The 72,089-nt window shown below is 39.2% G+C and overlaps 2 non-coding genes across 2 annotated transcripts; both read left to right on the top strand.

Moving 5' to 3' along the window:
• The first annotated feature begins 12,193 nt into the window (after positions 1-12,193).
• LOC130959733 (small nucleolar RNA R71) lies at positions 12,194-12,301 on the top strand. Its single transcript, XR_009078800.1, has one exon. It is a non-coding gene; the product is annotated as a small nucleolar RNA R71 (small nucleolar RNA).
• Positions 12,302-30,577: 18,276 nt separating this feature from the next.
• Positions 30,578-30,681, top strand: LOC130958754 (small nucleolar RNA R71). Its single transcript, XR_009077860.1, has one exon. It is a non-coding gene; the product is annotated as a small nucleolar RNA R71 (small nucleolar RNA).
• The last annotated feature ends 41,408 nt before the right edge of the window (positions 30,682-72,089 follow it).

Below are 72,089 nucleotides of genomic sequence, written 5' to 3' on the forward strand. Positions count from 1 at the left end.
AAAGAGAAACAATAGTACTTGCATTAATTCATGAAGAACAGCAGAGCTCCACACCTTAATCTATGAGGTATAGAAACTCCATCGTTGGAAAATACATAAGAAAAAAAGGTCTAGGCATGGCCAAATGGCCAGCCTACCCAAATGTGAAAATGGCATCAGATCCCTTTATAATAGTAAAAAAAGTGCTATTTATACTAAACTAGTTACTAAGGATTATAGAAAATAAGTAACTAAGTGCAGATAGTGCAGAAATCCACTTCCGGGGCCCACTTGGTGTGTGCTTGGACTGAGCATTGAGATTTACATGTGCATAGGCCTTTTATAGAGTTAAACGCCAGCTTGGATGCCAGTTTGGGCGTTTAACTACAGTTCTGGTGCCAGTTCCGGCGTTTTATGCCAGAAAAAGGTCACTGGCTGGCATTTGAACGCCAGCTTGGGCCATTAAATCTCAGGCAAAGTATGAACTATTATACATTGCTGGAAAGCTCAAGATGTTAGCTTTCTAGCCCAATTGAGAACGCGCCAATTGGACTTCTGTAGCTCAAGAAAAATGCGTTTGAGTGCAGGAAGGTCAGAATCCAACAACATCTGCAGTCCTTTCTCAGCCTCTGAATCAGATTTTTGCTCAGGTCCCTCAACTTCAGCCAGAAAATACCTGAAATTACAGATAAACACACACTCACAATAAAGTCCAGAAATATGATTTTTGCATAAAAACTAATAAAAATATAATAAAAAGTAACTAAAACATACTAAAAGCTACCTAAAAACAATGCCAAAAAGCGTATAAATTATCCGCTCATCACAACACCAAACTTAAATTGTTGCTTGTCTCCAAGCAACCAAAAACAAAATAAGATAAAAAAGAAGAGAAAATACAATAAATTTCAAAAATATCAATGAAGATTAGTTTTAATTAGATGAGAGGGACAAGTAGCTTTTTGTCTCTGGATAGTTTTGGCATCTCTCTATCCATTGGAGTTCATAATTCTTGGCCTCTTTAGGAACTCAAAAATACAGATAATGTTATTGATTTTCCTAGTTAAGTTCTTTTTGATTCTTGAACACAGCTACTTTATGAGTCTTGGCCGTGACCCTTATCATGTTGTTTTCCAGTATTACCACCGGATACATAAATGCCACGGACACATAACTGGGTGAACCTTTTTAGATTGTGACTCAGCTTTGCGAGAGTCCCCAGTTAGAGGTTCCCAGAGTTCTTAAGCACACTCTTGCTTGGGATCATAACTTTTACCACTCAGTCTCAAGCTTTTCACTTGGACCTTCATGACACAAGCACATGGTTAGGGATAGCTTGATTTAGTCGCTTAGGCCATGATTTTATTCCTTTTGGACCCTTCAATTCACTGATGCTCAAAGCCTTGGATCCTCTTTACCCTAGTCTTTTAGTTTAAAGGGTTACTGGCTTTTTCTGCTTGCTCTTTCTTCTTTTTTTCCCCAAGCTTTTGCTTTTCACTGCTTTTTCTTGCTTCAAGAATCAGTTTTATGATTTTTTAGATCACCAATAACATGTATCCTTTTTCATTATTCTTTCAAGAGTCAATTTTTCTTAATTCCAATTTCAAACATGCACGGTTTAAGCATTCATTCAAAAAGCAAGAAGTATTGCAACCACATCAAAATAATTAAACTAATTTAAAGATCAATTTTGAAATTCATGCACTTATTGTTCTTTTGCAAATAAAAGTATTTTTTCATTTAAGAAAGGTGAGCGATTCGTGGAATTATTCCTAAATTTAAGACATAGACACTAGACACTAATGATCTTGTAATAAAGACACAAACATAGACAAAACATAAAGCATAGAAACGAAAAACAGAAAGATAAGAACAAGGAAATTAAAGAACGGGTCCACCTTAGTGATGGTGGCTAGTTCTTCCTCTTGAAGATCCTATGGAGTGCTTGAGCTCCTTAATATCTCTTCCTTGCCTTTGTTGCTCCTCCCTCAAGGCTCTATGGTCCTCTCTGATTTCATGGAGGATAATGGAGTGCTCTTGGTGCTCCAACTTTAGTTGCTCCATGTTGGAACTCAAATCTCCTAAAGAGGTGTTGAGTTGCTCCCAATAGCTTTGTAGAGGAAAGTGTATCCCTTGAGGCATCTCAGGGATTTCTTGATGAGGAATTTCCTCATGCTCTTGTTGAGGTCCATGAGTGGTCTCTCTTATTTGCTCTATCCTCTTTTTAGTGATGGGTTTGTCCTCTTCACTGAGGATGTCTTCTTCTATGACAATTCCGGCTGAGTTGCATAAGTGACAGATGGGATGAGGAAAGGCTAACCTTGCCAAAGTGGAGGGTTTGTCAGCCACCTTGTATAGTTCTAGAGGTATGATCTCATGAACTTCCACTTCCTCTCCAATCATGATACTATGGATCATGATAGCCCGATCCACAGTTACTTCGGACCGGTTGCTAGTAGGAATGATAGAGCGTTGGATGAACTCCAACCATCCTCTTACCACGGGTTTGAGGTTAGGGCTTCTCAATTGAACCGGCTTGCCTTTTGATCTCTCTTCCATTGTGCTCCTTCCACACCAATGTCTGTGAGGACTTGGTCCAACCTTTGATCAAAGTTGACCCTTCTAGTGAAAGGATGAGGATCTCCTTGCATCATTGGCAAGTTGAATGCCAACCTCATGGTTTCTGGAATGAAATCCAAGTATTTCCTCCAAACCATTGTGAGCCAATTCTTTGGGTTCGGGTTCACACTTTGATCACGGTTCTTAGTGATCCATGCATTAGCATAGAACTCTTGAACCATTAAGATTCCGACTGACGAACTGATTTCTATCGGTAAAGAAATTCACAAGAATATAATCGCGTTGTAAGTATAGTTTCTAAACCAACAGAGAATCCTTTCGTACAAAAGTTTGATTGTCACAAATAACAAAACCCAATAAAATTTATAACCGAAGTATTCAAACCTCGGGTCGTCTTCTCAAGGAATTGTAGGGAAGTATGATTTATTATTGGTTATGGAAAACAATATTTTTTGGTTTTTGAAAGGTTGAACAGGAAAAATATATTACAGGAAAAATAAATTAATAACTAGAGAAACGCTTGATAAGATATGAAAACTGGACGTCCTATCCTAGTTATCCTCATGCTTAAACCTTAGCATGTCCTCATGCTTAGCTTTAGGAGATAAAATAAATGAGTAGGAAAAAGCAAGACTCATGCAATGCAACATATGAATGTGAATGCAACTATATGCTAAGACGTTTCTATCTACTTGGTTAAAAGCAAACAAGTTCTCCAAGACAAATACAAACCAAATTCCACTAATTCAAATCATACAATAAAAAGCAAGTAAACTTGTACGAAGATAGCTCATGAAAGCAAGAAACATAGAATCAAGCACTGAACCCTTACTGGTAGTGTATATCACTCTAACTCTCAAGTGTCTAGGGTCAATCACTCTACTCTTCCCTAGTCATGCTTTCTAAACCTTGTTCTTCATCTAACCAATAAACAAATATTTAGCATACCAATGCAAACATCATGAGGTCTTTTCAAGGTTGTAATGGGGTTGAGGTAAAGGTAAGGATGCATCTATGGCCAAGTGAGCTATAATATGAAGCTTTGACTAACCTAAGCTCTTACCTAACACACACACACACTCTCTATGTAATTCTAAAATCATACCTAGCTACCCATAATTCCCACTTTTGTATCACATACTCATGTACCAAAATTTTGATATTTCTTTACTTTTATTACATGTGCATTGATCTTTTATTAAAGCTTAACATTGGGGTAATTTTGTCCCCTTGTTTATTTACTTATTTATTGAATATTTTTGGATTTTTTTAATCTGAAAAATAAACATAACTTATCAATGCACATAGACTTTTAATTTTTCTCATTTTACATGAGTAGGTTCCCAAATTCCCAATATTCAAAATTAGAAACTTGATACATTTCCTTATTGACCCATGTTCCCACGGTTTTCTCCACACTTAGTTGATGCACAATCTCTATCTTAAGCTAGCCAAAGATTCAATTTGGGATAATTAATTTGTTTTTCTGCTTAAGGCTAGTGATGTGGTAAAATATTAAACAAATGGGGATAAAAAGCTCAAAGTGGCTAACAAAGGTAAATGAAATGGTAGGCTTTTTAGGGATAAGTGAGCTAATAATCAAATGATAGCGTCAATCATATGCAAGCATGTAAATACACTAAACAATGGACATATAGAATGGAACAAAATCTAGATTGCAATTATAGAGAAGGAAAACACAAGAATAAAATATTATGGTTAAATAATGTAACCATATAAATAAGCTCAAAATCTCACGGGTTGTGTTCTTTGGCTCAAAAACCATGTTCTAAATACAACTTCAAACAAATTTAACACATAAAAAATTTTAATTCTTAATTTAAATTAGTGAAATAATTTTTATTTTTAATTTAAATTAGCAAATTTTTTTAAAAATAGGGTCCTATAAAGAAACTTATTATTTTTCAACCAAGTAGTACTTAAATGCAAACAATCAACTACACATGCAATCTATTATGCAATGCAACAATGAACTAATAAAGAAAATAAGACATTGGTGTTGAGAAGAGAATAACTAACCCATGGAGATCGGTATCGACCTCCCCACACGTAAAGATTGCATCGTCCTCGGTGCATGCTGAGATGTGCAGGTGGAAGGGCGGTTCCAACTGACGCTTTTCTCCAGAGATTTGTGCAGATGGACTTGTCTGTTGCCCCATATAGAAGTTTTTCCCTTTTTCCGTCTTCGATGGCCAGCCTGAAATAAGAGAAAAAAAGAAGAACAGTAACCCAAAAACAATGATAGAAAACAAATAAAATTATTAGTGGGTAATGCCAAATAATAAGGGTCTTAATTACATGGTAGCTACAACATGCAACTGAGGAAACACTATAAGCACATGGCATATCAATAGTGCAGACATTGCAACAAAGGGGAAGAGATAATGGGTAATGAAAAACAATATAAATTCATGTCAATGCAAAAGGAGTATAAGTATTATAAAAGATTAGCATTGACTTAAATAATATTACCCAATAGCGTAAAACAAGTCACTAAGCACCAAAATAATACCAGAAAAGATACAACAGTTGAATAAGAACATTTAACACCAACGGTAAAATAATATATTTAAAAAAGAAAATAAAAATATGCACAAACTTAAAATACAATGAATGAAAGTATGCAAATAAATTAAGTAAAATAGAATGAGAGATAATAATAAGAATGAGAAGTGAAAGAAAGGAAGAAGAAGTAAGTAAGAAAGGAAGAAGGAAAAATTAGGATTGGGGAAGACAAGATAAGATTTTTTTTTGGCGCTGATCTAGATAAGTTGTGCGGCGCAGGTGATGCGGATGCGTGGGTCATGCGTTCGTGTGAATTGTGATATTTTCAAGTGACACGGATGCGTCGGTCACGCGGATGCGTGACTTGATTTGTGCTAGTGGCGCGAGAGCAGCCTCGCGTTCGCACTACTCTCTGTATCAAACGCATATTGCCAAAATTTAGGGTGACGCGTGCGCATGGGTGACGCGCATGCGTGCATGGCCTTTCTTTTGAAATGACGCGGACGCGTGGGGCACGTGTTTGTGTGGTAGGTCTTGTGCTTCTAGTATGTTTCCAGCCCCACTCCATCACAACTTGCTGCTATACACCCACTTACGTCGATTTCACGGGGTGACACGCACGCGTGGAAGGCTGGATTCGCAAAGGATGCGGACACGTTAGGGACGCGTTCACGTGGGCGTGTTTGTACCTGAGGCACACCTCCAGCCACGCTCCCGCGTGACTCTCTGTTCAATTACCTTTTATCGCTAATTCTCCTTTGATGCGGACGCGTCAGCGACGCTGGCGCGTCGCGTGCTTTCTCTCTTCTTTTTTTTATGCAAAATGCAAATGCAAATGCAGGTGAATATGTAGAACTTAAGTTGGACATTTGGTGAGCTCTCTGTCATGGTGGCTTATGCTTGAACTCATCCAGGAATCTCCACCAATGTTTGTAATTCCAATGGCCTCCGGGATCCCAAACTAGGCGCAAAGAGCCTTCAAGCAAGTTAAAGCAAGTGACAAGGCCCCAAGAGTGTTTGATTGCTAGACTGAATTCTGGGGTCCCAAGCCTTGCTTTTGAACACATCTTCTTGTTGACCATCTTTGTTCCAACCAGGTGGTACGCAATTGAAATTCTCACTGAGACATCCAAACAGCTTCCTTGACCCATTCAATTGAGATTTGTACCAACCTTTGCATGTAGACCTTGAGCTACCAACCATAATGAACCTAGGCTTATATTGCCAACCACTAACCATCTCTCTTTTATTCTTAAAGCCACAAAGAGCTCTAAGTTGACCATCTGTATCAAGTAAAGCATATTCAAGTGAGCTAATTAAGCTTAGAGATGAGAGATTTACCCACTTGAATGAAGGAATGGATGGCTTTTGGGGAGAGGTCTCCAACAACTTTGGCAAGGTGATTTCTAGCTCAATTCTCTTGAGTTCTTCCTTGACAACTTCTACCTCTTTGCAAGCTTCTTCATTATCAACCTTTTCCTCTTGATAGCTTTCTTCCAATTCAATTTCTTCTTCATTGTTCACCAAGGGCATGGGAGGTTGTGCTTCTTCTTCTTCCATCTCCATGTCAAGTCCAATGGGAGAGGATTCAAATGTAGATAAGAATTCATCAATGATTGAATCCATCTCTTGATCATCCCCTTCAAAGTCTTCAACCATGATATGCCTTGGAGGTTGTACACCCTCCTCAACATCAAATTCAAGCTCCTTAGAAGGGGGCTCTGTGACTTGAGTTTCCCATGGAGGTTCCGCATCTCCTAAGTCTTCGACCACTTCTTTCTCTTCAACGATTACGGCTTCCTCCAATTGTTTCAATACAAAGTCATGCTGCTCACTGTCCATTGGAGTTTCTAGCTTCTCCTTCATGCTGCGTTCTTCAGTAGATTCTCCACATGAAGCCATGGGGGTTTCTTGAGTGTCCGAACATCGGGAAGCTAATCGATTTATTACTTGCTCCAATTGATGAAGAGTTGCATGAAGTCGATCCGTCGTTTCCTTGAGACGATCCTTTGATTCTTGTTGCGTTCAGCTATCATAAGTAGGATCATAGTGCTCTTGGATTGATGGATATGGACATGGTGTATATTGAGGTGGTGGTTCTTGGGAGTAATTGGGTTGGAATTGGGGTGGCTCTATGTATATTTCATACGGTTCATAGGGTGATTGATATGGTGGGTATGGGTTAGGGTCATATAGAGGGGTTGGTTGTAGGGGGCTTGTGAGTATAGTAGTTCAAAGGTATGTTGGGGAGGCGGTTCATAAGCATATGGTGGGCCTTGTTGGTAACTATAAGGGCGTCCACCATATTCATCATCTTAGTACGCTCCCTGGAATGGTTCTTGACCATAGTAATATGATGGAGGTTAGTTGTCACGAAAGGGTCCACTATAACTATTTTCTTGGCATGCATTGTAGGATGGACATTGTCCATGGTACTTTGGAAGGTGTTGCTGCCGAAAGGGTAGATCAAATCCTCGTGGCTCTTTCCATCTATGATTGTTTTGACCTTGATGCATGTTGCTGTTATAATTTCCATTACGTACAACAGCATTGGAACCAAAGTCAAAGCGATAGGGGTGAGAACACATGGAAGCTAATAAAAATTAAAAACAAAAAATAAAAACAAATAAACAAGCAAAAGAAAATAATATTTACAATAACCAATAATAAGGCACACGTTTGCAATTCTCCGGCAACGTCGCCATTTTGACGAACTGATCTCTATCGGTAAAGAAATTCACAAGAATATAATCGCGTTGTAAGTATAGTTTCTAAACCAACAGAGACTCCTTTCGTACAAAAGTTTGGTTGTCACAAGTAACAAAACCCAATAAAATTTATAACCGAAGTATTCAAACCTTGGGTCATCTTCTCAAGGAATTGCAGGGAAGTATGATTTTTTATTGGTTATGGAAAACAATATTTTTGGGTTTTTGAAAAGTTGAACAGGGAAAATAAATTGTAGGAAAAATAAATTAATAACTAGAAAAACTCTTGACAATATATGAAAACTGGACGTCCTATCCTAGTTATCCTTATCAATTATGATGAGAATTGGATTTTGCTCCCACCTTATTAACCTCTAACTATGAAGGTAAGTTAAGTGGATGAATCAATTTGATTCTTCAGATCCTAGTCAATTCCTAATAAAAGACTAGAGTTATTGGAATTCAAATTAATTAACAAAGATAACAATTATCAATCACAATAAGTTTGATAACTCAAGTGTCTCTAATTAATCAATTCATCAATTAAAGCCAATAATATAAAAAGCTAAGTTAAAATCATAAATCTGAAATACCTCAAATTATATTTAAAGATAAATTCAAATCTAACATGAAAAGGGTTCATAAGCCAATTTGGCAACATGAGTCAAATACATGTAAAAGCATTAGAGTATCTAAAAGTAGAAGAGAAACATAAATTAAAGTAACATTGAACCTGGAATGTAGAAGAATAATCATAAAACTAATAGAAATCCTAAATCCTAAATCCTAAGGGAGAGGAGAGAGCCTCTCTCTCTAGAAACTACATCCAATCCTAAAATTATGAATTGTGAATGTTGTGTAATATTGTCCTGAGTCTCTGCATGTTCCCTGGCTTTAATATGTGTTTTTGGGCCGAAAACTTGGTCAAAACACGGCCCGAAATTGCCGCCTGCGATTTCTGTTAATTTTGCAGATCGCGCATGTCACGCGTACGCGTCGGTCACGCGTACGCGTCATTTGATGATTTTCCTCTCCACGCGTGCGCGCTAGGAACGTGTTCGCGTCGTTTGCGCGAAATCCAATCCTCGCGTACGTGTCAGGCACGCGTACGCGTCACTGTGATTTTCTCTATTTCGCGCGCACGCGTGAGCCATGCGTGCGCGTTGAAGCTCGCTGGTCATCTCATTGGTTTCTTGTGTTCCTTCCATTTTTGCACACTTCCTCTCCATTCTCTAAGCCATTCCTACCCTATAAAGCCTGAAAACAGTTAACACACATATCACGGCATTGAATGGTATAAGGGAGAATTTAAAATACGTAATTTAAAGGCTTAGGAAGCAGGTTTCCAAACATAGAACTAAACTGGGAAGGAATTGTAAAATCATGCAAATCATATGAATAAGTGGGTAAGAATTTGATAAAAAACCACTCAAATAAACACAATATAAACCATAAAATAATGGTTTATCACTGACTTGTTGGATGGGGTTGGTGAGAGGTTCCCAACCTCTTTTCTGAACCTCACGTCGGATCTCCGGATATTCACTCTTTTTGAACATGAAGGGGACTTCAGGGATCACCCTTTTCTTGGCCACAACTTCATAGAAGTGGTCTTGATGGACCTTTAAGATGAATTTTTCCATCTCCCATGACTCAGAGGTGGAAGCAACTGCCTTCCTTTTCCTCTTTCTAGAGGTTTCTCTGGCCTTAGGTGCTATTAATGGTTATGGATAAACAAAAAGTAGAGCTTTTTCCCACACCAAACTTAAAAAGTTTGCTCGTCCTCGAGCTAAAGAAGAAAAAATGGAGGAGAAAAAGAAGAAATAGAGGAGATAGATGGGTGTTTTGAATTCAGCCAAGGGGGGGTTTAAGTGTTTATGATGTGTGAAATTGAAGGTAGTAAGGAGGGGTATTTATAGGGCAAGAGAGAGAGGGAATTTTTGTAAGAAGGGGTTGGGTTTGGGAGGGAAATGTTTTGAATTTGAATGGTGAGGTAGGTGGGGTTTTATGATGGGTTTTTGGGGAATAGTGGATGGATGTAATGGTGAAGAGATTATAGGGAAGAGGGTAGGACTTGATAGGTGAATGGTGTTTAGGGAAGAGTGTTATGGAAAGGTGTGAAGTGGAGAGAGAATGAGTTGGGGTAGGTGGGGATCCTGTGGGGTCTACAGATCCTGAGGTGTCAAGGAATTCTGGTCCCTGTACCTTTCTGGCATTTAAACGCCCCTGAACAACCCTTTCTGGTGTTTAAATGCCAGTCTGCTACCTTTCCTGGCATTAAACGCCAGGTTAATGCCTCTGTCTGGCGTTTAACACCAATCTGTCTGCCAATTCTAGCGTTTAATGCCCAAAATGCTACCAGACTGGGCGTTAAACGCCCATTCTGCTATCCTTACTAGCGTTTAACACCAGCCAGACACCCTTTTCTGGCGTTAAACGCCAGTCTAGCTATCAATTTTGGCGTTTAACGCCCAGAATGCTACCAGACTAGGCGTTAAACGCCCATTCTCCTATCCTTACTAGCGTTTAAACGCCAGTAAGCCTGTCCTCCAGGGTGTGCTATTTTTGATGCTATTTTTTATTCCGCTTTAATTCTGCAGCTGATTTTGTGACTCCATATGATCATCAAACTAAAGAAAACATAAACTAACAATGGAAAATGAAATGAAAAATTAATTAACATAGAAAAATAAATTTGGGTTGCCTCCCAATAAGCGCTTCTTTAACGTCAATAGCTTGACAGTAAGCTCTTACAGAGCTTCACAGATACTCAGAGCATGATTGTGGCCTCCCAACACGAAATTTAGAGTTTGAATGTGGGGACTCTACTTGACTCTGTATGGAGAGAATTGGATGAAGCTTTTCATGCTTCTTTTCCATGTTTACAAAAGAAGATCCTTGAGCCTTAAACACAAGGTAGTCCTCATTCAATTGAAGGACTAACTCTCCTCTGTCCACATCAATCACAGCCCTTGCTGTGGCTAGGAAGGGTCTTCCAAGGATGATGGATTCGTCCTCATCCTTCCCAGTGTCTAGGATTATGAAGTCTGCAGGGATGTAAAGGCCTTCAACCTTCACTAAGACATCCTCTACAAGTCCATAAGCCTGTTTCATTGATTTGTCTGCCATCTCTAGTGAGATTCTTGCAGTTTGTACCTGAAAAATCCCTAGTTTCAACATTATAGAGAGTGGCATGAGGTTTATACCTGACCCCAGGTCACATAGAGCCTTCTTAAAGGTCATGGTGCCTATGGTACAAGGTATTAAGAACCTTCCGGGATCCGGTTTCTTCTGAGGTAATATCTGCTGAACCAAGGCATTCAGTTCCTTCTTGAGCAATAGAGGTTCCTCCTCCCAACTCTCATTACCAAATAACTTGGCATTTAGCTTCATGATTGCTCCTAGATACCGAGCAACTTGCTCTTCAATAATATCTTCATCCTCTTCAGAGGAAGAATACTCATCAGAGCTCATGAATGGCAACAGTAAGTTCAGTGGAATCTCTATGGTCTCTGTATGAGCCTCAGATTCCTTTGGTTCCTCATTAGGGAACTCCTTAGTGGTTAGTGGATGTCCATTGAGGTCTTCCTCACCGGAAATCACTGCCTCTCCCTCCTCTAAAGGTTCGGCCACTTTGGATATATTGATGGCCTTGCACTCTCTCTTTGGGTTCTCTTCTGTATTGCTTAGGAGAGTACTATGAGGGGTTTCAGTAACTCTTTTACTCAGCTGACCCACTTGCGCCTCCAAATTTCTAATGGAGGACCTTGTATCAGTCATGAAACTGAGAGTGGTCTTATATAGATCAGAGACTATGGTTGCTAAGCCAAAGAGGCTCTGCTTAGAATTCTCTGTCTGTTGCTGAGAAGATGATAGAAAAGGCTTGTTATTGCCAAACCTATTTCTCCCACCATTATTATTATTGAAGCCTTGTTGAGGCTTCTGTTGATTCTTCCATGAGAAATTTGGATGATTTCTCCATGAAGGATTATAGGTGTTTCCATAGGATTCTCCCATGTAATTCACCTCTTCCATTGTAGGATTCTCAAGGTCATAAGCTTCTCCTTCAGAGGAGGCTTCTTTAGTACTGCCGGATGCAGCTTGCAATCCAGTCAGATTTTGAGAAATCATATTGACTTGCTGAGTCAATATTTTGTTCTGAGCCAATATGGCATTTAGAGTATCAATCTCAAGAACTCCTTTCTTCTGAGTCACCCCATTATTCACAGGATTTCTTTTAGAAGTGTACATAAACTGGTTATTTGAAACCATCTCAATGAGTTCCTAGGCTTCTGCAGGGTTTTCTTCAGATGAAGAGATCCACTAGCAGAGTGGTCCAATGACATCTTGGACAATTCAGACAGACCATCATAGAATATACATAAGATGCTCCATTCTGAAAGCATGTCAGAAGGACACCTTCTGATCAATTTCTTGTATCTTTCCCAAGCTTCATAGAGGGATTCACCTTCCTTCTGTCTGAAGGTTTGGACTTCCACTCTAAGCTTGCTCATCTTTTGAGGTGGAAAGAATTTGGCCAAGAAAGCATTGACTAACTTTTTCCAAGAGTTCAGGCTTTCCCTAGGTTGTGATATAGATCAACAATGATTAAGTGGGTGAGATGTCTAGATTAAGCATTTTCTTTGTTTTTGTTCTTTTAATTTTCTGCTTTAGGTTGATGCCAAGGTGTTTAAGTTATTGCCTCACTAAGAAATTCTCACTCGTGACATGAATTTCAATTTTCATTGGTAATGTATTTTACAAAATTCAAATGGAGTTCAACTCATCTTATGATCAAACAAGTTTCATGGGATATTACCCACCATCACCAATTGACTATTCTAATGGTGGCTAGGAATATCACCAAGAAATCACAGATTCTGAGCACTCCAATCAATGGAGATATGCTTCAGAGCCACAAGATAAGCAAGAAAATCATATGGGATATTGGCCACCACCACAAATTGATTCAAGTCATTATTCTAATGGTGGCTGGGAATATCACCAAGAATCAATAGATTATGAGCAATCCAACCAATGGAGACATGCTAATTAAGATAATTCCATGGAATACTACCCAACACCACAAAATAATTAATGTTATTATGCTAATGGTGGATGGGAGTATCAACAAGGAATAAACAAGTATGAACACCTCCCAGAGCCACAAGATGATTCATACTGCTATAACAACTACTCAGATTGTGACTAGGAGGGTCAAAATCAAAGAGATCTTGATGATCCATACTTTGTTCATCAAGAGACATCATCACTAGAGTGTGCTTTTGATAAATTCATGCAAGATTTTTCCCTAATGCCATAAAATGATCCATACTGTGATGAATTCTACAATGATTAACATTGTGGATAAGAGGATCAAAACCAGAAAGTATTTAACAGTTCATACTCCACTTATCAAGAGTCATCATCACTTTAGTAAACCTTCAATTCATTTATGCAAACTTGTCCAACATCACCTCCCAGTTCCTCATTTGAAAGTTTTTCATCACTTGATTATGCCTCAACACAAAGTCTCCTCCAAGATCCATGCAACTCATTCCACCAACCAAAAAACTTATTCCACAATCAACAAAATTCATTCCATACCACTCAAAATAACCTCACCACAATGCATCCATATCCACAAAATTTCTCTTAACTTTTGTCTTTTGAGCTAGTAGTTGAGGATTCCCTTCAAAAGTCCAGAGAATTATTGGAAAGGCAAGAATAATCCTGGAGAAAATAAGAAATTCTCCTCCAAAAGATGGATGAACACTTGGAGAACATAAGGAAACACTCAGAACCGCTAAGTAAGGAAGATGAAGACCACTTAATGGATGTGAAGGAGGAAGTGGAAGAGCAAGAAGAAGAGGCACCTGCGTCACGCAAACTTTCAATGAAGAATAAGGTGGTGGGGGTATTTGAACCTGAAACTGCACTTAAGATGACAAGAAAACGTGAAAACTCACAACCCTCACAAACTTCCCTGAACCAAAGATGCTCAATACTTGAATCTATGATTGAAAGATTTGAAGAGGAGATGAAGAAATATTGGGAATAACAACAGACCTCCTCCATGAAAGTGCTATTAAATCAAATGTTGAGTGTAAAAGAGGAAGTAGAAAAATAAGAAAATGAGGAAGACAATCAAGAAAGTCCAAACTCAAGTGAAGTAGAGAATTACATAGATGTAGGGCTCATTGAACCACCAATGCAAGAAGCTCTTGATGAAGAGAACACTCCAACTAACACACAACCACCAAGTCTTGATATCCAAGAAGTGAAGGCAACTAACGAGAGCACCGAGAAGAGGATTGTGACCAAGATACCAAGGAAAACATTCAAAAAAAGTTCAACTGCAAACAATCCTACCCGTGATCCAGCAAGCAAGTTCAATCCAGCAAATAACAAAATGAAGCTTGCTGAGGAGAGACCAAAACAAGGGACAATTGCTGAATCTTCCCCCCTTGAGGTCATTCCTCTTAACAAACTGGAAGAAGAGGAAAAAAGTGAAGAAGAACATGTCAAGCTAATGACACTAAAAGAGCGCTTATTGGGAGGCAACCCAACCTTAGGTAACATTTCATTCCTTTGCTTTGTTTATTTTCTCTATCTGCTTTGTTTAAATTTCAATAAATTGGCATTTGATTACATTCTAAGTTTGGTGTTGCCCTGTGATGAGCGGATAATTTATACGCTTTTTGGCATTGTTTTTAGGTAGTTTTTAGTAAGTTCAAGCTACTTTTAGGGATGTTTTCATTAGTTTTTATGTTAAATTCACATTTCTGGACTTTACTATGAGTTTGTGTATTTTTCTGTGATTTCAGGTAAAATCTGGCTGAAATTGAGGGACTTGAGCAAAACTCTGAAAAAGGCTGACAAAAAGGACTGCTGATGCTGTTGGATTCTGACCTCCCTGCACTCAAGATATATTTTCTGGAGCTACAGAACTCCAAATGGCGCGCTCTTAACGGCGTTGGAAAGTAGACATCCAGAGCTTTCCAGCAATATATAATAGTCCATACTTTATTCGGAAATTGATGACGTAACTTGGCGTTGAACGCCAAGTACATGCTGCTGTCTGGAGTTAAACGCCAGAAAAACGTCATGATCCGGAGTTGAACGCCCAAAACACGTCATAACTCGGAGTTCAACTCCAAGAGAAGCCTCAGCTCGTGGATTGATCAAGCTCAGCCCAAGCATACACCAAGTGGGCCCCGGAAGTGGATTTATACATCAATTACTTACTCATGTAAACCCTAGGAGCTAGTTTATTATAAATAGAACATTTAACTATTGTATTAGACATCTTTTGACAGTTTAATCTCTTGACTGTTTAGCCTTTGATTATTCGGTCTCTTGATCACTCAAGGGGCTGGCCATTCGGCCATGCCTGAACCTTTTACTTATGTATTTTCAACGGTGGAGTTTCTGCACACCATAGATTAAGGGTGTGGAGCTCTGCTGTACCTCAAGTTTCAATACAATTACTATTACTTTTCATTCAATTCTCTCTTATTCTTATTCCAAGATATTCATTCGCACCCAAGAACATGATGAATGTGATGATTATGTGACGCTCATCATCATTCTCACCTATGAATGCGCGTGATTGACAACCACCTCCGTTCTACATGCAACCGAGCTTGAATGTGTATCTCTTAGATTCCCCAACAGAATCTTCGTGGTATAAGCTAGATAGATGGCGGCATTCATGAGGATTCGGAAAGTCTCACCTTGTCTGTGGTATTCCGAGTAGGATCGTGGGAATCCGGAAAGTCTAACCTTGTCTGAGGTATTCCGAGTAGGATTCCGGTAATGAATGACTGTGACGTGCTTCAGACTCGCAAGTGCTGGGCGTTAGTGACAGACGCAAAAGAATCAAGGGATTCTATTCCAGCAGGAGCGGGAACCAACCAGTGATTAGCCGTGCTGTGATAGAGCGCGTGAGCGTAGTTTTCACTGCGAGGATGGGATGTAGCCTTCGGCCAGTGTGATGCCTCCAGACGATTAGCCATGCGAGTGACAGCGCAGAGGACCATTTTCCAGAGAGGATACAAAGTAGCCATCGTCGAACGGTGAACCCCTATACACAGCTTGCCATGGAAAGGAGTAAGAAGGATTGAGTTGAAGCAATAGGAAAGTAGGCGTTCTTGAGCCATACAGTATCTCCATTCGCTTATCTGAAATTCCCACCAATGAATCTGCATAAGTATTCTATCCCTTTTATTATTTCTATTTTATTATTTCTATTTTCGAAACCATAAACCAATTTAATCTGCCTAACTGAGATTTACAAGGTGACCATAGCTTGCTTCATACCAACAATCTCTGTAGGATCGACCCTTACTCACGTAAGGTTTATTACTTGGACGACCCAGTACACTTGCTGGTTAGTTGAACGGAGTTGTGTCCACTCGTGCCAATTTCAAATTCCATAAAAGTACAAGGAGTACAACTTAAAGAATATGGATCACAATTTCGTCCACCAAGTTTTTGGCGCCATTGCCGGGGATTGTTCGAGTATGGACAACTGACGGTTCATCTTGTTGCTCAGATTAGGTAATTTTCTTTTCAAAAATATTTTTCAAAATTTTTCTTTTCTTTTTCGTTTTTCTAAAATATATTTTCGAAAAAATTTAATTAAAATCCAAAAAAAAAATAATAAAATCATAAAAACTAAAAATATTTTGTGTTTCTTGTTTGAGTCTTGAGTCAATTTTTAAGTTTGGTGTCAGTTGCATGCTTTTAAAAATTTTTCTTGCATTTTTCGAAAATCCCATGCATTCATAGTGTTCTTCATGATCTTCAAGTTGTTCTTAATAAGTCCTCTTATTTGATCTTGATGTTTTCTTGTTTTGTGTTGTTTGTTGTTTTTCATATGCATTTTTTGTTTGTTAGAGTCCATGCATTAAAGAGTTCTAAGTTTGGTGTCTTGCATGTTTTCTTTGCATCAAAGATTTTTCAAAATTATGTTCTTGATGTTCATCATGATCTTCAAAGTGTTCTTGGTGTTCATCTTGACATTCATAGCATTCTTGCATGTATTCATTGTTTTGATCTAAAAATTTCATGCATTGAGTATTTTTGTTGTTTTTCTCTCTCATCATTAAAAATTCAAAAAAAATTCAAAAAAAAAAACATATTTTCCTTAATTTTCTCCAAATTTTCGAAATTTTGGGTTGACTTGGTCAAAAAAAATTTTCAAAATTAGTTGTTTCTTACAAGTCAAGTCAAAAATTTCAATTTTAAAAATCTCATCTTTTCAAAATCTTTTTCAAAAAATCATATCTTTTCCATTTTTTTATTATTTTCGAAAATTTTAAAAATTATTTTTCAAAAATCTTTTTCTTATCTTTTATACCATATTTTCGAAAATATGCTAACAATTAATGTGATTGGTTCAAAAAATTTGAAGTTTGTTACTTTCTTGTTAAGAAATATTCAATCTTTAAATTCTAGAAGCTTATCTTGTAGTTTCTTGTTAGTTAGGTCATTTTAAAAATTAAACCTTTTTCAAAATATCTTTTTCTTAAAACTTTTATCTTATCTTTTTATCTTATCCTTCTCAAAATTTTATCTTTTTCAAAATTGATTTCAAAATATCTTATCTAACTTCTTATCTTCTTATCTTTTTAAAATTTAATTTCAATATCTTTTTCAATCAACTAACTAACTCTTTGTTTGTTTCTTATCTTTTCCAAAATCACCTAACTACTTTTCCCTTTCTAATTTTCGAAAAATACCTCTTCCTTTTTCAAAAATTCTTTGTAATTAATTAATTGTTTTAAATTTTAATTTCAATTATATTTTATCTCTAATTTTCGAAAATCACTAACCCCTTTTTAAAATTATTTTCGAAATTTCTCTTTTCTTTTCTTCTTCTAGTTAATTATTTAACTACTAACACTTCTCTTCACCTCTCTTCATCCAAAATTCCGAATCCATCCTTCTTCACTCTTTTTCCCCCTTCTTCTTCTACTAACATAAAGGAATCTCTATACTGTGACATAGAGGATTCCTCTTTCTTTTCTTGTTTTCTTCTCTTTCATATGAGCAGGAACAGGGATAAAGGCACTCTTGTTGAAATTGATCCAGAACCTGAAAGGACTCTGAAGAGAAAATTAAGAGAAACTAAATTACAACAATCCAGAAACAACCTTTCAGAAATTTTCGAACAAGAGAATGAGATGGCAGCCGAAAATAATAATAATGCAAGGAGAATGCTTGGTGACTTCACAAAGCCGACGTCCAAGTTTGATGGAAGAAGCATCTCCATTCCTGCCATTGGAGCCAACAACTTTGAGCTGAAACCTCAGCTAGTTGCATTAATGCAACAAAACTGGTTTTATGGACTTCCATCTGAAGATCCCTATCTGTTTTTATCTGAGTTCTTGCAGATCTGTGAGACTGTAAAGACGAATGGAGTTGATCCTGAAGTCTACAGACTCATGCTTTTCCCTTTTGCTGTAAGAGACAGAGCTAGAATATGGTTGGATTCACAACCCAAGGATAGCCTGGACTCATGGGATAAGCTGGGCACTGCCTTCTTGGATAAATTCTTTCCTCCTCAAAAGCTGAGCAAGCTGAGAGTGGATGTTCAAACCTTCAAACAAAAAGATGGTGAATCACTCTATGAAGCTTGGGAAAGATACAAGCAGCTGACCAAAAGATGTCCATCTGACATGTTTTCAGAATGGACCATATTAGATATATTCTATTATGGTCTCTCTGAATTTTCGAAAATGTCATTGGACCATTCTGTAGGTGGATCTATTCACCTGAAGAAAACGCCTGAAAAGGCTCAAGAGCTCATTGACATGGTTGCAAACAACCAATTCATGTACACTTCTGAGAGGAATTCCGTGAATAATGGGATACCTCAGAAGAAAGGAGTTCTTGAAATTGATGCTCTGAATGCCATATTGGCTTAGAACAAAGTGTTGACTCAACAGGTCAACATGATCTCTCAAAATCTGAATGGATGGCAACATGCATCCAACAGTACTAGAGAGGCAGCCTCTGAAGAAGCTTATGATCCTGAGAACCCTGCCATGGCAGAGGTTAATTACATGGGTGAACCTTATAGAAACACCTATAACTCATCATGGAGAAATCATCCAAATTTCTCATGGAAGGATCAACAAAAACCTCAACAAGGTTTTAACAATGGTGGACGCAATAGGCTGAGCAATAGTAAGCCATATCCATCATCTTCTCAGCAACAGACAGAGAATTCTGAACAAAACACTTTTAATTTAGCCAATATAGTCTCTGATCTGTCAAAGGCCACTTTTAGTTTCATGAATGAAACAAGATCCTCCATTAGAAATTTGGAGGCACAAGTGGGCCAGCTGAGTAAGAAAGTCATTGAAACTCCTCCCAGTATTCTCCCAAGTAATACAGAAGAGAACCCAAAAGGAGAGTGCAAGGCCATTGATATACTCAATGTGGCCGAATGCACAAGGGAGGAGGAGGACGAAAATCCTAGTGAGAAAGACCTCCTGGGACGTCCCTCAAGCAAGAAGGAGTTTCCTATAAAGGATCCAAAGGAATCTGAGGCCCATATAGAGACCATAGAGATTCCATTAAATCTCCTTCTGCCTTTCATGAGCTGTGAAGATTATTCTTCCTCTGAAGAGGATGAAGATGTGACTGGAGAGCAAGTTGCTCAATACTTAGGAGCTATCATGAAGCTGAATGCCAAGTTGTTTGGTAATGAGACTTGGGAAAGTGAACCTCCCTTGCTCATTAGTGAACTAGATACTTGGATTCAGAAAACTCTACCTCAAAAGAAACAAGATCCTGGCAAGTTCTTAATACCTTGCACCATAGGCACCATGAACTTTGCAAAAGCTCTGTGTGATCTGGGGTCAGGGATAAATCTTATGCCACTCTCTATAATGGAGAAGCTGGGGATCATTGAGGTACAACCTGCCTTGTTCTCATTACAACTGGCAGACAAGTCATTGAGACAGGCTTATGGAATAGTAGAGGACGTGCTAGTAAAGGTTGAAGGCCTTTACATCCCTACTGATTTCATAATCTTAGACACTAGGAAGGAAGAGGATGATTGCATCATCCTTGGAAGACCTTTCCTAGCCACAGCAGGAGCTGTGATAGATGTCAACAGAGGTGAATTAGTTCTTCAATTAAATGGAGACTACCTTGTGTTTAAGGCACATGGCCATCCCTCTGTGACAGAAGAGAGTAAGCATGAAGAGCTTCTCTCAGTTCAGAGTCAAGAAGAGCCCACACAGTCAAACTCTAAGTTTGGTGTTGTGAGGCCACAACCAAACTCTAAGTTTGGTGTTAAGACCCCATATCCAAACTCTAAGTTTGGTGTTGGCAACTATACAACATTGACCTGATCACCTTGTGGCTCCATGAGAGCCACTGTCAAGCTATTGACATTAAAGAAGCGCTTGTTGGGAGGCAACCCAATTTTATTTATCTAATTTTATTTTATTCTATTTTATTGTTATTTTGTGTTTTATTAGGTACATGATCATGAGGAGTCACGAAAAAATCATAAAAATTAAAAACAGAGTCAAAAACAGCAGAAGAAAAAAATTTACACCCTGGAGGACGCACAGGCTGGCGTTCAACGCCAGCAAGATGCATCTGGCTGGCGTTCAACGCCAGAACAGAGCACCATTCTGGCGCTGAACGCCAGAAACAAGCAACACTCTGGCGCTGAATGCCAGGAATGTGCCCAGAGAGGAAAAACTGGCGCTGAACGCCAGTAACAAGCATGAAACTGGTGTACAACGCCAGAAACATGCTTTACATGGGCGTTGAACGCCCAGAATGTGCACCAATGGGCGTTTAAACGCCAGAATGGTGTGCAAAGGCGTTTTACATGCCTATTTGGTGCAGGGATGGAATTCCTTGACACCTCAGGATCTGTGGACCCCACAGGATCATCTCAGGATCTGTGAACCTCACAGGATCCCCACCTACCTCGCACTCTCTCTCTCCATTCATGGTCATCCCTTCTGTTTTTCATTCACCACCCACATTTAACCACTCTTCCCCATACACCCCACCTACCTTTACAATTCAACTTCTCTTTCCCACCCAATCCCACCCATATAGCCGAATCCATCTCCCCTCACTCACCTCCATTTTCTTCTTCTTCTTCTTCTTCTCTTCTTTCTTCTCTTGCTCGAGGGCGAGCAATATTTTAAGTTTGGTGTGGTAAAAGCATAGCTTTTTTGCTTTTCCATTACCATTAATGGTACCTAAGGCCAGAGAAACCTCAAAGGGAAGTCAAAAGCTTCCACCTCTGAGTCTTGGGAGATGGAAAGACTCATATAAAGCTGTCATAGCTCAGTGGTAGAACATGTGGCTGCAAATCAAGAGATCCCTGAGATACCTCAGGGGATAAGTTGTCCTCCACACAAATATTGGAAGCAACTAAGGGTAGAAACACCAAAATTACTAGGAATCATTCAACAGAAGCAAGGAAGAGACATAGAGGAGCTCAAAAAGCACCATTGGACCTTCAAGAAGGCGCCACCCTCACTCAGGTGGATTCATTCCTTGTTCTTATTTCTTTCTGCTTTTCGGTTTTTAATGTTGTGTTTATCTATGTTTTGTGTCTTTACTTCATGTTCATTACTATGTAACCATGCCTTAAAGCTATGAATAAAATCCATTAATCCTTCACCTCTCTTAAATGAAAAATGTTTTAATTCAAAAGAACAAGAAGTACATGAATTTTGAATTTATCCTTGAATTTAATTTAATTATATTGATGTGGTGACAATACTTTTGTTTTCTGAATGCATGCTTGAACAGTGCATATGTCTTTTGATCTTGTTGTTTATGAATGTTGAAATTTTTGGCTCTTGAAAGAATGATGAACAAAGAGAAATGTTATTGATGATCTGAAAAATCATGAAATTGATTCTTGAAGCAAGAAAAAGCAGTGAAAAAGAAGAAGCTTGAAAAAAAAAAAAGAAGGAGCAGTAGAAAAAGCCAATAGCCCTTAAAACCAAAAGGCAAGGGTAAAAAGGATCCAAGGCTTTGAGCATCAATGGATAGGAGGGCCCAAGGAAATTAAATCCAGGCCTAAGCGGCTAAATCAAGCTGTCCTTAACCATGTGCTTGTGTCATGAAGGTCCAAGTGAAAAGCTTGAGACTGAGTGGTTAAAGTCGTGATCCAAAGCAAAAGAGTGTGCTTAAGAGCTCTGGACACCACTAACTGGGGACTCTAGCAAAGCTGAGTCACAATCTGAAAAGGTTCACCCAGTCATGTGTCTGTGGCATTTATGTATCCGGTGGTAATACTGGAAAACAAAATGCTTAGGGCCACGGCCAAGACTCGTAAGTAGCTGTGTTCAAGAATCAACATGCTTAACTAGGAAAGTCAATAACACTATCCGAAATTCTAAGTTCCTAGAGAAGCCAATCCTTCTAAACTTCAAAGGAAAAAGTGAGATGCCAAAACTGTTCAGAAGCAAAAAGCTACAAGTCCCGCTCATCTAATTATAATCAATATTCATTGATATTCTGGAATTTATAGTATATTCTCTTCTTTTTATCCTATTTGATTTTCAGTTGCTTGGGGACAAGCAACAATTTAAGTTTGGTGTTGTGATGAGCGGATAATTTATACGCTTTTTGGCATTGTTTTTAGGTAGTTTTTAGTAAGTTCAAGCTACTTTTAGGGATGTTTTCATTAGTTTTTATGTTAAATTCACATTTCTGGACTTTACTATGAGTTTGTGTGTTTTTCTGTGATTTCAGGTAAAATCTGGCTGAAATTGAGGGACTTGAGCAAAACTCTGAAAAAGGCTGACAAAAAGGACTGCTAATGCTGTTGGATTCTGACCTCCCTGCACTCAAAAATGGATTTTCTGGAGCTAGAGAACTCCAAATGGCGCGCTCTTAACGGCGTTGGAAAGTAGACATCCAGAGCTTTCCAGCAATATATAATAGTCCATACTTTATTCGGAAATTGATGACGTAACTTGGCGTTGAACGCCAAGTACATGCTGCTGTCTGGAGTTAAACGCCATAAAAACGTCATGATCCGGAGTTGAACGCCCAAAACACGTCATAACTCGGAGTTCAACTCCAAGAGAAGCCTCAGCTCGTGGATTGATCAAGCTCAGCCCAAGCATACACCAAGTGGGCCCCGGAAGTGGATTTATACATCAATTACTTACTCATGTAAACCCTAGGAGCTAGTTTATTATAAATAGAACATTTAACTATTGTATTAGACATCTTTTGACAGTTTAATCTCTTGACTGTTTAGCCTTTGATTATTCGGTCTCTTGATCACTCAAGGGGCTGGCCATTCGGCCATGCCTGAACCTTTTACTTATGTATTTTCAACGGTGGAGTTTCTGCACACCATAGATTAAGGGTGTGGAGCTCTGCTGTACCTCAAGTTTCAATACAATTACTATTACTTTTCATTCAATTCTCTCTTATTCTTATTCCAAGATATTCATTCGCACCCAAGAACATGATGAATGTGATGATTATGTGACGCTCATCATCATTCTCACCTATGAACGCGCGTGATTGACAACCACCTCCGTTCTACATGCAACCGAGCTTGAATGTGTATCTCTTAGATTCCCCAACAGAATCTTCGTGGTATAAGCTAGATAGATGGCGGCATTCATGAGGATCCAGAAAGTCTCACCTTGTCTGTGGTATTCCGAGTAGGATCGTGGGAATCCAGAAAGTCTAACCTTGTCTGTGGTATTCCGAGTAGGATTCCGGTAATGAATGACTGTGACGTGCTTCAGACTCGCAAGTGCTGGGCGTTAGTGACAGACGCAAAAGAATCAAGGGATTCTATTCCAGCAGGAGCGGGAACCAACCAGTGATTAGCCGTGCTGTGATAGAGCGCGTGAGCATAGTTTTCACTGCGAGGATGGGATGTAGCCTTCGGCCAGTGTGATGCCTCCAGACGATTAGCCATGCGAGTGACAGCGCAGAGGACCATTTTCCAGAGAGGATACAAAGTAGCCATCGTCGAACGGTGAACCCCTATACACAGTGGTGGACGAAATTGTGATTAACAATATTGGCTCTTTATTATGTACACAAAAACTATTGTGAGAGAAATCATTATCATGGCACTGGTTGAATTCACAACTCCGTTCAACTAACCAGCAAGTGTACTGGGTCGTCCAAGTAATAAACCTTACGTGAGTAAGGGTCGATCCCACAGAGATTGTTGGTATGAAGCAAGCTATAGTCACCTTGTAAATCTCAGTTAGGCAGATTAAAATTGTTTATGGTTTCGGAAATTAATAATAAGAAAATAGATGATATATAATAAAAGGGATAGAATACTTATGTAGATTCATTGGTGGGAATTTCAGATAAGCGAATGGAGATACTGTATGGCTCAAGGACGCCTGCCCTCCTACTGCTTCAACTCAATCCTTCTTACTCCTTTCCATGGCAAGCTGTGTATAGGGGTTCACCATCAGCGGTGGCTACTTTCAATCCTCTCGGGAAAATGGTCCTCTGCGGCTGTCACTCGCATGGCTAATCGTCTGGAGGCATCACCCATGGTTGATGGCTACATCCCATCCTCGCAGTGAAAACTACGCTCACGCACTCTGTCACAGCACGGCTAATCACTGGTTGGTTCCCGCTCCTACTGGAATAGAATCCCTTGATTCTTTTGCGTCTGTCACTAACGCCCAGCACTTGCGAGTCTGAAGCACGTCACAGTCATTCATTACCGGAATCCTACTCGGAATACCACAGACAAGGTTAGACTTTCCAGATCCCCAGGATCCTACTCGGAATACCACAGACAAGGTGAGACTTTCCGGATCCTCATAAATGCCGCTATCTATCTAGCTTATACCACGAAGATTCTGTTGGGGAATCTAAGAGATACACATTCAAGCTCTGTTGCATGTAGAACGGAAGTGGTTGTCAATCACGTGCGTTCATAAGTGAGAATGATAATGAGGGTTACCTAATCATCACATTCATCATGTTCTTGGGTGCGAATGAATATATTGGAATAAGAATAAGAGAGAATTGAATAAAAGAAACTAGAATTGCATTAATACTTGAGGTACAGCAGAGCTCCACACCCTTAATCTATGGTGTGCAGAAACTCCACCGTTGAAAATACATAAGTGAAAGGTTCAGGCATGGCCGAATGGCCAGCCCCCTAAAACGTGATCAATAGCCTCTTAGGATGAAGAATAAAACAAAGCTGAGACCAAAGATGTAACGTGGTCAAAAAAGAACTCTAATACAATAGTTAAATGTTCTATTTATAATAAACTAGCTCCTAGGGTTTACATGAGTAAGTAATTGATGCATAAATCCACTTCCGGGGCCCACTTGGTGTATGCTTGGGCTGAGATTGATCAATCCACGAGCTGAGGCTTCTCTTGGAGTTGAACTCCGAGTTATGACGTGTTTTGGGCGTTCAACTCCGGATCATGACGTTTTTCTGGCGTTTAACTCCAGACAGCAGCATGAACTTGGCGTTCAACGCCAAGTTACGTCGTCAATTTCCGAATAAAGTATGGACTATTATATATTGCTGGAAAGCCCTGGATGTCTACTTTTCAACACCGTTGAGAGCGCGCCAATTAAAGTTCTGTAGCTCCAGAAAATCCATTTTGAGTGCAGGGAGGTCAGATTCCAACAGCATCAGCAGTCCTTTTGTCAGCCTTTTTCAGAGTTTTGCTCAAATCCCTCAATTTCAGCCAGAATTTACCTGAAATCACAGAAAAACACACAAACTCATAGTAAAGTCCAGAAATGTGAATTTAACATAAAAACTAATGAAAACATCCCTAAAAGTAGCTTAAACTTTCTAAAAACTACCTAAAAACAATGCCAAAAAGCGTATAAATTATCCGCTCATCACAACACCAAACTTAAATTGTTGCTTGTCCCCAAGCAACTGAAAATCAAATAGGATAAAAAGAAGAGAATATACTATAAATTCCAGAATATCAATGAATATTAATTATAATTATATGAGCGGGACTTGTAGCTTTTTGCTTCAGAATAGTTTTGGCATCTCACTTTTTCCTTTGAAGTTTAGAATGATTGGCTTCTCTAGGAACATAGAATTTCGGATGGTGTTATTGATTCTCCTAGTTAAGTATGTTGATTCTTGAACACAGCTTCTTATGAGTCTTGGCCGTGGCCCTAAGCACTTTGTTTTCCAGTATTACCACCGGATACATAAATGCCACAGACACATAACTGGGTGAACCTTTTCAGATTGTGACTTAGCTTTGCTAAAGTCCCCAGTTAGTGGTGTCCAGAGCTCTTAAGCACACTCTTTTGCCTTGGATCACGACTTTAACCACTTAGTCTCAAGCTTTTCACTTGGACCTTCATGACACAAGCACATGGTTAGGGACAGCTTGATTTAGCCGCTTAGGCCTGGATTTTATTTCCTTGGGCCCTCCTATCCATTGATGCTCAAAGCCTTGGATCCTTTTTACCCTTGCCTTTTGGTTTTAAGGGCTATTGGCTTTTTCTACTGCTCCTTCTTTTTTTATATACTCTTTTTTTTTCGAATGCTTCTTCTTTTTCACTGCTTTTTCTTGCTTCAAGAATCAATTTCATGATTTTTCAGATCCTCAATAACATTTCTCGTTGTTCATCATTCTTTCAAGAGCCAACAATTTTAACATTCATAAACAACAAGATCAAAAGACATATGCACTGTTCAAGCATTCATTCAGAAAACAAAAAGTATTGTCACCACATCAATATAATTAAATTAAATTCAAGAGCTATTTTTGAAATTTATGTACTTCTTGTTCTTTTGAATTAAAACATTTTTCTTTTAAGAGAGGTGAAGGAGTAATGGATTTTATTCATAGCTTTAAGGCATGGTTACACACTAATGATCATGAAATAAAGACACAAAACATAGATAAACACAATACTAAAAACCGAAAACAGAAAGAAATAAAGAACAAGGAATGAATCCACCTCTAGTGGCGTCTTCTTCTTGAAGGACCAATGATGTTCTTTAGCTCTTCTATGTCCCTTCCTTGCCTTTGTTGCTCCTCCCTCATTGCTCTTTGATCTTCTCTTATTTCTTGGAGAATGATGGAGTGCTCATGATGTTCCACCCTTAATTGTTCCACATTGTGACTCAATCCTTCTAAAGAGGTGTTGAGTTGCTCCCAATAGTTGTTTGGAGGAAAGTGCATTCCTTGAGGCATCTCAGGAATTTGTTGATGATGAGCTTCCTCATGTACTTCTTGAGGGCCGTGAGGAGCTTCTCTTGCTTGCTCCATCCTTTTCTTGGTGATGGGCTTGTCTTCTTCAATGGAGACATCTCCCTCTATGATAACTCCAGCTGAGTAACATAGATGGCAAATAAGGTGAGGGAAGGCTAGCCGTGCCATAGGTGAGGACTTGTCGGCTATTTTGTAGAGTTCATTGGATATGACCTCATGAACTTCTACTTCCTCTCCAATCATGATGCTATGGATCATGATGGCCCGATCCACAGTAACTTCGGATCGGTTACTAGTAGGAATGATAGAGCGTTGAATGAACTCCAACCATCCTCTAGCCACAGGCTTGAGATCCAGTCTTCTTAGTTGAACTGGCTTGCCTTTGGAATCTATTCTCCACTGAGCTCCTTCCACACAAATGTCCATAAGGACTTGGTCCAATCTTTGATCAAAATTGACCCTTCTAGTGTAGGGGCGTTCATCACCTTGCATCATAGGCAAGTGGAATGCCAACCTTACATTTTCCGGACTGAAATCCAATTATTTCCCCCTAACCATTGTGAGATAATTCTTTGGACTTGGGTTCATACCTTGGTCATGGTTCCTAGTGATCCATGCATTGGCATAGAACTCTTGAACCATTAAGATTCCGACTTGTTGCATGGGGTTGGTTAAGACTTCCCAACCTCTTCTTTGAACTTCATGTCGGATCTCCGGATACTCATTCTTCTTGAGCTTGAAAGGGACCTCAGAGATCACCTTCTTCTTTGCCACAACATCACAGAAGTGGTCTTGATGGCTATTGGAGATGAATCTTTCCATCTCCCATGACTCGGAGGTGGAAGCTTTTGTCTTCCCTTTCCCTTTTCTAGAGGATACTCCGGCCTTAGGTGCCATTGGTAATGGAAAAACAAAAAGCTTATGCTTTTTACCACACCAAACTTAAAATTTGCTCGTCCTCGAGCAAAAGAAAAAAAAGAAGAGTAGAAGAAGAAGAAGAAAATATGGTAGAGAGGGAGAGAAGGAGGTTCGGCTATGTGGGAGAAGAAGGGGTTGTGTTGTGTGAAAATGAAGTAGAATGGAAGGACATTTATAGGGAGAGGGAGGGTGGGTGTTCGGCCAATTTGGGTGGGAATGGGTGGGAAATTGAATTTGAATTTTATGAAGGTAGGTGGGGTTTATGGGGAAGAGTGGGGTGATGTGAATGGTGAATGGGAGAATTGGGAAGAGGAACTGAGGTGATTGGTGAAAGGTGTTGGGAAGTGTGACATGGGGAAGAATGAGATTTGGATTAGGAGAGTGTGATTAGGATTAAAAGGTATAGTGGGAATATGTTAGGTGGGGATCCTGTGGGGTCCACAGATCTTGAGGTGTAAACAAATACCATTCCTTCACCATATAGGCATGTAAAATGCCTTCATGCATCATTCTGGCGTTCAAACGCCCATTGGTGCATGTTCTGGGCGTTCAACGCCCATGTAATGCATGTTTCTGGCGTTGAACGCCAGTTTCATCCTTGTTTCTGGCGTTCAGCGCCAGTTTGTCCTCTCTGTGCACGTTCCTGGCGTTTAACGCCAGGTTGTTGCTTGTTTCTGGCGTTCAGCGCCAGAATGGTGCTCTGTTCTGGCGTTGAACGCCGGCCAGATGCACCTTACTGGCGTTGAACGCCAGTCTGCGCTACCTCCAGGGTGAAAAATTTTTTCTTCTGTTTTTGACTCTGTTTTTAATTTTTTTGATTTTTTTCGTGACTCCTCATGATCATGTACCTAATTAAACACAAAAATAACAAAGAAACAAAATAAAATAAAATTAGATAAATAAAATGGGGTTGCCTCCCAACAAGCGCTTCTTTAATGTCAATAGCTTGACAGTGGCTCTCATGGAGCCGCAAGGTGATCAGGTCAATTTTTGTGTGGTCCCAACACCAAACTTAGAGTTTGGATATGGGGTTTGAACACCAAACTTAGAGTTTGGTTGTGGCCTCACAACACCAAACTTAGAGTTTGACTGTGTGGGCTCTTCTTGACTCTGAACTGAGAGAAGCTCTTCATGCTTACTCTCTTTTGTCACAGAGGGATGGCCATGTGCCTTAAACACAAGGTAGTCCCCGTTCAATTGAAGGACTAACTCACCTCTGTTGACATCTATCACAGCTCCTGCTGTGGCTAGGAAAGGTCTTCCAAGGATGATGCAATCATCATCTTCCTTCCTAGTGTCTATGATTATGAAATCAGTAGGGATGTAAAGGCCTTCAACCTTTACTAGAACGTCCTCTACTATTCTATAGGCTTGTCTCAATGACTTGTCTGCCAGTTGTAATGAGAACAAGGCAGGTTGTACCTCAATGATCCCCAGCTTCTCCATTATAGAGAGTGGCATTAGATTTATCCCTGACCCCAGATCACACAGAGCTTTTTCAAAGATCATGGTGCCTATGGTACAAGGTATTAAGAACTTGCCAGGATCTTGTTTCTTTTGAGGCAGAATTTTCTGAATCCAAGTATCCAGTTCATTAATGAGTAAGGGGGGTTCACTTTCCCAAGTCTCATTACCAAACAACTTGGCATTCAGCTTCATGATAGCTCCTAAATATTGAGCAACTGTTACATCTTCATCCTCTTCAGAGGAAGAATAGTCTTCAGAGCTCATGAATGGCAGAAGGAGATTTAATGGAATCTCTATGGTCTCTATATGAGCCTCAGATTCCTTTGGATCCCCAATAGGAAACTCCTTCTTGCTTGAGGGACGTCCCAGGAGGTCTTTCTCACTGGGAGTTTCGTCCTCCTCCTCTCTTGTGCATTCGGCCATATTGACTATGTCAATGGCCTTGCACTCTCCTTTTGGATTCTCTTCTGTATTGCTTGGGAGAATACTGGGAGGAGTTTCAATGACTTTCTTACTCAGCTGGCCCACTTGTGCCTCCAGATTTCTAATGGATGATCTTGTTTCACTCATGAAACTGAAAGTGGCCTTTGACAGATCAGAGACTACATTGGCTAAATTAGAGTGTTTTGTTCAGAATTCTCTGTCTGTTGCTGAAAAGATGATGGATATGGCTTGCTATTGTTCAGCCTATTGCGTCCACCATTGTTAAAGCCTTGTTGAGGCTTTTGTTGATCCTTCCATGAGAAATTTGGATGATTTCTCCATGATAAGTTATAGGTGTTTCCATAAGGTTCACCCATGTAATTAACCTCTGCCATGGCAGGGTTCTCAGGATCATAAGCTTCTTCAGAAGCTGCCTCTCTAGTACTGTTGGATGCATGTTGCAATCCATTCAGATTTTGAGAGATCATGTTGACCTGTTGAGTCAACACTTTGTTCTGAGCCAATATGGCATTCAGAGTATCAATTTCAAGAACTCCTTTCTTCTGAGGTATCCCATTGTTCACAGAATTCCTCTCAGAAGTGTACATGAACTGGTTATTTGCAACCATGTCAATGAGTTCTTGAGCCTCTTCAGGCGTTTTCTTCAGGTGAATAGATCCACCTGCAGAATGATCCAATGACATTTTCGAAAATTCAGAGAGACCATAATAGAATATATCTAATATGGTCCATTCTGAAAACATGTCAGATGGACATCTTTTGGTCAGCTGCTTGTATCTCTCCCAAGCTTCATAGAGGGATTCACCATCTTTTTGTTTGAAGGTTTGAACATCCACTCTCAGCTTGCTCAGCTTTTGAGGAGGAAAGAATTTATCCAAGAAGGCAGTGACCAGCTTATCCCATGAGTCCAGGCTATCCTTGGGTTGTGAATCCAACCATACTCTAGCTCTGTCTCTTACAGCAAAAGGGAAAAGCATGAGTCTGTAAACTTCAGGATCAACCCCATTCGTCTTTACAGTATCACAGATCTGCAAGAACTCAGTTAAAAACTGGTAAGGATCTTCAGATGGAAGTCCATAAAACTTGCAGTTTTGTTGCATTAAAGCAACTAGCTGAGGTTTCAGCTCAAAGTTATTGGCTCCAATGGCAGGAATGGAGATGCTTCTTCCATCAAACTTGGACGTTGGCTTTGTGAAGTCACCAAGCATTCTCCTTGCATTATTATTATTATTTTCGGCTGCCATCTCTTTCTCTTGTTCGAAAATTTCTAAAAGGTTGCTTCTGGATTGTTGTAATTTAGCTTCTCTTAATTTTCTCTTCAGAGTCCTTTCAGGTTCTGGATCAATTTCAACAAGAGTGCCTTTATCCCTGTTCCTGCTCATATGAAAGAGAAGAAAACAAGAAAAGAAAGAGGAATCCTCTATGTCACAGTATAGAGATTCATTTATGTTAGTAGAAAAAGAAAGGGGTAGAAGAATGAAGAAGGTGATTCGGTTTTTTTTGGATGAAGGGAGGTGAAGAGAAGTGTTAGTAATTAAATAATTAAATAGAAGAAGAAAAGAGAAGGGAGAATTCGAAAAAAATTTTGAAAAAGAGGTTAGTAATTTTCGACAATTAGAAATAAATTGTAATTAAAATTAAAACATGAAACAATTAATTAATTAAAAAGAATGTTTGAAAAAGGGATGAGATATTTTCGAAAATTAGAGAGGGAAAAGTAGTTAGGTGGTTTGAAAAAGATAAGAAACAAACAAGAAGTTAGTTAGTTGATTGAAAAAGATTTGAAATCAAAATTGAAAAAGATAGGAAGATAGTAAGTTAGATAAGATATTTTTGAAACCAAATTTTGAAAAAGATAAAATATTTTTTTGAAAAAGATCAAATAAAAGATAAAAAGATTTAATTTAAAAATTTTAAAATTATTTACTTCACTAACAAGAAACTACAAGATAAGATTCTAGAACTTAAAGATTGAACCTTTCTTAACAAGAAAGTAACAAACTTCAAATTTTTGAATCAATCACATTAATTATTAGTGAATTTTCGAAAATTAGATGTAAAGATAAGAAAAAGATTTTGAAAATAATTTGAAAAATATTTTTGAATTTTTTGAAACATAGAAAAAATGAAAAAGATATGATTTTTGAAAAAGATTTTGAAAAGATAAGATTTTTAAAATTGAAATTTTGACTTGACTTGTAAGAAACAACTAATTTTGAAAATTTTTTGACCAAGTCAACCCAAAATTTCAAAAATTTGGAGGGAAATAAGGAAAAGATATTTTTTTTTTGATTTTTGAATTTTTAATTATGAGAGAGAAAAACAACAAAAATACTCAATACATGAAATTTTTAGATCAAAACCATGAATGCATGCAAGAATGCTATGAATGTCAAGATGAACACCAAGAACACTTTGAAGATCATGATGAACATCAAGAACATAATTTTGAAAAATTTTTTATGCAAAGAAAACATGCAAGACACCAAACTTAGAAATCTTTAATGCATGGAAAATATGAATGCAAAAATGCACATGAAAAACAAGAAAAGACACAAAACAAGAAATCATCAAGATCAAACAAGAGGATTTATCAAGAACAACTTGAAGATCATGAAGAACACTATGAATGCATGGGATTTTCGAAAAATGCAAGAAAAAATTTTTAAGGCATGCAATTGACACCAAACTTAAAAATTGACTCAAGACTCAAACAGGAAACTCAAAATATTTTTTATTTTTGTGATTTTCTAATTTTTTTGTATTTTTATTGATTTTTTCGAAAATATTTTTGGAAAAAACGAAAAAGAAAAGAAAAATTTTGAAAAAGATTTTTGAAAAGAAAATTACCTAATCTGAGCAACAAGATGAACCGTCAGTTGTCCATACTCGAACAATCCCCGGCAACGGCGCCAAAAACTTGGTGGACGAAATTGTGATTAACAATATTGGCTCTTTAGTATGTACACAAAAACTATTGTGAGAGAAATCATTATCATGGCACTGGTTGAATTCACAACTCCGTTCAACTAACCAGCAAGTGTACTGGGTCGTCCAAGTAATAAACCTTACGTGAGTAAGGGTCGATCCCACAGAGATTGTTGGTATGAAGCAAGCTATAGTCACCTTGTAAATCTCAGTTAGGCAGATTAAAATTGTTTATGGTTTCGGAAATTAATAATAAGAAAATAGATGATATATAATAAAAGGGATAGAATACTTATGTAGATTCATTGGTGGGAATTTCAGATAAGCAAATGGAGATACTGTATGGCTCAAGGACGCCTGCCCTCCTACTGCTTCAACTCAATCATTCTTACTCCTTTCCATGGCAAGCTGTGTATAGGGGTTCACCATCAGCGGTGGCTACTTTCAATCCTCTCGGGAAAATGGTCCTCTGCGGCTGTCACTTGCATGGCTAATCGTCTGGAGGCATCACCCATGGTTGATGGCTACATCCCATCCTCGCAGTGAAAACTACGCTCACGCACTCTGTCACAGCACGGCTAATCACTGGTTGGTTCCCGCTCCTACTGGAATAGAATCCCTTGATTCTTTTACGTCTGTCACTAACGCCCAGCACTTGCGAGTCTGAAGCACGTCACAGTCATTCATTACCGGAATCCTACTCGGAATACCACAGACAAGGTTAGACTTTCCGGATCCCCAGGATCCTACTCGGAATACCACAGACAAGGTGAGACTTTCCGGATCCTCATAAATGCCGCCATCTATCTAGCTTATACCACGAAGATTCTGTTGGGGAATCTAAGAGATACACATTCAAGCTCTGTTGCATGTAGAACGGAAGTGGTTGTCAATCACGTGCGTTCATAAGTGAGAATGATAATGAGGGTTATCTAATCATCACATTCATCATGTTCTTGGGTGTGAATGAATATCTTGGAATAAGAATAAGAGAGAATTGAATAAAAGAAACTAGAATTGCATTAATACTTGAGGTACAGCAGAGCTCCACACCCTTAATCTATGGTGTGCAGAAACTCCACCGTTGAAAATACATAAGTGAAAGGTTCAGGCATGGCCGAATGGCCAGCCCCCTAAAACGTGATCAATAGCCTCTTAGGATGAAGAATAAAACAAATCTGAGACCAAAGATGTAACGTGGTCAAAAAAGACCTCTAATACAATAGTTAAATGTTCTATTTATAATAAACTAGCTCCTAGGGTTTACATGAGTAAGTAATTGATGCATAAATCCACTTCCGGGGCCCACTTGGTGTATGCTTGGGCTGAGCTTGATCAATCCACGAGCTGAGGCTTCTCTTGGAGTTGAACTCCGAGTTATGACGTGTTTTGGGCGTTCAACTCCGGATCATGACGTTTTTCTGGCGTTTAACTCCAGACAGCAGCATGAACTTGGCGTTCAACACCAAGTTACGTCGTCAATTTCCGAATAAAGTATGGACTATTATATATTGCTGGAAAGCCCTGGATGTCTACTTTCCAACGCCGTTTAGAGCGCGCCAATTGGGGTTCTGTAGCTCCAGAAAATCTATTTTGAGTGCAGGGAGGTCAGATTCCAACAGCATCAGCAGTCCTTTTGTCAGCCTTTTTCAGAATTTTGCTCAAATCCCTCAATTTCAGCCAGAATTTACCTGAAATCACAGAAAAACACACAAACTCATAGTAAAGTCCAGAAATGTGAATTTAACATAAAAACTAATGAAAACATCCCTAAAAGTAGCTTAAACTTACTAAAAACTACCTAAAAACAATGCCAAAAAGCATATAAATTATCCGCTCATCACACAGCTTGCCATGGAAAGGAGTAAGAAGGATTGAGTTGAAGCAATAGGAAAGTAGGCGTTCTTGAGCCATACAGTATCTCCATTCGCTTATCTGAAATTCCCACCAATGAATCTGCATAAGTATTCTATCCCTTTTATTATTTCTATTTTATTATTTTTATTTTCGAAACCATAAACCAATTTAATCTGCCTAACTGAGATTTACAAGGTGACCATAGCTTGCTTCATACCAACAATCACTGTGGGATCGACTCTTACTCACGTAAGGTTTATTACTTGGACGACCCAGTACACTTGCTGGTTAGTTGAACGGAGTTGTGTCCACTCGTGCCAATTTCAAATTCAATAAAAGTACAAGGAGTACAACTTAAAGAATATGGATCACAATTTCGTCCACCACCCTGCAACAATCTATTTTCAATCCTTATGGATGATTTAATTAATTCTAAATTGAAAGTCTCACACTAAGTTTCTAAGTTTGGTGTGCAACTTAATTCTCTATGCAGGAAATCCAGCAACACCATTTGTCTGCATAATCATAATGCCTTCACAGTGTTATCTTTCTTTTGGTTTGACATTTTTCTTATTCTCTTTATTTTAGTTAAATCTTTGTTTTTAATGTTTCCATTTATTTTACTCCTTAACTGTTTTTGTAAAATACCTCACCAAGAAATCCTTATTCATGACAGATTCTTCCCTTGGTAATTGTATTTAACATATAACAGTTTCATTTGCTTAGTTTTAGTTCAAATAAATTGACCTATGATTACATTCTAAGTTTGGTGTTGCTATGCAACAAAAATTTGTTTCCAATCTATATTGGATACTTGCATCAAATTCAAGTGAAAGTGTCACACTAAGTTTGGTGTGCCACTCATTCCTTATGCAATGTATCATGCACACCCTCTTATTTTTGCAATCACAATGTCTATGTTTCCTGTTCCTTTACTGTTATTTTTTATTTTGCTTGCCTAAACACATGTACTACTAATATTTCACTGTGTGAGACACTCATGATCCATCATAGATCCCATCACCACTGTGTTAATTATTGCTTGAGGGTGTATGAAGGGGAAGAATAGGAGGAAAAGGATAATAAAAATGTGGATTAACTACAAGGTGGTAACGTTCCTTTTTCCTCCTACTTATTTCCAGCACTAAAATTGCATAACTGTCTTTATCTTCTCTGTATGCTTGTGTGTTGTGAATAAGCATAGTTTGATTGCTAAATTGTAACATCTTGCTGTGACATTATAACTGCCATCTTGGATTTTGTGAGTTAAAAAACAATAAAGCATCATGATCATAAACAAACAAGGTCATTAAAGAAGAACTTAGCATAGGCATACAAGTATTGGAAGGCTAGTATGATTAATTGTTGCTCAATTGCATTAGATTTTATTTAATTGAAGTTTTCATCTAGGACATTTTGTGAAATCTTTGGAAATCATGAAAACCTTGAAGAAGCAATTGTAAATTAAGGAAAGAAAAGCAAAAGGGAAAGAATGAGAAAGCTGAAGGCTCTGAGTACCAATGACAATTTCATTGTTAAGTACTTGTGGTGTTTATGTATCAAGCAAAAAGCTTGAAAATAAAACATTTAGATTCAAGGTTAGGCTCAAGTGCAAATGCACTCCCTTAAAGCTCAAGGCTCTGAGCATCAATGATTAGAGAGTAAAGAAAAGAAACAAATGAGCTTAAAGAAGTCCTCTGATTAAATGCTTGTGGTGCTTGTGTATCAAGTGGTAATACTCGAAAACAAAGCATTTAGAGTCGTAGCTTTGTGTATCATGTCATGTTTTTCTATGCTTTTTCACATAAGAAATTAATGATTAATGCATAATTGTTGAATGTTTTTCTGATTAAATAGTATATTTCTTTGATCTTTTGATTTTATAAATTTTGTAGGAAATAAGTGGAAAAAGAAGCAAAATAGCACAAAATCAACTCAAAAGAAGAAAAGAAGAATTTTGGGGAACATTTTAGAGTTTAGACACACTTTGAAGCCTTAGCCCATGCTCTTAAAAGCGTGGCCCATGACTAAATCAAGGAAGCGTGCTCTGTTTGCCAATCAGTGCTCATTTGCCAAGGGAACGCTATGCTCACTAAGGGAGCATTTTCGTGGATTTTCAGCTTGGAAGCAAGCTTTTTGCTGTCCGTACGTGTTGAGGAGTGCTCCCTAAGTTAACTTGGCACTCACTAAGTTAACTTGGCGCTGACAGCACGACCATGCCTTCTTCAAAAGACTATAACATGTGCTACAGATGTCTAATTAATGTTCTTTTAATTGCGTTGGAAAGATGACATTCAGAGCTTTCCAATGATATATAATAATCTATATTTGGCATGAAATTGAAGTCCAAGTGATAGGCATCTTTAAGACCCAAAAGCACTCATCAAGGCACCACGCTCAGCAACACATTTGGAGTAGCGCTCGATTCCAAAGTGAGCGCCATGCTTACTAAGCCAAATTTTTTGGGCTTTTCTAGTTTGGGAAGCTAGATTGTGCCATCCGTACGCAAGGTGCAGTGCTCAAAATTGTAACATATCGCTCACTAGGAGAGCGCTAATTGAGGGGAGAAGTGCATCAAAGAAGCAGCACTAGAATAACAAGTGTAGCGCTCACTAAGAGAGCGCTGGCTAGTGCAAAAAATGTGCACGAGAGATGCACGCACGGGCAAGCCAACAGGGTGCTTACTTTGTGAACTAAGCGTTCCACTAGAGGTGCACCCAAACACCATCCTGACCCTCTTCATACAAGGCCAAACCAACAAAAGCCCCAAAGCAAGCAGAGCCCAATTGACATCACTCAAAGGAACAAGGATCATCTAGAATAGAAATTTTGCATTTAATTGTAATTTGTTTTCAATTTCAATTTCATTTTCATTTTGTAAAAATCTATATAAAGGCATCAGTTTCATTTCATTGGGGGAGATCTGTTAGCCTGCTAGGCAGCAGTAGGAGTAGGAGTTGGAATAGAATAGAAGGCTCTCTTTGATACACTTTTATTTTTATGCACTTTCTATATTTCAGTCTTGAATTCAGTTTATGAAATTTCAATTTTTGCAATCCTCTGCTACAATTTCCTTTTCTTCAATTTTACCTTTCTGTTCATGTTCATCAGTCTAATTTAAACTTTCCTGAAATTTTAAATATTCTGCAATTGTTCTGAGCTTTGATTTATTGGTTCATTTAATTTCCCAACACCCGATTCCCTTTACATTTGCTGCAATTTACTTTTCTTGCCTTTTAAGCTTCTGCTGATTTACATTCTGCAATTTATAGTTCTCTACAATTTACTTTCTGTTGCTCAATTTCAATCAATTCACCACTGTTAGCTTGACTAAACTAACCAGCTCACTAAAGTTGCTCGATCCATCAATCCCTGTGGGATCGACCTCTCTCATGTGAGTTATTACTACTTGATGCGACCCGGTACACTTGCAGGTGAGTTTGTGTGGAATCATTTTTCCCTCATCAACAGGTGAAAAGTTGATGAAAAGAGAAAGAAAAGAAGCAAGGTGCAAACGAACGCTGCGTTCATTTGATGAACGCTATGTTCACACGCAACGCGCACGTGTACAAGACGTCTCCGTGTGGGTGAGAAAGTTTGAAATCCATGCGTAAGCACGCATGATAAGCATGCGTGGATTGAGGATCAGCGTTCACCAACAACGAACGCTACGTTCAATTGGAGTGAACGCCTGCGATACTTTGAGAATTTGAATTTGAAGATGGGCATTGACGCGCACGTGTGCATGATGCACACGCATCGATGTGACAAAAGTGGTGATGGGCGCATACGCGTACATGACACTGGAACGTGGAAGTGACATTTCATCATCCACGCGCACGCGCAGAGGACGCGCACGCGTGAAGAGCGTTCATGGCGCGAACATAGCATTCAGTTAATGAATGCTACGAAGGACGTGCACGCACGCATGGTACGCGCATGCATGGTTGAGGTAAAAGGTAATATCGATGTGCACGCATACAGTACGCATGCGTTGATGGGGAAAAGCGCAAGGGACGCGCACGCACAAAGGACGCACACGCGTTGGTGAATGAACGCAACGTTCATTTTAAGAACGCTACGTTCTCCTGAAGCAAGCTTGGTACACGAAATCGTGATACACAACTTCGTGCAGCTGACCAGCAAGTGCACTGGGTCGTCCAAGTAATACCTTACGTGAGTAAGGGTCGATCCCACGGAAATTGTCAGCTTGAAGCAAGCTATGGTCATCTTATAAATCTCAGTCAGGCATATTCAAATGGTTATGGGGTTTTGATAATTAAAAGAATGAAATAGAACATAAATTAGGATAGAAATACTTATGCAATTCATTGGTGGGAATTTCAGATAAGCGTATGAAGATGCTTTGTTCCCTCTGAGCCTCTGCTTTCCAATTGCCTTCATCCAATCATTCATACTCCTTTCCATGGCAAGCTGTATGTAGGTGGATCACCGTCGTCAATGGCTACCATCCATCCTCTCAGTGAAAATGGTCCTCTACGATTTCCCGCATGGCTAATCATCTGTCAGTTTTCGATCATGTCGGAATAAGATCCATTGATCCTTTTGCACATTGTCACTACGCCCAACACTCGCGAGTTTGAAGCTCGTCATAGTCATCCCATCCCAGATCCTACTCGGAATACCACAGACAAGGTTTAGACTTTCTGGATCTCAAGAATGTTGCCCATGTGATTCTAGCTTATACCACGAAGACTCTGATTGCATAGAATAGAGGCTCTGTTGTCAAGAGAGGCAACCATGCATCGTGAACTAGGAGGCCAAGAGATACACACTCAAGCTCTCAAAGATAAAACGGAGGTGGTTGTCAGGCACGTGTTCATAAGGGAGGATGATGATGAGTGTCACGGATCATCACATCCATTAGGTTAAAGTACAAGTGAATATCTTAGAATAAGAATAAGCTTGAATTGAATAGAAAAAAGTAGTAATTGCATTAATTCATAAGGAACAGCAGAGCTCCACACCTTAATCTATGGTGTGTAGAAACTCCACCATTGAAAATACATAAGAACAAGGTCTAGGCATGTCTGAATGGCCAACCTCCCAAAAGTGATCGAAATATCAAAAGATGATCCAAAGATGAAAATATAATAGTAAAAGTTCATATTTATAGCCAACGAGTAACCTAGGGTTTACAGAAATAAGTAAATGATGCAGAAATCCACTTCTGGGGCCCACTTGGTGTGTGCTTGGGCTGAGCATTAAAGCCTTCACGTGCATAGGCTTCTCTTAGAGTTAAATGCCAGCTCTGGTGCCAGTTTGGGCGTTTAACTCCAGCTTTTATGCCAGTTTGGGCGTTTTATGCCAGAATTTTTATGCTGACTTGGAATGCCAATTTAGGCCATCAAATCTCGATCAAAGTATGGATTATTATACATTGGTGAAAAGCCCAAGATGTCTAATTTCCAACGTGATTAAGAGCGCGCTGATTGGGCTTCTGTAGCTCCAAAAAATTCATTTCAAGTGCAGGGTGGTCAGAATCCAACACCATCTGTAGTACTTTTTCAGCCTCTGAATCAGATTTTTGCTCAGATCCCTCAATTTCAGCCAGAAATTACTTGAAATCCTAGAAAAACACTCAAACTTATAGTAAAGTCCAAAAATGTGAATTTTGCATAAAAACTAATAAAAATATACTAAAAACTAACTAAATCATACAAAAACTACCTGAAAACAATGCCAAAAAGCGTATAAATTATCCGCTCATCACAACACCAAACTTAAATTGTTGCTTGTCCCCAAGCAACTGAAAACAAAATAGAATAAAAAGAAGAGAATATACAATGAATCTCACAATATAAATAAAACTTAGTCCCAATTAGATGAGCGGGGCTAGTAGCTTTTTACTTCTGAACAGTTTTAGCATCTCACTTTATCCTTTGAAATTCAGAATGATTGGCTTCTATAGGAACTCAGAATTTTAGACAGTGTTATTGATTCTCCTAGTTCAGTATGTTGATTCTTGAACACAGCTACTTTATGAGTCTTGGTCGTGACCCTAAGCACTTTGTTTTCCAGTATTACCACCGGATACATAAATGCCACAAACACATAACTAGATGAACCTTTTCAGATTGTGATTCAGCTTTGCTAAAGTCCCCAGTTAGAGGTGTCCAGAGTTCTTAAGCACACTTTTTTCCTTTGGATCACGACTTTAACCACTCAGTCTCAAGCTTTTCACTTGGACCTTCATGACAACAAGCACATGGTTAGGGACATCTTGATTTAGTTGCTTAGGCCAAGATTTTACTCCTTTAGGCCCTCTTATCCATTGATGCTCAAAGCCTTGGATCCCTTTTACCCTTGTCTTTTGGTTTAAAGGGCTATTGGCTTTTTCTGCTTGCTTTTTCTTTTTCTTTTTTTTTTTGCCAAAATTTTTTTTCTTTTTCACTGCTTTTTCTTGCTTCAAGAATCAATTTCATGATTTTTCAGATTATCAATAACATTTCTCTTTGTTCATCATTCTTTCAAGAGCCAACAATTTTAACATTCATAAACTTCACTATCAAAAATATGCACTGTTCAAGCATTCATTTAGAAAACAAAAAAGTATTGCCACCACATCAAAATAATTAAACTAACTTCAAGATAAAATTTGAAATTCAAGTACTTCTTGTTCTTTTGTAATTAGGCACATTTTTCATTTAAGAAAGGTGAAGGATTCATGGAATTATTCATAGCTTCAAGGCAAAGACACTAGACACTAATGATCATGTAATGAAGACACAAATATAGATAACACATAAAGCATAAAAATCGAAAAAAAGAAAAATAAGAACAAGGAGATTAAAGAACGGGTCCACCTTAGTGATGGCGGCTAGTTCTTCCTCTTGAAGATCCAATAGAACGTCTGAGCTCCTCTATGTCTCTTCCTTGCCTTTGTTGCTCTTCCCTCATGGCTATTTGATCCTCTCTAATTTCATGGAGAATAATGGAGTGCTCTTGGTGCTCCATCCTTAGTTGCTCCAAATTGGAACTAAAATCTCCCAAAGAGGTATTGAGTTGCTCCCAATAGTTGTGTGGAGAAAAATGTATCCCTTGAGGCATCTTAGGGATTTCTTGATGAGGTACTTCCTCATGGTCTTATTGAGGTCCATGAGTGGGCTCTCTTATTTTCTCCATCCTCTTTTTAGTGATGAGCTTGTCCTCTTCAATGAGGATGTCTTTCTCTATGCCAATTCCAGCCAAATTGCATAGGTGACAGATGAGATGAGGGAAGGCTAACCTTGCTAAACCGGAAGGTTTGTCAGCAACCTTGTATAGTTCTAGAGGTATAATCTCATGAACTTCCACTTCCTCTCCAATCATGATGCTATGGATCATGATAGCCTGATCTACAGTCACTTCAGATCGGTTAATAGTAGGAATGATGGAGCGTTGGATAAACTCTAGCCATTCTCTAGCCACGGGCTTAAGGTCATGCCTTCTCAATTTAATCGGCTTGCCTTTGGAGTCTCTTTTCCACAGCGCTCCTTCTACGCATATGTCCATGAGGACTTGGTCCAACCTTTGATCAAAGTTGACCCTTCTAGTGTAGGGGCGTACATCTCCTTGCACCATAGGCAAGTTGAATGCCAACCTTACATTTTCCAGACTGAAATCTAAGTATTTCCCCCGAACCATTGTGAGCCAATTCTTTGGGTTCGGGTTCACACTTTGATCATGGTTCTTGGTGATCCATGTGTTAGGATAGAACTCTTGAACTATTAAGATTTTGACTTGTTGAATGGGATTGGTGAGAACTTCCCAACCTCTTCTTCGGATCTCATGTTAGATCTCTAGATACTCATTCCTTTTGAGCACGAAAAGAACCTCATGGATCACTTTCTTCTTGGCCATAACTTCATAGAAGTGGTATTGATGGACCTTTGAGATGAATCTTTCTATCTCCCATGACATGGAGGTGGAAGCTTTTGCCTTCTCTTTTCTCTTTCTAGAGGTTTCTCCGGCCTTAGGTGTCATAAATGGTTATGGAAAAACAAAAAGCAAACACTTTTTCCATACCAAACTTAAAATGTTTGTTCGTCCTCGAGCAAAAGAAGAAAGAAGGGAGGAGAAGAAGAAGAAAATAGAGGAGATAGAGAGGTGTGAGTGGTTCGGCCAAGGAGGAAAGAAGTATTTATGATATGTGAAAATGAAGGAGGGATGAGGGGTTTATATAGGAGTGGAGAGAGGGAGTAGGGTTCGTGTATTAGGGGTTGGGTTTAGGAGGGAAAAGATTTGAATTTGAAAGGTGGGGTAGGTGGGGTTTTTTGGGAAAAGTGGGTGGATGTGAATGGTGAAGGGGTGATGGGGAAGAGAGATGGAGGTGATTAGTGAGGGGTATTTAGGAAAGGGTGGTATGGGGAGGTGTGAAGAAGAGAGAGAGTGTGTTGAGGTAGGTAGGGATCTTGTGGGATCCACAGATCCTGAGGTGTCAAGGATTTCTCATTCCTACACTATTTTTCCATGTAAACGCCCTCCTAGTACCAATCCTGGTTTGTTGCTACCCATTTCAGGTGTTTAACGCCAGCTTTTCTTCCCTTTATGGAGTTGAACGCCAACTTTATGCCCTTTTCTGGCGTTAAACAATAGACTGGTGCCTTTTTCTGGCGTTAAACGCCCAGAATGGTGCTAGACTGGGCGTTTAACGCCCATTCTGCTACCCTTACTAGTTTAAACGCCAGTAAGCTCCTCCTCCAGGGTGTGCTATTTTTAATGCTGTTTCTGAATTCGCTTTGTGTTTAGCAATTGTTTTTGTGACTCTACATGTTCATCAACCTAGAGAAAACATAAAATAACAATCGAAATTAGAAAATAAGAATTGGGTTGCCTCCCAATAAGCACTTCTTTAATGTCAATAGCTTGACAGTGAGCTCTCATGGAGCTTCACAGATGTTCAGATCATGGTTGGGGCCTCCCAACACCAAACTTAGAGTTTGAATGTGGGGGCTCTGTTTGACTCTATATTGAGAGAAGCTTTTCATGCTTCTTCTCCATGTGTACAGAGGGAGATCCTTGAGCCTTAAACACAAGGTAGTCCTCATTCACTTGAAGGACCAACTCTCCTTTGTCAACATCAATCACAGCTTTTGCTGTGGCTAGGAAGGGTCTGCCAAGGATGATAGATTCATCCTCATCCTACCTAGTGTCTAGGATTATGAAGTCAGCAGGGATGTAAAGGCTTTCAACCTTTACCAAGACATCCTCTCCAAGTCTATAAGCCTATTTCTTTGATTTGTCTGCATCTCTAGTGAGATTCTTGCACCTTGTACCTCAAAGATTCCCAGTTTCTCCATTACAGAAAGTGGCATGAGATTTATGCCTGACCCCATGTCACACAGAGCCTTCTTAAAGGTCATGGTGCCAATGGTACAGGGTATTAAGAACCTTCCAGGATCCTCTTTCTTTTGAGGTATCTTTACCTGAGCCAATGCACTTAGTTCATTGATGAGCAAGGAGGATTCTTCCTCCCAAGTCTCATTACCAAATAACTTGGCATTCAGCTTCATGATTGCTCCAAGGTACTTAGCAATTTGCTTTTCAGTAATGTCTTCATCCTCTTCAGAGAAAGAATACTCATCATAGCTTATGAATGGCAGAAGTAGGTTCAATGGAATCTCTATGGTCTCTATATGAGCCTCAGATTCCTTTGGTTCCTCAGAAGGGAACTCTTTTTTGTTCAGAGGACATCCCATGAGGTTTTTCTCACTAGGAATCACGTCCTCCTCACTCTCTCCAGGCTCGGCCATGTTGGTCATGGTTATGGCCTTGCACTCTTTCTTGGAATTTTCTTCTGTATTGCTCGAGAGAGTGCTAGGAGGAGTTTTAGTAACCTTCTTACTCAGCTGATCCACTTATGCCTCCAAATTTATAATGGAGGATCTTGTTTCATTCATGAAACTTAGTGTGGTCTTAGATAGATCAGAGACTATGTTTGCTAAGCTAGAGAGGCTCTACTCAGAATTCTCTATCTGTTGCTGAGAAGATTATGGGAAAGGTTTGCTATTGGCAAACCTACTTCTCCCACCATTATTGTTATTGAAGCCTTGTTGAGGCTTCTGTTGATCCTTCCATGAGAAATTTGGGTGATTCCTCCATGAAGAATTGTAGGTGTTTCCATAGGGTTCTCCCATGTAATTCACCTCTTCCATTGCAAGATTCTCAGGGTCATAAGCTTCTCATTCAGAGGAGGCTTCTTTAGCACTACTAGATGCAGCTTGCAATTCAGTCAGATTCTGAGAAATTATATTGACTTGCTGAGTCAATATTTTGTTCTGAGCCAATATGGCATTCAGAGTATCAATCTCAAGAACTCCTTTCTTCTGTGTTGTCCCATTATTCACAGGATTTCTTTCAGAAGTGTACATGAACTGGTTATTTGCAACCATTTCAATGAGTTCCTGAGCTTCTGTAGGCGTTTTCTTTAGATGAATAGATCCACCTGCAGAATGGTCCAATGACGTCTTGGATAACTCAGATAGACCATCATATAAGATACCTATGATGCTCCATTCTAAAAGCATGTCAGAGGGACACCTTCTGATCAATTGCTTGTATCTTTCTCAAGCTTCATAGAGGGATTCACCTTCCTTCTGTTTGAAGGTCTGAACTTCCACTCTAGGCTTACTCATCCTTTGAGGTGGAAAGAATTTAGCTAAAAAGGCATTGACCAGCATTTTCCAAGAGTTCAGACTGTCTCTAGGTTGTGAGTTTAACCATATACTAGCTCTGTCTCTCACAGCAAAAGGGAAAAGCATAAGTCAGTAGACCTCGGGATCAACTCAATTGGTCTTAACAGTGTCACAGATTTGTAAAAATTCAGCCAGGAACTGATAGGGATCTTCCAATGGAAGTCCATGAAACTTGCAATTCTGTTGCATCAGAGAAACTGATTGAGGCTTAAGCTCAAAGTTGTTTGCTCCAATGGCAGGAATAGAGATGCTTCTCCTATAGAAGTCGGGAGTAGGTGCAGTAAAGTCACCAAGCACCTTTCTTACATTGTTGGTATTGTTGTTATTTTCGGCTGCCAGGTCTTCTTCTTTTTCAAAAATTTCTGTCAGGTCCTCTCCAGAGAGTTGTGCTTTAGCTTCTCTTAGCTTCCTCTTCAGAGTCCTTTCAGGTTCAGGATCAGCTTCAACAAGAATGCCTTTATCTTTGTTCTTACTCATATGAAAGAGAAGAGAACAATAAATTATGGAATCCTCTATGTCACAGTATAGAGATTTCTTGATGTGTCAGAGGAAAAGAAGAATAGAAAGATGAGGTAGAGAACTCGAACTTATTAAGCAGGAGAGAGTTCGAATTGCTAATAGAGGAGAAGTGCTAATCTTTGAATAGAAAGAGATGAGAGAGGGAGTTTTTAAAAATTAAAAAGATTTTTGAAAAAGTGGTTAGTGATTTTCAAAAAAGATAAGAAATAGTGATTAGTTGAAAAAGATTTGAAAATAATTTTAAAAAGATAAGAAGTCAGAAAAAGAAAGTTTGAAATCAAATTAAAAGAGATATGAAAAAAATTTGGTTTAAAAAAGATATGATTTTGAAAAGATGTGATTGAAAAGATATGATTGAAGAAAATTTTATTTTTTAAAAAGATATGATTGAAAAGATATGGTTAGGAAAGATTTGATTTTTAAAATTGATTACTTGACTAACAAGAAATTAAAAGATATGAATCTAAAATTCAAATATTGAACCTGTTCATACCCTGACCGAACTCCTCCAAACTCGGCAAATCCATAAAAGGTCCGACCTCGTCCTAAAGGCCCACGCCTAAAAGTCGGACCTCGGACAATCAAGCAAAGGAAGGCCCATCAAAAGGAACGCAGCCCAAAACCTAAAGGCCGAAAGGGCCTAGAAAAGGCGGTTCCACAAAGATAGAGATAAAACTCCCAAAAGATAAGATAAGATAAGAATATCTTATCCAAGGAAGATCACGGCCAAACTGCTATAAATACACTGGAGCACCCAGGTATGGCATTCATTCTACAATTCTACATATATCTGCTTGGACCCATGCTAACTTAAGCATCGGAGTGTCATTGCAGGTACAACCACCAACCACTCCACATATCAAGCTCGGGTCCCTGACCCCCACCTCGGGCCTCTCCAGACGACCGAGCTACACGTTTCAGGTAACCCTCGGAACATTGGCGCCGTTGCCGGGGAACCTGGAAGTCATCCCTCTACCATGGCGGACGACCCTCACGACAATGACCGCGCTGCATCTGAACAAGAGGAAGAAATTGACACCGGAGAACGTCCGGACAGCCCTCTATCACCACGCACTCCAGGAGGAAACAAACAGAATCACCCAAAGACATCACTCCCAAACAAAGATCCACAAAATCCCGAAAAAGAAAAGAGCTCGGAAATTCTAGAAGCAGTCCAAGCACAACAAAACCGACTGAAACGACTCGAAGAGGACATAAAGAAACAGAAAGAAACTGAACAAGATCTGAGGAGGGAGACTCGAAAGCGCAGAGAATTAGAAGAAAAACTGCGGAAAATAGAGGCCAACCTGAAAGGCCGGACAGAACGCGGCACCACCCCCGAAGGCAACCATGATCCCTTCACGCAAGAGATCATGAAGGAGAAAGTACCACGAAACTTCAAACCACCCGATATGGATCTCTATGACGGCACCACCGATCCAAGTCACCACCTCAGCAATTTCAGAAGTAGAATGTACCTAGTCGACGCCTCCGACGCGATCCGGTGCAAAGCCTTCCCCACCACTCTCACCAAGTCAGCCATGAAGTGGTTCGACAACCTGCCACCAAGATCAATCACCAGCTTCGAAGACCTGACCAAAAAATTCCTAACAAGGTTCTCTATTCAAAAGGATAAGACAAAACATGCCCCCAGTCTACTCGGGATCAAACAAGGTAACCAAGAAACCCTCCGAGAATACATGGAGCGATTCAACAAAGCCTGCCTGGACATACAACACTTACCCACTGAAGCAGCCATCATGGGACTAGCAAACGGCCTAAAAGAGGGACCGTTCAGCCAATCCCTATCCAAACGATACCCGACCTCCCTATACGAGGTGCAGGAGCGGGCAGAAAAATATATCAACATGGAGGAAACCTCCCAGCTAAGAGACTCTTCTAGGAAGGAATCAACCTACCCACTCCGAGATCGAGATCGGGAACAGAAGAAGAAAGAAGAACCCAACTCGGACAAGCCACGGAAGTACCACAACTACACCCCCCTCCGAGTCTCCCTGGTAGACGTCTACAGAGAAGTATGCCACACCGAAAAGATCCCCCCGCCCCGACCTCTAAAACACAAGAGAGCGGGGAGAGATCGGTCCGAGTACTGTGAATATCACAAACTCTACGGTCATCCTACTAACGACTGCTACGACCTAAAAATGTTATAGAAAAGCTAGCCAGAGAAGGAAAACTCGACAGATACATAGCAGAGAAAGGAGAAGAGACCAGAAAGAGAAGGCGGGGAGACAACGAAGATCGGGCCGAACAAACCCCGCGAACCCCTGAAAGACATGTTCACATGATAAACGGAGGTTTCGCAGGCGGAGGAACATCTAAATCGTCGCGAAAAAGACACCTCAAAGAAGTCTATCACGTCCGAGAAGACAGTCCCCTGCCCGAAATACCTACTATCTCATTTACCCGAGAAGATGCTCAGGGGATAATTCCCGGACACGATGATCCAATGGTAATCACCATTATCCTAGCAAACGCCAACTTACATCGAACCCTGATTGACCAGGGAAGCTCAGCGGATATCCTGTTCAAAACGGCCTTCGACAAGCTCGGACTTGAAGAAAAAGAGCTAAAGGCCTATCCCACCGACCTATTTGGGCTAGGGGACACCCCGATCCATCCCTTATGATACATCTCGCTACACACTACCTTCGGAAGAGGCGAGCAATCTAAAACATTAAGCATCGACTACATTATAGTCGACGTCACTTCAGCATACAATACCCTCATTGGGCGACCAACCCTAAACAGATTGGCAGCAATAGTCTCGACCCCACACCTCTGTATGAAGTTCCCTACCGCAAAGGGAATCGCTACCCTAAAAGGTGACCAAAAACTAGCGCGGCGATGCTACAACGAAAGCCTGAGCCCAAAAGGGAAAGAGATCAACACAATAGAACTCGGGCGAGTTCAAACCCGAGAAGATCTTCGGCCACAACCAGAGGGAGAAACCGAAAAAGTCCAGATTGGGAACACACCTGAAAAAATAACAAACATAGGAGCAAACCTTGAAGCAGGCCTAAAAGAGGAACTCATAACCCTCTTAAAGGGGAATTCCGACCTCTTCGCCTGGAAAGCCTCCGACATGCCAGGCATAAGCCCCGACCTAATGTGCCATAAACTATCAGTATACCCGGGATCCAGACCTGTCCAACAAAGACGCCGGAAGCTCGGACCCGAACGCATGCAAGCGATAGAAGAACAAGTACAAGCACTGCTAGATGCAGGGTTCATTAGGGAAGTGAAATACCCCCTATGGCTCGCAAACGTGGTCCTGGTAAAAAAGCCCAACGGAAAATGGAGGATGTGCGTCGATTACACGGATCTCAACAAAGCCTGCCCCAAAGACCCATATCCACTACCAAACATCGACGCCTTAGTAGACGCAGCCTCAGGCTACAGATATCTCTCCTTCATGGACGCATACTCGGGATACAATCAAATCCCGATGTACGGACCCGACCAAGAAAAGACCTCGTTCATAACCCCAAGGGCAAACTACTGCTACGTAGTAATGCCCTTCGGGCTGAAGAACGCAGGGGCAACCTACCAGAGGCTAATGAACAAAGTGTTCTCAGAGCACATCGGACTACAGCTGGAAGTGTACGTCGACGACATGCTGGTAAAGACACAAGAAGACAGAAACTTGCTGACCGACCTCACCAGTGTCTTCGGCACCCTCAGAAAACACAACATGAGACTTAACCCGACAAAGTGCACCTTCGCCGCAGAAGCCGGAAAGTTCTTAGGCTTCATGCTGACTCAAAGGGGCATCGAAGTGAACCCAGACAAATGCCAAGCAATACTCAATATGAAGAGCCCGACGTGTGTCAAAGAAGTACAGCAACTGAATGGAAGGCTAGCCGCCCTATCAAGATTCTTGGCAGGATCAGCGATAAAATCACTACCTCTCTACTCGCTCCTAAAGAAAGGGAAACCCTTCTCATGGACCCCGGAGTGCGAAAAAGCCTTCCAAGAATTCAAGGAATTCCTCGGGCAGCCACCAATCCTAACCCGACCTCTAAAAGGAGAAGAACTCGTACTATACCTCTCGGTTGGAAATCGAGCAGTCGCTTCGGCGTTAATACGAGAAAATGACCAAGGACAACGCCCCATATACTTTGTAAGCAAGGCACTACAAGGGGCTGAATTAAACTATCAGAAGATAGAAAAATTCGCCTACGCCCTAGTGTTCACAGCTCGGAGGCTCCGTCCCTACTTCCAAGCCCACACCATCAAAGTCCGGACAAACCAACCCATGAGACATATCCTACAAAAAAAAACAGACCTGGCAGGACGAATACTGCAATTGGCGGTGGAACTGTCCGAGTTCGACCTCCACTATGAAGCCCGGACTGCTATAAAATCTCAGTATCTAGCTGACTTCATCGCAGAATACGCTGAGACCCCTGGAACCCCACTCTCATGGAACCTGTATGTCGACGGGTCCTCAAACAAAACTGGAAGCGGAGCCGGGGTTATACTCGAAAGCGACCAAGGAACGCGGATAGAACTATCCCTAAAATTCGGGTTCCAGGCTTCGAACAACCAAGCCGAATACGAGGCCCTACTAGCAGGCCTAAAGCTAGCCGAAGAGGTCGGAGCCCAGAAAATCACGATCTTCAGCGACTCCCAGGTCGTCACGTCACAAGTAAATGGAAGCTACCAGGCCAAAGACCCAACTATGAAAAAATATCTGGACCAAACACAGGCACAATTACGCCACTTTTCAGAAATACAGATCCAGCACATACCTCGGGAACAAAACGCCCGGGCAGACGCCCTCTCAAAGCTCGCCAGCACTAAGCCCGGAGGCAACAACAGAAGTCTCCTCCAGGAAACCTTACAATCTCCCTCCGTGATAAGAGAGGAAGAAACGCTAAATATATCCAACCAACAGCAAGGATGGATGACCCCCCTACTCAACTACCTGAAGTCGGGAACTCTCCCCACCGAAAGAAAGGAAGCTAAAAGACTCACGAAAGACGCCCAGAATTATACACTAATTCACGACGTATTATACAGAAGAGGATTCTCAAACCCCCTCCTTAGGTGCGTCCCGACCTCAGAAACAAAGAGCGTCCTCGAAGAAGTCCACGGAGGCATGTGTGGGAACCATCTCGGAGCTCGGGCATTATCCAAGAAAGTAGTCCGAGCCGGGTTCTACTGGCCGACCTTGCAAAGAGACGCAACGGAATTTGTGAAAATATGCCCCCCCTGCCAAAAACACGCATATTTTCACAAGGCACCACCCGAAGACCTTATCAGCATCACCGCACCATGGCCCTTCGCAAAATGGGGACTTGACCTACTCGGCCCGTTCCCCCAAGGACCGGGGCAAGTCAAATACCTCATAGTAGGGGTCGACTACTTCACAAAGTGGATCTAAGCTGAACCCTTAGCCACCATTACGGCTCAGAAAAGTCGCAAATTCCTATACAAAAACATTGTCACAAGGTTCGGAGTCCCCTACTCCATCACAACAGACAATGGAACACAGTTCACAGACACAAGTTTTCAGAACTTGGTGGCCGAACTAAAAATCAAGCAGCAATTCACCTCAGTCGAGCACCCACAAGCCAATGGACAAGCAGAGGCTGCAAATAAAGTTATCTTGGCCGGGTTAAAACGGAGACTCCAAGAAGCCAAAGGGGCATGGGCCGAAGAGCTTCCCCAGGTGCTATGGGCATATCGGACAACTCCACACTCTACAACGGGAGAATCACCATTCCGACTAGCCTATGGGATGGAGGCGATGATTCCTATCGAAATAGAGGAAGGGTCACCTAGAACCATCTTCTACAACGAAAAAGGTAACCCGCAGGCACAAAGGGAAGAACTCGACCTCCTCCCCGAGGTCCGAGAAAGAGCCCGAATCCAAGAAGAAGCCTTAAAACGGCGAACGGCACTCAGATACAATCAGAAAGTAATAAAGCGAAGCTTTTCCATTCACGACCTGATTCTAATCCGAAATGACATCGGAACACAAAAGTCGGGAGAAGGAAAGCTAGCTGCAAATTGGAAAGGACCCTACAAAGTAACAGAAGTCTTAGGGACAGGCTACTACAAAGTATCCGACCTAGAAGGCAATGAGCTGCCCAGGGCCTGGCACGCCTGCAATCTAAGACGGTACTACAGCTAGAAAAATTTAACCCGAGGTGTACTCTTTTTCCCTACAAGGGTTTTTTAATGAGACACCCGGTTAAATAAAGACACCCGACCTAGTCAAGGGTAAAACTCTGTAAATATTCTTTCTTTTTTAATACTAATCAAATTTTTCTATTTTCTTTTCTCCTTCCTCATAATGAAACAAATCCTAGAAAGTACCCCGCCAAGGCGCATTAATTTATGCTCGGCAAAACGCAAAAAATCATTTGCCAAGAGACCACACAAGGTCGGCAAAGATAAAGCGACGAGGTTCAAATTAATGTGAGAAGTTATAAAGCAACTATGAAAAGGCTCAAAAAGCCAAATAAAAAGAGATTACAAAAATAACTTAAAAGGCCGACCAAACAAGGTCGGACCCAACGAAGGGAGGTACTCGAACGCCCGAGGTCCGAGAAAAAGCCCGGGTCCAAGAAAGAAGCCTTAAAACGGCAAAAGCCAAGATTTCGAAAACGCTTACTATAAAGTTGTTATCCAAAAACAACTAAAAAAGTACAAGCGAAGAAACGAAATCGAAGGAAAGGATAAAAACGAAGTTTCGAAAACGCTTACTAAAAAGTTGTTATCCAAAAACAACTAAAAAAGTACAAGCGAAGAAACGAAATCGAAGGAAAGGATAAAAACAAAGTTTCGAAAACGCTTACGAAAAAGTTGCTATACAAAAACAACTAAAAAGTATAAGCGAAGAAACGAAATCGAAGGAAAGGATAAAACGAAGCTAAAAAGTTGTTATATGAAAACAACAAAAACACCACACAACAAGCTAAAAAGGTTACTACAAGTAGCTAAATAGCAAAAAAAAGGTGTTCAAAGCATTAAAGAGCCCACAGGCCGGGCAAAAAACCAAAGACAAATGATTACAGGGAGCCAATATCCTTTCCGGATTCCACATCGGTAGAAGGCTGCGGAGGAAGAACCATAGAAATCGGGACAGCCTTGACAGCACCATCATCTCGGTTTGAAACCTCCACACCAGATCCATCCCCGGCCAAAGGTGAAGTCGGGTTCGCAACCGGAACATTGGGGTCGGACACCGGAACCTCATCCTCGTTGGGAGCAGGAACAATCTTTCCTCCACAACAACGTTGTCCGTACTAAATAAGCTCAGATCCAGGTCAGGAGCAAGAACCCGGACCTGATCCTTCAAATTTCCAAACATAGCATCCATACCCTTGGCCACATGACCCTCTAGCTCGTAAAAATCATCCTGAGCAGATTGCAACTTCTCCTTTGTCTCCACAAGCTCGGCATATATCCGAGTATAATTCTCCGTCGCCGCCTTCGCCATCTCCTCAGATGCTTTCGCTGCCGCCACAGCCGCGGTAGCTTTAGCTTTCTCTTTCTCCAAAGAGGCCTCCAGCTCAGTAATCCTAGCAGCCTTCAGCTCACTAATCCTCTCGAACTCGGACTGAGCCTTCTCAAGTCGGGAGCTGGTCGCACCAATAGGGGATTTCTTGAACTCCCGGGCGATAGCAGCATGAAGACTGGCCATCCGGACACAGCTCCGCGCCATATACTGAAAATGGTGCTCCATAGACACATCATCAGTAGAAATAAAGTCTGAGGGAGAATATGCTGTTCAATCCAACCAAGAGCATCAAAATCCTTGTCATTAAAACCCGCAAGCTCTTGAGAGGTCTTCTGCTTCTTGGGAGGAGGACCCGAGGACGAAGGCGGGGAAGAGTGACCGAGTCCAGAGGCCGGAGGATCCTGATTTATAGCTCGGAACTGGGGAGTCGGAATAGTCTTCGACCGAGTAGTGACACCCACAGTAGCCTTCTTCGGAGAAGATCGGGCAGAAGCCTCAGCCTCAATATTCCGAGCAGCCACGGACTTCTTCGTCCGACGAAGGAACTTCATAGAATCCGCCTGAGAAGACATCTCTGCAAAAATAAAAGAAAAAGGATTACCACAACAGAAATTCCACCAAAACAAGCAAAGCCAAAATACTAAAAAAGATGAATCTCGGAGAGATCGGGAACTACCTAACTCGGAACGGAGAAGGCTTGGATCTCCCAACATTTTCTTCGTGTCCAAGTGAGGTGCCCGACCCCATAAACTGCTTACAACACCCACAAAAGCCTGCTCCACCTCATCTAGACTCTCAAAGGTATACTTAGCAGACACTACATTCTCCTGCCAACAAAGAGGAAAAGAAGGCTCCCCACTCTCATCTAGAAAGAAAGGTCGGACGTCCCCAGTAGCCGGAACCTTGAAATAAAAGTTCTTAAAATCATGAAAGGACTCATCATACAGGGTACAAAACTTCCTTCCCTGGTTAGCCCTAAAAGAGACCCAAGATACCTTCCCTCCACCCGACCCCGGCTTCGTCAACACAAACAGATAGGAAAAAAGAGAAATAGAGGGAGCGGCGCCCAAAAACTGACACAAAAGTTGAAATAGCTTTAAAAACGCCCAAGAATTTGGATGGAGCTGCGTAGGGGCAAGGTTACAAGACCATAACACCTCGGACTCCAAGTCGGTAAAAGGAAGTCGGACACTCAGCTTAGAGAAAAAACAATCATAAGCATAAAAGAAGAGCTTCTCGGAATTATCTAAGGGCGGGAAGCACACTCTCTCCTCGGAATCCGGGGCTACTAGTTCATAATCCCTCTCAGACTCTCTATTTTCACATATGCTACAGTGCCTACGGAACCTAGCCAAATACTCAGAATCTACCACAGAAGGGACTTTTAGAGGAAGTGGGTCTACCCAACCAAGACCACTTGGAATCTTGGTCGACATCGCTTGAAGAACCTTTCGAGACATAAAATTCTTACCTACAAGGAAGAATACAATAGCAAGCAAAAATCACATAAAGCAGACAGCGAAAACCCACTCAGCAAAACAAGAAACAGAAACCCAAACGAAGAAAATGCAGCAACCCGAAAAAGAATACCAGAGAACAAAAAAGAGCCCCCCCCCATATACAAACAACAAAGCAATGGCGGCGCCTCTTTTCGGGGCAACCCTGGCATAAAGAAAAAGAAACAAAGGCCACACAAAGAACAGAAAGCATATGCGCACAAGAAAAGAGAAGCATGGGAACAAACCTGGAAAGAAAAAACGAAGACGACAAGCTCCGAGGAACGAGACGACAGGCACACGAAGAGATTCGGGGAAGCAGAGCAAAGAGAAAGAAGAAGCAATGCAGAAAAACAAAAACGCAAAAAAAAAGGAAGAAAGGGGCAAATAAATAAAGCCTTCACAGAGCCCGAACGGAAATCGAGGAAGAACGGTAAAATGCAATAAATGCAGGAGCGGCCACATTTTTGAATTTTGAAAAACTACTATGCCCGAGCTCGACCTCCCAAAAAGGACGAACTCGGGCAGGGGCACTGTTCATACCCTGACCGAACTCCTCCAAACTCGGCAAATCCATAAAAGGTCCGACCTCGTCCTAAAGGCCCACGCCTAAAAGTCGGACCTCGGACAATCAAGCAAAGGAAGGCCCATCAAAATGAACGCAGCCCAAAACCTAAAGGCCGAAAGGGCCTAGAAAAGGCGGTTCCACAAAGATAGAGATAAAACTCCCAAAAGATAAGATAAGATAAGAATATCTTATCCAAGGAAGATCACGGCCAAACTACTATAAATACACTGGAGCACCCAGGTATGGCATTCATTCTACAATTCTACATATATCTGCTTGGACCCATGCTAACTTAAGCATCGGAGTGTCATTGCAGGTACAACCACCAACCACTCCACATATCAAGCTCGGGTCCCTGACCCCCACCTCGGGCCTCTCCAGACGACCGAGCTACACGTTTCAGGTAACCCTCGGAACAGAACCTTTTTTAACAAAAAAGTAACAAACTTGGAATTTTTGAATCACAACATTAATTGTTAGCAAGGATTTTCGAAAGATTTGATTTTGAAAAAGATATGATTGATAGGAGAGGATACGAGAAAGATAAGATTTTGAAAAATTAACTTTAAAACTTGAAAAATTGAAAAAGATATGAATGGAAAATAAAATCTCCTCCATTTTGGTGTTTAACGCCCACTTGTCTACCTTTTTGGGCGTTAAACGCCCAGCCAGGTACCCTGGCTGGTGTTTAAACGCCAAAATTCCTTCTTCACTGGGCGTTTTGAACGCCCAGCTTTTTCTCTATGATTCCTCTGCTGTATATTTTGAATCTTCAATTCTCTGTATTATTGACTTGAAAAAGACATAATAAATTTTTTTTTAATTTTTTTAATGATGAGAGAGAAAAACAACAAAATGAAACTACTCGTGAAAAATTAAGATCAAATAAACAATGCAAGTGATGAGCGGATAATTTATACGCTTTTGGCATTGTTTTTAGGTAGTTTTTAGTAAGTTCAAGCTACTTTTAGGGATGTTTTCATTAGTTTTTATGTTAAATTCACATTTCTGGACTTTACTATGTGTTTGTGTGTTTTTCTGTGATTTCAGGTAATTTCTGGCTGAAATTGAGGGACTTGAGAAAAACTCTGATAGGAGGCTGACAAAGGACTGCTGATGCTGTTGGAATCTGACCTCTCTGCACTCGAAATGGATTTTCTAGATCTACATAACTCCAAATGGCGCGCTCTCAAAGGCGTTAGAAAGTAGACATCTAGAGCTTTCCAGAAATATATAATAGTCCATACTTTATTCGGGAATTGATGACGTAAACTGGCGCTCAACGCCAGTTTCATGTTGCTGTCTGGAGTCAAACGCCGAAACACGTCACAACCCAGAGTTGAACGCCCAAAACACGTTACAACTTGGCGTTCAACTCCAATAAAAGCCTCAGCTCGTGGATAGACCAAGCTCAGCCCAAACATACACCAAGTGGGCCCCGTAAGTGGATTTATGCATCAATTACTTACTTTTGTAAACCCTAGTAGCTAGTTTATTATAAATAGAACTTTTTACTAGTGTATTAGACATCTTGGGACGATTAGTTCTCAGATCATGGGGGCTGGCCTCTCGGCCATGCCTGGACCTCTCACTTATATATTTTCAACGGTGGAGTTTCTACACACCATAGATTAAGGGTGTGGAGCTCTGCTGTACCTCAAGTTTTAATACAATTACTACTCTTTTCCTATAAACTTCATTTATTCCTGTTCTAAGATATTCGTTGCACTTCAACTTGATGAATGTGATGATCCATGACACTCATCATCATTCTCACCTACGAACGCGTGTGACTGACAACCACTTCCGTTCTACCTTAGACCGGGCGCATATCTCTTGGATTCCTTAATCAGAATTTTCGTGGTATAAGCTAGAATTGATGGCGGCATTCATAAGAATCCGGAAAGTCTAAACCTTGTCTGTGGTATTCCGAGTAGGATTCCGGGATTGAATGACTGTGACGAGCTTCAAACTCCTGAAGACTGGGCGTTAGTGACAGACGCAAAAGAATCAAGGGATTCTATTCCAACCTGATTGAGAACCGACAGATGATTAGCCGTGCTGTGACAGAGCATTTGGACCTTTTTCACTGAGAGGATGGGATGTAGCCATTGACAACGGTGATGCCCTACATACAGCTTGCCATGGAAAGGAGTAAGAAGGATTGAAGGAAGAAGTAGAAAAGTAGAAAAAGAAAGGGCACAGTATCTCCATACGCTTATCTGAAATTCCCACCATTAATTTACATAAGTATTTCTATCCTTTTTTATTTATCTTTTAAATATCTAATCCAAATACATTTGAATCCGCCTGACTGAGATTTACAAGGTGACCATAGCTGCTTCATACCAACAATCTCCGTGGGATCGACCCTTACTCACGTAAAGTATTACTTGGACGACCCAGTGCACTTGCTGGTTAGTTGTGCGGAGTTGTGAATTGAATTTTAGACACCGTGATATTGATCACCAAGTTTTTGGAGCTATTATCGGGGATTGTTTTGAGTTAGAAAAGAATGAATCACAATTTCGTGCACCAAGTTTTTGGCGCCGTTGCCGGGGATTGTTCGAGTATGAACAACTGACGGTTCATCTTGTTGCTCAGATTAGGTAATTTTCTTTTCAAAATTTTTCAAAAAAATCTTTTTCAAAAATTTCTTTTCTTTTTCATTTTTCCAAAAATATTTTCGAAAAAAATTAATAATAATTCAAAAAAAAATCATAAAATCATAAAAATAAAAAATATTTTGTGTTTCTTGTTTGAGTCTTGAGTCAATTTTTAAGTTTGGTGTCAATTGCATATTCATATTGTTCTTGCATTTTTCGAAAAATTCATGCATTCATGGTGTTCTTCATGATCTTCAAGTTGTTCTTGGTAAGTCTTCTTGTTTGATCTTGATGATTTCTTGTTTTGTGTCTTTTGTTGTTTTTCATGTGCATCTTTGCATTCATATTTTCCAAGCATTAAAAATTTCTAAGTTTGGTGTCTTGCATGTTTTCTTTGCATCAAAAATTTTTCAAAAATATGTTCTTGATGTTCATCATGATCTTCAAAGTGTTCTTGGTGTTCATCTTGACATTCATAGTGTTCTTGCATGCATCATGTGTTTTGATCCAAAATTTTCATATTTTGGATCATAATTGTGTTTTTCTCTCTCATCATTAAAAATTCAAAAAAATCAAAAAAAAAATATCTTTTCCTTATTTCCCTCCAAATTTTCGAAAATTTTAGTTGACTTGGTCAAAAATTTTTAAAATTAGTTGTTTCTCACAAGTCAAGTCAATTTTTCAATTTTAAAAATCTTATCTTTTTTAAAATCTTTTTCAAAAATCATATCTTTTCATTTTTTTAATTTCGAAAAAATTCCAAAAATATTTTTCAAAATATTTTCAAAATCTTTTTCTTGTCTTTTTATCATATTTTCGAAAATTACACTAACAATTAATGTGATTGATTCAAAAATTTGAAGTTTGTTACTTTCTTGTTAAGAAAGGCCCAATCTTTAAAATTTTAGAATCCTATCTTTTAGTTTCTTGTTAGTTAAGTAATTAATTTTAATTTTAAAAATTATATCTTTTTCAAAATATCTTTTTCTTAAAAATCTTATCTTTTTATCTTATCTATTTATCTTATCTTTTTATCTTATCTTTTTCAAAATTTTATCTTTTTCAAAATTTGATTTAAAAAAATATCTTATCTAACTTCTTATCTTCTTATCTTTTCAAATTTAATTTTAATATCTTTTTCAACTAAATATTTGACATTTTGTTTGTTTCTTATCTTTTTCAAAACCACCTAACTACTCTTTCCTCTTTAATTTTCGAAAATATCTCACCTCTTTTTCAAAAATTCTTTTTAATTAACTAATTGTTTCAAATTTTAATTTTAATTTTAATTCATCTTTAATTTTCGAAATTACTAACTCCTTTTCAAAAATATTTTCGAAAATCCCTCTCTCATCTTCTTCTATTTATTTATTTATTTACTAACACTTCTCTTCATCTCTTATCACTTCCCCTATCCTTACTCTTTATACAGACTATTCATCCCTCTCCTTCCATTATCCCCTTTCTTCTTCTACTAATAATAAGGATCCTCTTTACTGTGACATAGAGGATTCCTCTTCCTTTTCTTTTCCTCTTCTCTTTTATATGAGCAGGAACAAGGAAAAAGGCACTCTTGTTGAAGCTGATCCTGAACCTGAAAAGACTCTGAAGAGGAAGTCAAGAGAAACTAAAAATCAACAATTCAGAGAAACCTCAAAAAAAAAAGGAAAAAAAAGAGAAAAGGGAAGACAAAAAGCTTCCACCTCCAAGTCATGGGAGATGGAGATATTCATCTCAAGGGTCCATAACTCAGTAGAAGAGCATTTGACTGCACTTCAAGAGAGCATGAGAAATTCCCTCATCAAGAAATTCCTGAGATACCTCAGGGGATACATGTTCCTCCACATAATTATTGGAAGCAACTAAGGATAGGAACACCAAAATCACTAGGGATCATGCAACAGAAGCAAGGAAAAGACATAAAGGAGCTCAAAAAGCACCATTGGACCTTCAAGAAGGCGCCACCCTCACTCAGGTGGACTCATTCATTGTTCTTATTTTCTCTGCTTTTTCGGTTTTTATGCTTCATGTCTATCTATGTTTTGTGTCTCTACTTCATGATCATTAGTATGTAGTAACTATGTCTTAAAGCTATGAATACTTTCTATAAATCCTTCACCTCTCTTAAAAAAATGTTTTTAATTCAAAAGAACAAGAAGTACATAAATTTTGAAAATTGTCCTTGAATTTAATTTAATTATATTGATGTGGTGACAATACTTTTTGTTTTCTGAATGAATGCTTAAACAGTGCATATTTTTTATCTTGTTGATTATGAATGTTAAAATTGTTGGCTCTTGAAAGAATGATGAACAAAGAGAAATGTTATTGATGATCTGAAAAATCATAAAATTGATTCTTGAAGCAAGAAAAAGTAGTGAAAAAGCAAAGGCTTGCGAAAAAAAACTGGCGAAAAAAAAATAGAAAGAAAAAGAAAAAGCAAGCAAAAAAAGCCAATAGCCCTTAAAACCAAAAGGCAAGGGTAAAAAGGATCCAAGGCTTGAGCATCAATGGATAGGAGGGCCCAAGGAAATAAAATCCAGGCCTAAGCGGCTAAATCAAGTTGTCCCTAACCATGTGCTTGTGTCATGAAGGTCCAAGTGAAAAGCTTGAGACTGAGTGGTTAAAGTCGTGATCCAAAGCAAAAAGAGTGTGCTTAAGAGCTCTGGACACCTCTAACTGGGGACTCTAGCAAAGCTGAGTCATAATCTGAAAAGGTTCACCCAGTCATGTGTCTGTGGCATTTATGTATCCGGTGGTAATACTGGAAAACAAAGTGCTTAGGGCCACGGCCAAGACTCATAAAAGTAGCTGTGTTCAAGAATCAACATACTTAACTAGGAGAATCAATAACACTATCCAAATTTCTAAGTTCCTAGAGAAGCCAATCATTCTGAACTTCAAAGGAAAAAGTGAGATGCCAAAACTGTTAAGAAGCAAAAAGCTACAAGTCCCGCTCATCTAATTAGAATTAATATTCATTGATATTTTGGGATTTATAGTATATTCTCTTCTTTTTATCCTAATTGATTTTCAGTTGCTTGGGGACAAGCAACAATTTAAGTTTCGTGTTGTGATGAGCGGATAATTTATACGCTTTTTGGCATTGTTTTTAGGTAGTTTTTAGTAAGTTCAAGCTACTTTTAGGGATGTTTTCATTAGTTTTTATGTTAAATTCACATTTCTGGACTTTACTATGTGTTTGTGTGTTTTTCTATGATTTCAGGTAATTTCTGGCTGAAATTGAGGGACTTGAGCAAAACTCTGATAGGAGGCTGACAAAGGACTGCTGATGCTGTTGGAATCTGTAGAACCTATGCACAATTACTCAAGAGGGGGGGTGAATTGAGTATTGCAACAACAATGAATCTTTTTGCGAAAGTTAAAGACAATATACAAAAGTGTTATTGTACTAGTATTTTTCCAAGAGCTTAACTCAATTGCTAAGCATTTATAAGGAGCTTTTACTTTCCAATAGACACCAACTCAAATAAATTGATCAAGTTTTTCACCAATCGGACTTAAGCTATTCCTTAAGTACTTACGAAGCTACTTTTCGATCACAATTTATTTGCTCAAAGGTAAAAGACAATAATATTGAAGAGATGAGTTTGGAGAGATGCAAACGCTATTTAGAGTGGTTCGGCACAATCTTTGTCCTACGTCCACTTTCTTTCTCAATCGCTATTGAGAAGTTCCACTATTGCCAAGCTTCAAGGTGCTCGCTCAAAACCTTTTACAATCCGAGTCCTTAGTTTCTAACACCTCACGGTATATGATCACCACTCGTATACTAACCCACTCCACTTAGAGATACCTTCTCTAAGATTTGCCTTGAGTACTTAGTATACCTCTTTGGTATCCTCACCGACTATAGTGTTTATAACTCTTGACTCAACCTTGGAGATCACACTCCAATTTACAAAGTGTACAAGAAAACAATTCTCAAAGAATTGTTGAGACGAAATGAGTACTCTCTAGAAGAGTGTATGATTACAAGTTTAGCACTATTGAACCAATTGATATTGCTCTCTCAAATTGTGTATTATAACACCTTAAAAAATGTGTAGAATGAAAGAATATGAACAAGATAGTTTGCAAATACTCAAGTATATGAAATAAGGCTTCAATCCATCTATTTATAGACTCCCCAAACCTTAGAAACGTTGGGGAGTTAATGGGATGGAGCCTTTTTGTCAAAACTAGCCGTTTTTTATGTTTTTGAATCATTTGCATCGATGCATAACACTTTGCATCGATGCAAATGTGTCTTTGAAGCTGAAATTTGAATTTTCAGCTAGGTTGCATCGATGCAAACATCTTTGCATCGATGCAACAAGTCGTCGCATGCTTTGCATCGATGCAAGATGAGTGTGCATCGATGCAAACCTTAAAGAATGGCTTAAAATCACTTCAAAATACTTAGGATTGATCTCAAACTTTTTGGAGTCAATTCCTATGCTTTTGTACCTTTGAAAACAAGTTTTAAACCATTTGGCTAGCATCGAATTGCAAGATGTGCATCAAAACATTTTGTGAGTGTGTGTTGAGAGATTTAGCAATTGGTTCTTAACAAGAAGTTACCTAAGTCCTAAGACACTATACTTGTCTTCAAATGTTGTGGACTTGAGTTTCTTGTTGTTGTTGTGTTGCTTTCAACTCTTCATTCCTCAACGTTGAATGTTGGTTGATCTTTCAACATGCTTGTTCATTCAAGTTGTTTGTTGGTTTGTCTTTCATGTCGTTTGTTGGTTTGTCATTCATCAAAACCTACGAATACAAACTTCGCATACAAGCAACATGATTTACAATTTCCCCCTTTTTGATAATGACAAACCAATTTTGAGGATATGCATTTATAAATGATTTTGAAAGCAACAATAATGCACTTTGTTTTATAGAAAGCTTTGGAGAAGACTTCACAAAAAAAAAAATTTTGCAGGAGTTCCCCCTAAATATGTGCATTTGTTCCCTTAAAGGGCGTTTATCAAAGAAAACGATTTAGATATCAAAGTTTTTGCTTAGCGGAAGTCTTTTTGAAATCATTGTTTCGCAAACTTATTTCTTCTTTTCAAATCCTCAAACTTCTTCTTTTTCAAAAGTTCAAAACATCAAATATCCTCAAACTTTTCTTCCCCCTTTTGACATTATCAAAAAGAAAGGAGTTTGAAATGTGTCATAGAAGCATGCATAAAACAATGAATTTTTTTTTAAGTTCAATTTCTCTATTAATCTCAAGGATGAGATATTCCCCCTTTCAAAAAGAATTTGATTTCCTCTTTTTATATATAACAAGCATGCATAATTCCCCCTAAAGAAGTGAAATATATCAAGGCATGCACATTAACTTAAAATAGGGGTACCAAGCCTATTTTGAGTTATTCACCAAATAAGCATACAAGCATTAAACAAAATTATGAAGGAAATATCAAAGTATTTAAACCATAATAGAAATCCTTAGCTTACTAGGAGTTAGTTTAACAGTTCATATAATCAAATAAACATAAAGCAATAAAAAGTGACTTGATGAAGAGGAGACAATCAATCTTGGTCTTCATCATCATCATTATCCTCTTCATACGGTAGGTGGATGCCGAAATGCTCATATAAGTCATCAATACGACGATCCAAGCGACCCATGCGATGATCTACACGAGACACACGACGATTAAGTGCTTCAAGTTGCCTACCATGCTCTACTTCAATCCTTTGGATGTTTTGGTTGATGGATTGTAATTCTCTCATTACATCAACCAAGGAGGGTGGTTCTTGAGCTTGAGGTGCTTGTGGAGGAGCTTGCTCTTGAGGACCTTGTTCATCAACATTTCTTCTTCCCATTTTGTTGAGAATATGATTGTTGATACAAGATTGAGGTGGTACTTCCTTGGCAATCTCATTTGATACATCAATACCAACATAATCAAAGACTTTAGACCATAGGCAAAGGAATACTAATCCACCATTCCTATCCTTCATCTTGAGCCTAATCATATGTTGTACTATAAAGTATGGCCAATTAATCTTAATCCCATTCATCATAGCCCACATGACAATCAAATCTTCATCATTTACATTCGCATGCCCGGATATTCTAGGTTGCAATACATAGGTGACTAGATATAACAAAGTTCTATGTTCCGCACTCATTGAATTGCAACTAATTTTGGAGTGAGCTCCTTGTACCAGGTTGAACAAATGCATGGCATTGTCCTTTGAATAACCCCATTCATCAATTGGGGTTTTACCACCTTGAAACAAGTCACCTTGATTTGGCAACTCCCAAATGGTGGCTAACTCATCATCATCTAGCCTATAATCCTTTCTTCCTATCTTGAAGAATAATGTGAAATTTGATTCATCTTCCTCATCAATCTCAATCATGAGTGTACTATAGGCTATGGCAACTAAATCCGGATAATATTTACTCTTAATTTGAACAAAATCCATGAGGCCTTGATGAACTAGAATAGCCTTAAGAGTATCAAACTTATGAATGACAAGAAGGGTCGGATCCAAATACCTCGGAGGAATTTCCTTTCTTCCGGCGAGCCTTGCCTCATAGAATTGAAGATCTTCATTAGAAGCAAAGTACCTTGCCAAAGGATGATCATTTGGAGGTGGAACCACACTTGAAGAGCCTTTTGACTTCTTGATGGTTCTCTTGATTCTAGGCATTGTGGATGATTTTGTTTTATGGGTTTTGTAGAGGAGAATGTGGGGACTTCAAATATGTAATTTGTTTGTAGTGGGTATCTAAGTTTTGTGAGTTGTATGAAGCTATATGTGGGCTTGTTTTGGAGGTTATGGAGGTTTGAATGTGGGGATATGAGTTGTGAGGTTGAAGATGATGAAAAAGTGGGGTTTTGTTGCTCAAAAATGCCAAATTCACGTGTTTTTGTGCAATTTGGTCATGTTTGCATCGATGCAATAGGCTTTGCATCGATGCACATAGCACGTTGTGTGCTTTGCATCGATGCAAAGCTTGGTTGCATCGATGCAACATGCATCATTTTGCCCAAAATCACCAAATTTTCCTCCTTTGGTGGTTCTTTCTTCAATCCTTTGAGTTCCATCATGTATATACTCACTTAAACCATTATAAACTTCAATTTGTTGATCCTCCATTGTTTATAATCTTCAAATTCTTCAATCTACCTCAAGATTAATCACTCATTCATCAACTCATAAACCTACAAAACAATGGCTAATTGGATATCTCCAATGCTTAAGTTAGTAAGAGATACAAAAATAGCAATATAAATACAATGAATTCAAACAAATCATATTAGATTAGAATCCAAGATACCAAGTTCATTTCGGATGTTAAAAAAACTTTCTTTACATAAAGGTTTAGTGAAGATGTCCGCTAGTTGTTTACTAGTTTCGACAAATTCAATAACCACATCACCCTTTTCAACATGGTCTCTTATGAAGTGATGTCTAATCTCAATATGCTTGGTTCTTGAATGTTGAACCGGATTCTTGGTTAAATTTATTGCACTAGTATTATCACATTTGATAGGAATGTGATCAAGCATGAGTCCATAGTCCACAAGTTGTTGTTTCATCCATAAAATTTGGGCGCAACAACTACCGGCGGCTACATACTCGGCTTCGGCGGTAGACAAGGCTACACTGACTTGTTTCTTACTATGCCATGAAACAAGAGAGTTTCCTAGCAAGTGACAAGTGCCGCTAGTGCTTTTCCTATCCAATTTGCAACCGGCAAAATCGGAATCGGAATAACCAATCAAATCACAAGTGGATCCTTTCGGATACCACAATCCAACATTTAATGTTCCTATGAGATACTTCATAATCCTTTTTACCGCACTTAAGTGAGATTCCTTAGGATTAGCTTGGTATCTCGCACACATGCATACACTAAACATGATATCTGGCCTACTTGCCGTTAGATAAAGTAATGATCCTATCATGCCTCTATACTTCTTTACATCTATGCTTTTACCTTGTTCATCTTTGTCAAGGTAGTAAATAGTGCTCATTGGTGTGTCCATTGCCTTAGCATTGTCCATTCCAAATCTTTTGAGTAGTTCCTTGCAATATTTGGTTTGGCTAACGAACGTTCCTTCTTTTCCTTGTTTGATTTGAAGACCAAGGAAGAAGTTGAGTTCGCCCATCATGGACATTTCAAACTCACTTTGCATGAGGTTTGAGAAAAACTTGCAAAGTGATTCGTTAGTTGAACCAAATATTATGTCATCGACGTAAACTTGTACCAAAAGGATATTTTTGTTTTCAATCAAGATAAATAAAGTTGTATCAACCTTCCCTCTTCTAAAACCCTTTTCTATTAAAAACTTGCTCAAACGTTCATACCAAGCTCTTGGAGCTTGTTTAAGACCATAAAGAGCTTTCTTGAGTTTAAAAACATGATTAGGATTTTCATAATCCTCAAAACCGGGAGGTTGTTCAACATATACTTCTTCTTGAATGAAACCATTATGAAAGGCACTCTTAACATCCATTTGATAAAGTTTGAAGTTATAAGAGGATGCAAAAGCAAGTAACATCCTAATTGCTTCTAATCTAGCTACGGGAGCATAAGTTTCGTCATAATCAATGCCTTCCTCTTGATTATAACCTTTGGCTACTAATCTAGCTTTTTTCTAACAATTGTACCATTTTTATCGAGTTTATTTCTAAAAACCCATTTTGTTCCTACAATTGTTTGATTACTTGGTTTAGGCACCAATTCCCAAACGTCATTTCGTTTGAATTGGTTAAGCTCCTCTTGCATTGCCATAGCCCAATGTTCATCATCAATTGCGGACTCAATGGTAGATGGTTCAATTTGAGAAACAAAAGCACTATATGCAAATAAATTTCTAAAAGTGGATCGAGTTGTTACCCCTTTTGAAACATCACCAATGACGTTGTCTAGAGGATGATCCTTTGAAGTACGCCAATCCTTTGGAAGTGCATTTATTTGTGCTTGTGATGGTTCAATTTCTTCAACTTGAACACTATCCTTTGTTGAGCTTGTAGAGGCTTCATTTAAATCTTTTTCTTTGTCTTCACCATTCAAATTTAGTGAATCAAAGTTTTCTACATTTTCATCAAAATCTTTTCTAGCACAACAACGGTTAGTTTCATCAAAAGCGACATGAATACTTTCTTCCATAGTCATGATGCGTTTATTATATACTCTAAAAGCTTTGCTAGTTAAAGAGTAGCCTAAGAAGATTCCTTCATCAGCCTTAGCATCAAATTTGCCTAAGTTATCTTTTCCATTATTTAGAATAAAGCATTTACAACCAAAGACGTGAAGGTGGGAAATATTTGGCTTTCTTCCTTTGTACAATTCGTACGGTGTTTTCTTAAGAATAGGTCGAATGATAATCCTATTCATAACATAACACGCGGTACTAACCGCATCCGCCCAAAAGTACTTAGGAATATTAGCCTCATTGAGCATAGTTCTCGCCATTTCTTCTAAATGACGATTTTTCCTTTCAACCACACCATTTTGTTGTGGTGTTTTAGGAGAGGAAAAATTATGCTCAATGCCATTTTCTTCACAAAAAGTTTCAAAAAGATTGTTTTCAAATTCTCCACCATGATCACTTCTAATAGATGATATATGCAAATTCTTTTCATTTTGAATAACTTTGGCTAATCTTTTGAATGCTCGAAATGCATCACTCTTGTTTGCTAGGAACAAGGTCCATGTAAATCGAGAGTAATCATCAACAATAACTAAAGCATAGTAATTGCCACCAAAGTTCATAGTCCTAGAAGGACCAAATAAATCCATGTGCAAAAGTTGTAATGGCCTTGTTGTTGAAACAATGTTTTCGGATTTAAAAGAGGCCTTTACTTGTTTTCCCTTTTGACATGCGTCGCAAAGGACGTCTTTTTCAAAACGTAGCTTTGGTAAGCCAATTACTAACTCTTTAGAGACCAATTTGCTAAGATGGTCCATGTTAGCATGAGCTACTCTACGATGCCATAACCAAGTTTCATCATTTTTACTAACAAGGCATTTCACATCATTTGAGGAAACTTCATTTAGATTAATCATGTATACATTGTCAACACGGTGCCCAATTAGCACAATTTCATTAGTGTCTTGCCTTTTTATCAAACAACATTTTGAATCAAAGGTGACTAAGTTTCCTTTGTCACAAAGTTGGCTAACACTAATGAGATTATGTTTGAGACCTTTGACAAGTATAACATTATCTATGGAGGTAGAAGAATTTTTACCAACTTTTCCAACGCCGATTACTTTGCCGGTGTTGTTGTCTCCATAGATCACGTTTCCTCCGTTTGTAGGCTCTATTACGGTGAACTTTGATTCATCGCCAGTCATGTGTTTGGAGCATCCACTATCAACATACCAATTTGTATCCTTAGCTCCAACTCGTACCTACAAAACAATTAAAATTGGGATTTAGGTACCCAAGTGAATTTGGGTCCTTGATGGTTAGTATGAGCATAATGCCCATAAGGTGCCCATCTCGTATCTTGACTACGAAAGTTTATATGTTTAATTCTAGTAAAGCATACAGGTGCTATATGACCTACTTTATTACAATAATGACATATGACATTTGGATTATGCATCTTATGCATGTTTCTAAATGGTTGCCTAGGTTGTTTCCTAAATGCAACATCTTTTGATCTATATGCATTGTGATTATAATTTCTAAATGAAGCATGTTGAGGAGGATGTTTAAAGGCTTCATTCCTTTTAGGCATGCTTGCCTTTTGGGCTTGCGGTTGCCTAATAGGAGTTTTAGTATTTTTAAATTTTCCTTTTTCAAAACCTAAACCTTCCTTATTATGAACATGCTTTTGGTTTTTCAACATTTTATCTAAGTTCTTTGAAGATTCATTGAACTTAGCTAAAGTGTTCTTAAGATTTGTAATTTCATTTTCATGCATTTTACAAGATTTGTATGGATCACTACTTGTGCTACACTTATCTTTTCCAAGATTGATATTCTCGTTTTTCAACATCTCATTTTGTTTTAAAAGATCCATATTCTTTTTCTTTAGGAGAGAATAATCTTGGGTAAGTTTTGTGTACACCTCAAGTAAGGCATCATATTCATCTTGTAAATTAAAAGAAGTGGAGTTGTCATCACTAACCTTTTCTTCGCTTGCCATTAAGCAAAGATTTGCAACCTCGTCGTCATCGGAGTCGGATTCATCCTCGTTCTCCCATGATATGTATGCTTTCTCCTTCTTCTTAAATTTCTTGTTTTTGTCCTCCTTTTGAAGTTTTGGACAATTGGGTTTGATGTGTCCAACTTCTCCACACTCATAGCATTTTGGTACCTTTGTTTTGCTCTTGAAGTTTTTCTTCGTTGCAAACTTATTGAATCTTTTTAATAAGAGTGCAAATTCTTCATCTCCTTCTTCTTCATTATCATCACTCTCTTCTTGTAGTGATGTTGTTTTAAGGGCGAGACTTTTCTTCTTGCTTTCTTCACCTTTTTGTCTATTTAGCATAGTCATTTCATAGGTGAGAAGATTACCTCGTAGTTGATCAAATGTAAGTTGATCATAGAGCCTTCCTTCCACAATGGCGTTCACTTTAGAGTTCCATTTTGGTGTAAGGCTTGTAAGCACCTTGGTCACAATTTGTTTATCATTGTATTTTGTGCCAAGCATGCTTAGATTGTTGAAGATCTTGGAGAGTCTTTCAAGAGCTTCTTCAATGCTCTCTTCATCTTTCATTTTAAAATTTTCCCATTCATGAACCAACATAAATATCTTTGATTCTTTAATGTGGTCGGTTCCTTCGTAAGTGATTTGGAGTTTATCCCAAATCTCTTTAGCGGTTTCACATGTAGAGATCTTCATATAATCATGCTCGTTAAGTGCACAATGAATGAAGTTGATGGCTTTATCATTCATTGCCACTTTCTTCCAATCATCGTCACTATATTCATCTTCTCCTTTCGGTACTTGCTTTGAGACGGAGACTTCTCCTTCTTTAGCGCTTGTTGTCTTTGTTGGAATGTGATTTCCATTCTCAATCACTTTCCAAATTCTCACATCTTGAGAACGGATCCAAATTCTCATCTTATTTTTCCAATAAGAGTAATTTGTTCCGCTAAAAAGAGGAGGTCTAGCGGTTGAGTTACCTTCACTAGTGTTGTTGTTGTTAAAGCTTGTGCTTGCCATGATCTTTTCCCTTAAACGGTTAAGTCTTTCAAAGGGTTAAGCTCTGATGCCACTTGTAGAACCTATGCATAATTACTCAAGAGGGGGGGTGAATTGAGTATTGCAACAACAATGAATCTTTTTGCGAAAGTTAAAGACAATATACAAAAGTGTTATTGTACTAGTATTTTTCCAAGAGCTTAACTCAATTGCTAAGCATTTATAAGGAGCTTTTACTTTCCAATAGACACCAACTCAAATAAATTGATCAAGTTTTTCACCAATCGGACTTAAGCTATTCCTTAAGTTCTTACGAAGCTACTTTTCGATCACAATTTATTTGCTCAAAGGTAAAAGAAAATAATATTGAAGAGATGAGTTTGGAGAGATGCAAACGCTATTTAGAGTGGTTCGGCACAATCCTTGTCCTACGTCCACTTTCTTTCTCAATCGCTATTGAGAAGTTCCACTATTGCCAAGCTTCAAGGTGCTCGCGCAAAACCTTTTACAATCCGAGTCCTTAGTTTCTAACACCTCACGGTATATGATCACCACTCGTATACTAACCCACTCTACTTAGAGATACCTTCTCTAAGATTTGCCTTGAGTACTTAGTATACCTCTTTGGTATCCTCACCGACTATAGTGTTTATAACTCTTGACTCAACCTTGGAGATCACACTCCAATTTACAAAGTGTACAAGAAAACAATTCTCAAAGAATTGTTGAGACGAAATGAGTACTCTCTAGAAGAGTGTATGATTACAAGTTTAGCACTATTAAACCAATTGATATTGCTCTCTCAAATTGTGTATTATAACACCTTAAAAAATGTGTAGAATGAAAGAATATGAACAAGATAGTTTGCAAATACTCAAGTATATGAAATAAGGCTTCAATCCATCTATTTATAGACTCCCCAAACCTTAGAAACATTGGGGAGTTAATGGGATAGAGCCTTTTTGTCAAAACTAGCCGTTTTTTATGTTTTTGAATCATTTGCATCGATGCATAACACTTTGCATCGATGCAAATGTGTCTTTGAAGCTGAAATTTGAATTTTCAGCTAGGTTGCATCGATGCAAACATCTTTGCATCGATGCAACAAGTCGTCGCATGCTTTGCATCGATGCAAGATGAGTGTGCATCGATGCAAACCTTAAAGAATGGCTTAAAATTACTTCAAAATACTTAGGATTGATCTCAAACTTGTTGGAGTCAATTCCTATGCTTTTGTACCTTTGAAAACAAGTTTTAAACCATTTGGCTAGCATCGAATTGCAAGATGTGCATCAAAACATTTTGTGAGTGTGTGTTGAGAGATTTAGCAATTGGTTCTTAACAAGAAGTTACCTAAGTCCTAAGACACTATACTTGTCTTCAAATGTTGTGGACTTGAGTTTCTTGTTGTTGTTGTGTTGCTTTCAACTCTTCATTCCTCAACGTTGAATGTTGGTTGATCTTTCAACATGCTTGTTCATTCAAGTTGTTTGTTGGTTTGTCTTTCATGTCGTTTGTTGGTTTGTCATTCATCAAAACCTACGAATACAAACTTCGCATACAAGCAACATGATTTACAGAATCTAACCTCTCTGCACTCGAAATGGATTTTCTGGAGCTACAAAACTCCAAATGGTGCGCTCTCAACGGCGTTGGAAAGTAGACATCCAGAGCTTTCCAGAAATATATAATAGTCCATACTTTATTCGGAAATTGATGACGTAAACTGGCGCTCAACGCTAGTTCCATGTTGCTGTCTGGAGTCAAACGCCAGAAACACGTCACAACCCAGAGTTGAACGCCCAAAACACGTTACAACTTGGCGTTCAACTCCAATAAAAGCCTCAGCTCGTGGATAGACCAAGCTCAGCCCAAACATACACCAAGTGGGCCCCGGAAGTGGATTTATGCATCAATTACTTACTTCTGTAAACCCTAGTAGCTAGTTT

This window comes from Arachis stenosperma, chromosome 10 (genome assembly GCF_014773155.1).
Source record: "Arachis stenosperma cultivar V10309 chromosome 10, arast.V10309.gnm1.PFL2, whole genome shotgun sequence".
NCBI classification, from domain to species: domain Eukaryota; kingdom Viridiplantae; phylum Streptophyta; class Magnoliopsida; order Fabales; family Fabaceae; genus Arachis; species Arachis stenosperma.